Source organism: Melospiza georgiana, chromosome 1 (assembly GCF_028018845.1).
Source record: "Melospiza georgiana isolate bMelGeo1 chromosome 1, bMelGeo1.pri, whole genome shotgun sequence".
In the NCBI taxonomy this organism is placed as follows: Eukaryota; Metazoa; Chordata; class Aves; order Passeriformes; family Passerellidae; genus Melospiza; species Melospiza georgiana.
In genome coordinates, this window is record NC_080430.1 from 125289865 (window position 1) to 125361953 (window position 72089).

General features: G+C 38.1%; 1 protein-coding gene across 2 annotated transcripts; it reads left to right on the forward strand.

The window, feature by feature from the left end:
* Positions 1 to 15572: 15572 nt before the first annotated feature.
* On the forward strand, positions 15573 to 59171 carry PKIA (cAMP-dependent protein kinase inhibitor alpha). Of its 2 annotated transcripts, none has more exons than XM_058026676.1 (3): positions 15573 to 15734; positions 51668 to 51845; positions 56637 to 59171. In XM_058026676.1, the coding sequence occupies exons 2-3, from the start codon at positions 51695 to 51697 to the stop codon at positions 56714 to 56716; spliced, it is 231 nt and encodes a 76-aa protein (XP_057882659.1). In that variant the 5' UTR covers positions 15573 to 15734; positions 51668 to 51694; the 3' UTR covers positions 56717 to 59171. The 2 variants fall into 2 exon arrangements, with proteins under 2 accessions (XP_057882659.1, XP_057882663.1); XM_058026680.1 differs by lacking the exon at positions 15573 to 15734 and adding an exon at positions 39836 to 40006.
* Positions 59172 to 72089: the final 12918 nt, after the last annotated feature.

The window sequence follows — 72089 nt, forward strand, 5'->3', positions numbered from 1 at the left end:
ATCAAAAGCATATGCCAACAAGTGCAGGCACATGCAGCAACGCCTTCCTAAATCGATCCCCGCTGAAGGCCAAACCAAATAAGAATGACTTAGAAACACTCTGGAATGGAGACTCCATCCAAGCAATTGCAATTGGAGGAGACAAAAACCAAATATGGGAAATTTGGGAAATTTAGTGACTACCAGAAACTGGACCGGGATTCTATCTAGTGCTGTGCAAAGGCCCAAAACATGGCAACACAAATCTCGCAGACGTTGCAAAGGAGGGGGAAAAAGTCAAGGAGGAAGACTACTTGGTGGGGAAGATATGAGGGACATGCCATGGATAATTAGGATAAAAAAAAAATGAAAAAAAATTTCGCCCAAAGTCATAGACTTGAAAAGGCACGGTATGCCACCTAGTGCAGGGACCTGCACCAAAATTTCCTCTAGTGGTCCCCATTGAAACCGCAAGATTCCGTTTCCCTTTCCGAAAGGAAATGAAATTTCCATTCGGGAAGGGAAAGGGAATCTTGCGAACACAAAAAAAAGGCTAACAAACACTCCAGAAAGGAGATAGGATCAAATGAAATGCAATTGAGGAAAACCAGAAAATCGAGAGATCTAGTGTCTTCAAAAAATCCTTTGTGAGGAAATGAGCTGCAGTGCCAAGGACCAAAACATGACAAAACTATGCTCACAGACATTGCAAAAGCAGGGGAAAAAGTCAAGGAGGAAGACACAACTTGGAGGGGAAGATATGAAAGACATGCCATGGATACTTAAAAAAAACAAAAAAGAATCAAAAAAATGTTGCCCAAAGTCAAAGCCATCAAAAGCATATGCCAACTAGTGCAAGCACATGAAGCAAAGCCTGACTAAATTGATCCCCGCTGAAGGCCAAACCAAATAAAAAGGACTTACAAGCACTCGGAAATGGAGATTCCATCCAAGCAATTGCAATTGGAGGAGAAAAAAAAAAAAAAAGTGGGAAATTTGGGAAATTTAGTGACTACCAGAAAAAGGACCGGGATTCTATCTGGTGCTCTGCAAAGGACCAAAACATGCAAAAGCCAGGCTCAGAGATGTTGCAAAAGCAGGGGAAAAATCAAGGAGGAAGACACAACTTGGAGGGGAAGATATGAGGGACATGCCATCGATACTTAAAGAAAAAAAAAATAAAAGGAAAAATTCTTTGTCTAAGTGAAAGCCATGAAAAGCCATGGCGTGCCATCAAGGGCAGGGACGTGCACCAAAGATTCCTCCGATTCTTTAGATCCAGAGTATGATTTTAAACTTGTTTTCTTCCTTTATATCATCATCCACCAGCCCATTTGCAATAGTGAAGAGTAATAGTATATGTAACGGTGAAGAGAATTTTCTAATATTTTTTATGTTGGAAAAGAACATCAAGTCCCACTTTTACCTGACTTTACCACAAATAAACTGATTGCTCCTTTCAGCCAATACAAAACAGCCAATTTGAGTTCAGTTTTTCCAAGGTGCCATCCCTATCAGCTGCAGATTTTGCCTTAGTATTTTGGCATATGCATAGGCCTCCAATGCCTTCTTTACTGTCATGGCTCATTTGGTATCACAACAGTCATACCATGAATATTACAGTTCTCAATCTTTGAGAAAGTTACAAAGTATAATCTCATATACTTCCCTACAGTAGTGAAGGGGGTTCAGGATTGCACTTTTCAACAAAATTGCTGATAATACAAAGATCTTAAAATGTTGATATAGGCCTAGGCCCTGCCAAGTTCTTTTGGGTTTATGCATAAATAGGTGCTTTTTCTTGTTTCTGACATTATCTTGGGTATATATAACACTCCTTCTTTGAATACTAAAGGCTGCAGATTATAACATCAATCCATTAGTTTCTGCATTAAAAAAATTCAGATCCTGAAAAAATTGTCAGTTCCTGAGAGCGGGAACTGGAGTGTGGGTGAACTCCAACAACTACACCCTGTGCAAACAGCATTTTCATCACAAGTCAACTACAATGCTCTTGATAAATCTCTTCAAAAAATAGAATCAAATAGCAGCCAAGGCCTGGAGAGTCCAAATAAGTGTTTTTTATTTCCTGATAGAGACACACAGGCATAAGGACGAGAAGCATAACAGTAAAGTTAGGATATGTTTCACCACAAAATAATTAATGGAGGATTTTTTTGTTGTTAATTAATAAATAAAAACAGTTAGCATCATGCCATATTAGCTTTATAACATTTATAAATTTTCATTTAATACATTTGCAAGCAAATTACTAAGGATGTCTTAGCATCACTTTTCCACATTAATGAACTTTGGTTGTGTTTTCTAAAATTTTCACATGGTATATATTAGAAAATACCACATGCATATAGACAAAGAAAGACAAAACTAAATTTTATCAACAGATTAAGGATTATTAAACACAGTGAGGGACATATAACGGGTGAGTATAGTTTGCAAATATATGCATTAATAATTGACTAGGAATAACACAAAATTTTGCTGTACTGATGTTATTTTTTCCATGGTTTCTTATGAGCTGGAGGGTCCTCTTTTGTGTATGGTATATAGATATATTCTCCTGACTCCTGCAGTTTGAGCAGTCCTTTGTAGTTACACTACCATATTACAGACATTAGCATTGGATGATCTCATGTTGACTGGTGTGATTTTGGCAACACAGCTTTCATGGATTCCAAATTTAGCCTTTGCTTCTTCTTTTAGTTGCAGATTCTATTTTCTGAATTGGAAATTGGCTTGGGGTTTGTTTTGGGTTTCTTTTTTTTTTCTTTTTCTTTGTATTCTCTCACGCTCATGCTATCAAGAATTTAACTTTGTTCAATAGGTTTTCATGTGGGTTGACAAATTTAGTTTGCTTGGCAAATTTAAATGACTGATAAAAATCAGTTCTTTGTATTCGAGTCCTAGGACCAGTCATAACCTGATCTTTTTACAAAACCCCCAGCATTCTTGCATTGTTAGGTCAGCTGTATTCTTTCTCTCTTTTGCTTTTATACAGTCTTTAAAAAGGTTCAATTTATGTATGCCATTCTAATTTTTCAACTTACTGAAAAAAAAAAGGAAGGAACCAAACCCAAAGTGCGTGCAAAATGTTTTGCTGTGCTCAAAACAGGCATTTCCAGGGGAGTCAAAACTCAAGTATCATAGAATGGCTGGGGTTGAAAGAGAGCTCTGGAGGTTGTCTGGTTACACACCCAGTTAAAGCAAAGTCATCTGAAGCAGGATTGCATCCAGGCAGGTTTTCGTAACTCCAGAGAAGACCTCGCAGCCTCTTTCCTCATTCTCTTTGCTGCTGCTTCTCATTGTGCTCTCTGAAGAACAAGTTGGTGTGATGAACGCACTCCCTGCAGGGGTGAAGAGCACTGTGGGATTCACATTCTCTGAACCTGAGAGAAGCAGTGAGAGAAGCAGACATAAGAATGATCAAAACAATTCTTATTTCATTTGCTACACCTGTGTTGTGCCAAAGTAGAATGCAATATGGAGATTGCCTCCTCAAAGTGATGGTGTTTTGTTTCCTTGGCCTATCAGGGCCAGTGTGTGTGTGTCGGGACTGTCAGCAGACAGTCTCAAGATTCTGGGCAGTTGAGTGCTTGGCAGATTCAGTTTAGATGTAATGTAATATAGTGTAACATAATATAGAATAATATAGTATAATAAAGTCATTAATTAATTCTGATATCTATAGAGTCAGATACAACACTTTGTTTCCATTGTTGGCGTTGCTCTGCCTTTACTATAGAGCACCATGGTTCCAGCATCACCAACTGGTGTGCCTGGACTGGAACCAGCCCTGCTGGCCAGTCTGTGAGCTCTGTGCTGGGCTGCACCTTCTCAGGAACAAAGGAGTCCAGACCATGTCTCATCAGGAGCCCAAGCTGAGGCTGGACAGAACTAAAACTGCTGCAGCCACGCAGCTGTGCCTGCACCCAGGGAGGGGGCTGCCTGGGGTCAGTCACTTTACACTCTGAAAACACATGGCCCACCAACCCCACTGTCTTCTCCTGCAGCACTGCTGGTGGCACAGCAGCCACCTCAACCTTCCGTCAGCAGGGCCTCTGCTCAAGGTCCCAGCATCTGATAACTATAACAAGGGAAGTAATACCTCACATTAGGCCTCAAATATATTGTAGGCTAAAGTCCTTTACATATATCCAGCTGTAGCTTAATTATTAGAAGTGTGGTAAGTAACAATGTTTGACTACTGTCTAAATTGTTGTCTAAATTAACGTCTAATCACCATCTAAACTATCATTTCAATGAACATTTAAATAATTCTCTATCAGTTTAACATCATGGTTTAATAACATTAAGCTATTTCTTTATCACCATTTTTCATTCAATCATCAATTAATTACCATTTGATTATCATATGATCATTAATAAAAACCTTTTACTTATCCCCATAATTATGACCACTCTTGAAACTTTATTTACAACAGTTAGAATTTTTTCTTTTTTAAAAAATGGATAATGCAGCTTTTCTTACTTTACTAGATGTTCCAGGGTAAAAAAAATCTTTACCCATAAAATTCATACCCTGCATTGCATATGTGTGTGTGTGTGTGAATTTATAGTGCATGTTTCTCACAGACAACAAGGTCTGGTTTTCACAATTATTTTGCCTCTTCTCCTGAGGCTTAGATATGAAAGTTGCCAATAAAATATAGATTTCGATGCATATAAAAGCTTCAGAATATTAAAGCACTGGAGCTAGAGAGTTCCAAGACAGACAAGGCATCCACTGCAAAAAATATTCATGCAAAGTGTTCAGACAATACATATATTGTAAATCAAACAAGGGAGCCAAGAAACAGAGCTGCCCAGTCCATTCTAGGAGAAAAAACATGCCTTTGTTTTCCCATTGCATTGTTAGACACAAAGAATGCTGAATAAGTGATGAACTTAGCTTTTGTGTGATTAAGTGCACAAGCTGTATTTCTGATTTTTAACAGTCGTCTGGATTATTTTCAGTATCCTTTGTAATTAAACATTCATTCTTCCATGATGTTTTTCACATAATGTAGATTTGAATAGCCACATCCAGCAGCTACCTATTCTAGAACTAGTAAGAGGTCTCAAATGTTGTGCTGCTTCAAATCAACATAATTTGAGATATCAGACATCCATAAAATGATGCTTATGACACATGATAAATGAATTCAACATAGCCTAAAAAATACTGGTCCTCTGAATCTCTTTATTTTATGTCATTGGCATAATTGAAAGAGGCTAAGTCTTCCCTATAAAATCAGTATAAACACCCTTCTCAAAAGACTATTTCTCCAAACACTAAATAAAGAGAGAAATGGAAGAAGAGAAACCAAGCAATAGAGGAAAAATAATTTTGTTAGGGAATGCTCCCTACACAAATATGCGTTAGAGATTTTTCACCTATACAAGCACAAAAATACTGCAGAACATTAATTCTATCAAGACTTTTACTTGCTGAGTTTTATTTTCCTCATCCAAAATTATTCTGTGACAAAGGAAAAAAGATAAAGCTCCCTGGTGGCTTGCAGGAAAAAACATCTCCTGAAGGGGAAGAATGGCTACATTTAAATAGCTGAAGGCGTGCTGGTTCCAAGGCTTGTTTTTCATGTGCAGGATTAGGACAGAGATTCTTTCACTGTCACCCTCTTACATAAATATTTCCTTCCCGGAGGCTGTATTCAATTTAGAACTGGAATAATGAAAAGTCAATGGTAGCCTGACAGAGACAGGCACACATGGATGAATTTTGGCACTGTCATTATTTTCTATTTGGTGAAGCTTTGAGGAAACATTAGGAAAAGCTTTAAATTCCCATGCAGACATCGTACCTACCCAGAATGGCAAGCTGAAGCAGCCTTATTCAGCAGATTCCAAACCTTGCTCATATTTTAATGTGCTCCATTTCTCCACTGGTAAAGCAAAAATGAAAGACTCCTTTTCTCTTTCTTCTACCTCTCTGTGAATTAATGATTCAGACTATGAGATACCTGAGATATACACCCCTATAGACACCATTTATACACTGATGCCTTTGTAGGGCTGCATGAGGTGAGTTCCATGCCACACTTTTTAGGGATGGCAGTGCTGTCAGCACCAGTTAACTGCTCTCCAGGCTTCAAGGCAGAATTACTCTAAGCAAGCAGGCACAAACTGCAGACTGCATAAGGCTTAGGCAAGAGGCAAGGATTTCCATGCTCAGTCTATCCATACAGTCAGTATATCCATGTCCTAATTTTAGCTATACAAGGAATTTTAAGGAAAACAAAAGAGATTAAATGTTCTCTGGAGAGCCACTCCAAATTGGACTTGAGAAAAATTTAAATTCTGAGAGTCAAGGCAAGGCAGAATCTAGGTGACATGGATGCCATTTTTATCATTATGCATAGGTACAACATCCAAAACATTGTGGGGTCCAGACTTCCTTTGAGAACTTTACTGCATACCAGGGAATGAAAGTTCTAGTTTTATTTCTATAGATTTGCTACTCACATTGCCTATCCAGAGTTTTAGATAGTATCTCAGCGTTTGCCCAGCAGAGTTCCTTCTCAATGAAGATGCAGCAATAATGACAAATCTATGAATAAAAAAGTTGATAGACAAGTCTTTTAATTTTGTCTCTTTTAAAATAAAAACTACATTTAATGAGCTGGTTTAATGAAGATTCTTGTAGCTGCAAAATTAACATAAGAACATTATCTGTGCAGAAAATTTACAGAAAACCAGCATCAAACACGTAAGACACAGAAATGTTGTTGTGGCTGTTTGTAAAAGGATTTTCTTTAAGGTCTTACTCCTTGATAATTATATTTACATTTCATAAGATCATCAAGCCCATACTACGTAAGTATGTTACATTTTGGATGTAGTTTTCACTTAGAAAAGGGTTTTTACAATAATTAAATGGAAGATCATAATAAAAGTTTCTTAGAGACATTTGAAATATAAATAACTGCAAAAATAGTCTCTATATTCCCTATATAAGGACAATTTTCAGCTGGAAAGCGCTGCAATATAGAGCAATATATCCACTCATATTCTAGAGAAAACTAAAAAAATGGACAATATTTATGCAGTAGCTGTATTAAGAAACCAAAAGAAGGAAATTTTTACAGGGGGAAGGAAGGGAAAAGCAAGAAAAAACAAGCTTCTTCTCTTTCCTACCACCATTCTACCAAAATATCAGAACCAGGAGCACTACCTTATTCCCACTGATTTTTAACTTGTTTACTGTGGAATCTTGTTCTTCCTTCATTTGTGTGAAACAGCATCCTTGGTCTCTTCCCACTTCTTTTAGGGCGGCCTTCAAATTAGTTTTCTTAGCTCCTGTCTTCGCCTTCTCTGAGTTGTGTCCTTACTCTTCTTCTGCTGTCCTTTCAGATTTTATTTCAGCCATGGTCTGTCTTCAAAACATTTCTAAAATGTCCTTCAAGTTTCTGTTTTCTATCTTGCTATGCAACCAGAAACCTCATTTATGTTCTTATGAATTACCACAATATCCTTTTTTTTTTGGCTTTGCCACATGCCCTACAAAGTCATAACACTGTTACAACAATGAACTTTCTATCCCATAACTTTGATTGCAGCATGCATTTCTGTGTATTCCTACATCTGTAGCTTCATATGCAAAGGATGATAAAAATTGTTGTTGCTCATAAAACTGAAGTGAATAAAACTATATCTTTGGGCATCAGCATCAGAGATCAGATTAGGAAAAAAAAATTTGCCCTACAAATTGAAAGTTACAAGTCTGCTAGTCAGCTACTTATCCACTTAATAATCTTTTATTGCCTTGAGATAGCTGGCATACACTGTCCAGCAGCAGTTCTCAGGTGGAGCATGCTCTCCTGCTCCCATATTATGCAATTTGATATTACCATTGGATCCAAGGGACATTTCATATAATTTTATCTGTCTGAGTGTTCATCACTCTACAAGTACAATGAAATTCCACACATTATAAAATGTCAATGCTCCACTGATAGAAACATTTTATTCCCCTGTTTATCACAATACTAATATCTGAGCTCATTAAAACACCTACTACTTCTCTTACAAATTGTTCCTTGGTAATCCTTTCTTTCTGTCTTGACTGGAAAAAAATGTCCTTGCAGAAGAATTTTGTGACAGTTGTATCTTCCATACAGCTCTTGCTGAAATGGTCTACTTTTCCAGCATCTGTTTTCCCCCTCATAACACAAAACAATGTCCCACTAGCCCACTGTTGAGAAAGTAGTCTCCAAAAACTGTTCTTTCTTCTCTTTCATGTCTGACACAGTTTGCTCTAGGAACATAAACAGACTCAAAGAAATCCACGATCATAACAGAAGAGTGATTTGAAAGTGGGATTTCTATATAGGCATCAAGCTTGTGAGTGGGCAGCAGAAGTAGCAGTTACAGAATTCTCTAACACACACTCAGAAATGAAATAACAAAATTAAACCAAAACAAATTACAAGTCAATTAGTTTTTATACAATTATGTTTTGGAAAAGAATATTCGCTAGCACTGATACAATAACACTTGGTTTGGGAAATTTATTTTTAAGAAGAAAGCTCCAACACCCCAACTGCTTTAGCAAAGCCATCAAACACAGCTTTTGGCACAGCAATTATTAATGAATTTTCTTCTTTTTAGTCTATAGGGAAGAAAAAAAATCACAAAACATACACACCTGTACAACTGAGAGAAGATTTCTCAGAAAACAGGCAGCTGACTTAACTGATAAAATCTTGAACTCCACATGTCCAATTTTGTCCTGACTGCACTAAAGTCAGGAAAATTACCCTTGTACAAGAAAAGGCAGAAGGACAGACCTAATCAAAAGTTTCAAAAGATGGTACCCAAAGAATCAACTGAGAACTATAAATGCCTTGAAACCCAGGAGAGCTGGATATGTTTAAATGCCACCTACTCACCAACATTTGAAAAACTACAAGCAACCCACAAGCTTCTTTCTTTTAGCCAACTAAGATTAGTTACCATCCAAAATCATTGGGGTTTTTATTTAATTCTGAACTGATTTTTTTTCCCCCAAGAATATTAAACAGAAAGGGATACAGAAAGGGAAATGGGAAGCAAACCTAACATACAGAATGAAAACAAGCAGTCCTCAGTTTTAGAAATTGCTTTAGGCAAAGTTTATGGGTGCTGAGACATTACTGTGAAATGGGATGTGCTAGATCTGGAATTAGGAAAATATATATTTTCTCTGGTCAGATGGACAGGATTCTCATGTTTCTTGGCTGGTTTTTATTGTTTTGGCAGTGAATAATAATCAAAGATATACAAAAGCACTGCGACACATTTTTGCTGTCAAATTTTCTGCATCTGCAAAGGCACCGAGTTTTGGCAGCTCTCATGGTCTTTGCCTCTCTTTCTTGTTGTGCACTGCAAATTTTGGTAGCAATCTTCTTATTTTTCTTCTTTTTAGTTAAAGATATGTGTTGCAAGAGGCTCTCTGCTGCATAGTAAATGAAGAGAAGACAATCTTTTGGACAAATCTCTTTTTAATGACTTTTACATAACAATATGCACCTGGACTCATGGACCCATCTTAAATGGGTTCCTCCACCAAAAAAAACAGGGAAGAGAAGAAATCTGAAATCAGGATTAAAATGTTACAGAATTTAAAATTTGTATTAAACAGTCAAAGAAATAGGCTGATATAAGAAACCTGCAGATGGGAATTAGGTTGAAGATCCAGTAGGATGCAAAGACAGAGTTAGAAGAGGACATGAACAACAAATGTCAGGATTCTCCCATTTTTGTTTTTGTACTGTTGACAAACAGTTATGGAAGCAAAAGTTAAAGTGCTACATCTTACTTTAATATCATAGAATCATAGAATTTTTTTTGTTAGAATGGGCCTTTATAGATCACCTAATCCACACCCCCTGTCATGGGCAAGGACAACTTTACACCGGGTCACTAGATATCCATTCACGGAAGTTAACATATTGAAGATCTATGTAGGTATCAGAATTGTCATGACACTATTTTTTTTCTTTAAAAAAATCACAGATTTCATATACTACTTCAAAAAATGTGAGAAAACAGAGGCTGACAAGTCAAGAACTCAGAAAATATTGTAGCTAATACCAGGATTGAGATTGATTAATGTCTTAATTTCTCCCCTTATGGCATATGCATTACAGCAACATTATTTTGTTAAAAGTTATTTTTCCCACTTGGAGGGATGCTTTATACTACAATTCTAGTAATGTATTTTTAAGCATAGAAAATGCTATGATGGGACTATTATTCCTACCAACTTCAGAGAACATATAGGCAAGCAATGAAGCTGGCAGTGGAAAATTAGAAAACCCAAGCAGGTTTCAATTTAAAGCATTAAGAAATTCAGACTGCTTTGTAATAAGACAATGCTGGAAGCCCCAAGAGAAAAGAAAGGAGAACACATCTGTTCCTACTGACGTCAAGGAGGCCAAGGGCCAGGCTCTGCCCCTGTGCACACACAGCTACCATTGCTGTCAGCTGAAGAAACTTGTAACTTAGGGTGCAGCTGAGCCCTGTGCATCCAAGTCAAAAGTTCACAGTATTGTCAAGTGCCATAAATTATTATCAATGGATTTTGCTCATGCCTAACAATGTTGTACAAACCGAATCTTTGACAGTCCCTGCCTTGAAAGTTTGAGTCTAAGAAAATAAGCAACTAGCATTAAGAGGAGGATACTGAGAAACATTGGCAGAGACTGACTGCATCCAGAATTTGGTTATTCTAAACTACGTACAACCAGATCATATTACTTTAAATTTACTATTGCTGAGAATTAGAAAATAATATACTGAATGCTTTTTAATTCATATTCTTTTATTAGCTGTTAAATGATCAACCAGAATTTACTTTAAAAATTATTCCCTTACAAATGGTTTGGAAATTATTGGAGAAATAGAGAACTCCTTTAAAAAATGTTTTCTTGATAATGATTCAGTTATAAAGAAGTCTATTTGAGTATTGCTGACATTGCAGTTCATCTTGCAATATTCTTCTTCATCACAATACTTTTGAATCACTGTTTTTGGCATATATATTACACCCCAACCAACTGAAAAAATGTGTTAACTTACTCAATTTACTCAACTGCTTATAAAGCCATAATGGAAAGAAAAAATAAATAAAGAAAAGAAGAGTAAGTGAAACTGGTCATGGAAAAACAGCTTAATCTATTTGCTTTTAAAAAATATCTGCAGACACCATGCTTATAATATCAAGATTTTTAAATACTGTCTTTTCTCAGTAGAAAGCCTATAGCAAGTTTTATTTTGTGCATAATTTTATTTGTGGGACCTGAAATTAATTCAAATAAACAGATGGATCAGCTGGATATTAACTTATTAAGGGGTGTAACTAAGGGTTCTTATGGTGCACTCCTACATTATATTTCAACATGAGTAAGACTGTTTTGATATCCAGTAGGAATATTACTGTACTCTACTATACTCTACTATATTCTCCATGGGAACCATAAAATAATGCTCAGTATCTTAAGCTACACTGCTGTTGACACGAGACAATTTTTTTCAATCATTTTTTGAATATTTATGTAAATTTTTTTCCTACATCTGTTTAAAAATGCAAAAATTGATAATAACTGCTTTTTCATTGTCTTGCTTTTATTTAAATGCAGTCTGAGGATATTCAGAAAAACACTATTATTAAAGTGTACATTAGTTTAATATTAGTGTACTCAGTTTAATATTAAAAGGAAACAAAAAGCTTCTGGCAAAGTGACAAAAAAGCTGGTTATAACAGTTAAAATAGCTGTTTATAACACTGGCAGTATATTCTATTGATCTTCAGGAAACAGCACATTGGCTTGCACTGCAGAAACTCCCAAAGAATCCAAATTTTGCAAGACATGAATATAACTTACCATAAATAATTGCCACACAAGCAGGTCCATAAGAAGTAGGCTATTTAGGCTATTTAGGCAGAAATAAAAGTGCATGGGAGATTAGAGTTCTTTTTTTATACTCAGGACAACCAATTTTCTCTGGTTTCAGGAGTATAAAGTTTAAAGAAGCCTGTGTGCAGTGGTCCTTGTCTCTTACGTTCTTGTACTACTGGCTGTGCTGTTGCATGCAATCACCAATTAAGCCATGTAACTGTAAATTCCTGTGTCTCTTTTTATTTCATAAATACAGGTACTACCTGACAATCTCCAAGAATGGGGCAGCACCTCTGACTTCACAAATTTAGATGGAGCTTTATTCCTCTGACTTGAACAACTCTTGATTTTAATCTCCCTGTGAAAATAGTAACATCCATTTCTATAGATTCATTTATTCCCCTTCATTGTTTTTCTTTTGCTTCACCTTTTACTCCAGTCAGCAATTATCAGGAAAGCCAGTACTCAGTTTGAGTAAGAGAGCCTTGATTTTTCACCCCTTTCTCACTTAAATAAAGAGCTCAACTTCTTCATTTCGTGATTTCTTTACATTTTTACAATGCACCTTTTGCTGTTTATTATTTATTTTAACAATCTAATTCAATTTGAATGTTGAAAAACTCATCCTTGCTGTTTCTAACCTCTAAGACACAATTTTCTCCTAACACTTCTGTAATCCTCTTTGAAGTCACTCCCTTTGCAAACAAACAGTCTTCCTTATACAATCTTCTCAGTTACTAGACATTTCCAGACTTACCCCATATTCAGATATTCACGAGAGCTCTTTATTTCCTTTTATTTTCCCTACAGCACACTTTTTAAAGCTGAAATGCTTACATTTCAATCAATTTATATTGACATTCATTTTAAACTGTTTGAACCCATGATTGCTAAATCAAAGATTATATCCTCCGACTAAAAGAGGCTTTTGAATGTTGCTAAATGATGAATATCTATGTGATTTTTCTACTAAAATAAAATCCTATAGGTGTCTCCCTCTTTGCCTTGTTTTCGCACTCATGTATATTGAATAATACTAATTAAAACCCTTGGGCCAAGAGCATTTTGCTTCTCTTCACTCTGGAATTTACTGCTACCAAGGAAATAATAAAAATTAAATACTAATAATTCCCGCTTTTGCACAGATCTAGGATTTTCTAGTATGCTAATCATTTAGTGAATTGCATTGAGTTGCTGAACAATATAGTCCAATCGAAGGGAGGCTGCCATAGCAACGTTTTCCTAGGCCTAGTAAGCAGCAAGTCTGAACACATACTCCTAACAGCCATACACACACAGAAAGTATGTACACACAAATACATATATATAAATAAGCCCAAGGCCAACCACACAGATCAACATAGACAGAAGCACTCACTCAAACACAGATGGCATGAACGGTGAAATCCAGCCCTCCTCTCTGGCATGAGTCCCTGTAACCCGAGGTGTGACTCCTGCTGCTGGCACTTACACCCATGCAGGGCACACATATAGCACAGGGAGACCTCTCACACAGTAAGGTTTAGAAACACAGTCTAGTCTAGGAGAGACTGCACTGATCAGGTGCAGGGCATAGCCAGACAAGCAGTCTCACCAGCAATTTGTTTACCCCAGACTAGCCCTATTTACCTCCTCATCCCATACTTTCTCACATGTGCTCATTCCCATATCACCTTGATCCCTTCCTTTCCCCATCTTTGGTTCTTGCCCTAAACATCTCATAAATCTTAATCCCAAACTGCTCCATTATCCATTCCACAGCGTGTCGCGTAACCCCAGGCAGTAACACCCACACAGAAGATTTTGGTTGAGTGCTGGGTGTGTCCCCCGCCTCCATGGGAACTGAGGCTTCCCTGGGAGGGGCTGGGAATGGGCTCCCTTTGCCTGACCTGGGTCCCCCACCTGCCCAAGTGCCCCTCAACTCCTCTGTGCATGTGGAGATGAGCCTCCAAACACAGTGTCAGCAGCTAACACACTATCAGCTGAGATTAAGTAACACGGCTGAGATGCTGCCGGCGCTGCACATTTAGGTCTGCAATGCCAATCAACAGAAGAGGTTCAAGGCAGGGAGTAAACAGGAGCAGCACAAAACAGAGCAACTGTAGAACTGCACAGGTGAAAAGCCATACCATAACCACCTTAAAAAAAAGACAATGAATTTCCAAAAGGGAACTGAGGTTCAGAGCTTTTATATTTTATCTGACAGACTAAGAACTTTACCTTAATGAGATTTCTCTTTGCTGTTTTCCTCTACCACTACAGACAATCTTCCTACCTATATACAGGCCACTGAAGCAGCTCTTCATGTTTCAGACCTTACCAAAATGGAGATCGTCAACATTTCCAGCATGAGTCCACTCCTAAACCTTGCTGAGGCACCACTTGACCACTGGGTCAACTGAGCAGGTGCAGCACCTGGGAAACTCCGGTGTTTGTTTTTCCTGGGAGCTCATCCAGCACAGCTTCTCTCGACCAGACACAACCCTGCCTTGCTGGTAAGATATGAAGAGCTCTCAGACTACAATGATTTGGCATGCACTGGTGACATGCATTTGGTGACATCCACACTACACTGCCTGGTGTCATTTATGCACCAACATAGCTGGGCTTGTTGTGCACATGGGATGGGTCATGGAATTGTAAACTGTGATAGGAATCCAGCCTTCCTTACAAGCCTGTCGGTCACTCAGTATGTGCACAGCTCTCTGTAAGTAACAAAAATAGACATGCTGCCTACTGTTGGGTCTCAGAAATGTCAGGACGCCCTTGGTAAGGGGGAAGTTTGCCCAGGTGACCTTGAGCACAGCACAGTGCCTGTCCCCTGCTCCCCCTTCCAGGCACAGAGCAGGAGCCACTGCCAGGGGAGCTCTCCTGCATCCCAGGAAGCGCTGCATTTTTTAGGGCACGACGCTTGGGCGTCCTGAGGCCGGGAGGTGAGAGTGGGAACAGGGAGCCACCCACGAGCCCGAGCGATTACAGCGCCTTTTCCTTCAAACGGCGAGACCCAGATACACAGAGAGCTCTGCCCGGGGACGCTCTCCCTTGGCTCCGGCCTTGCAGCGCGGCGGTAGCTGCCCCCTCGCGTTCCCCGCCGCTCAGCGCGGCACGGCCGGGCGGTGCCGACACCGGGGCCGGAGCGGGGCGCGCAGCCCCACACGCCGGGCCGTGCCGAGCCTGGGGCCGGAGCGGGGCGCGGAGCCCCACACGCCGGGCCGTGCCGAGCCTGGGGCCGGAGCGGGGCGCGGAGCCCCACACGCCGGGCCGTGCCGAGCCTGGGGCCGGAGCGGGGCGCGGAGCCCCACAGCCGGGCGGGAGCGCCGCGCTGCCCGCTGCCGCGGAGGGGAGTCCCCCGAGAGGGCACGGCAGGCGCGGGGCGGAGCGGCCCATCCCGCCGCCGTGCCTGGGGAGGGTCCCCCGGACCGCCACCGCACCCGGGAGACAGTACCGCCCCTCGCAGGCTCCCGGGCAGTCGGGCACGGGTGCTCCCGCGGGAGCGGCGGACCCTCCGGGGCGGGTGGAGCGCCAGGGCCCCGCGGGGCTCGGACCGCCGGGCGGCGAGGCCGTCTCCCCCTCCGCGGCGGGAGCGGAGTGCGGCGGCCCGCGGAGGGGGCGGGGAGGATGACTTCATGCCGCCGGAGCGCCGTGAATTTAGGAGCAGCAGCTGCCGCCGCCGGCGGCGGGATGTGAGGGTGAAGTGACAGCGGGAGCTGCCGCCGGCTGAGGGAGGAACAGCGCTGGGCACCCGCCGAGCCCGGGGGCTCTGGGCCGCCACCAGCAGCCGCTGCGGGAGAGAAGGAGGGAGGGAGGAAGATGCGCTGAGCCGGTCGCTGAAAGGTGAGCGGGAGCTGCCGAGTGCGGGGGCGAGCGCTGCGGCGCTGCCCGGCCGGGGGAGCGCGGCGCTGCCGCTGCGAGCCCCCCGCGCCGGTTCTGCCGGCCGCCCTGGAGCGGTGCTGGGGCTAGTAGCTTCCTTCTCTTTCCCTGTCCTCTTTTCTGCCGCGGTTCCCTCCAAAAGCGGCAAGGCTGCGCTCTCTGAAGCGCCACAGTGGTGCGTTTTATCTTCCATGGCCAGGATGTGCGGTGGCTCGGTGCCAGCCCCCGCTCGGGCTGCTGTCCGTGCCCGTGTCGGGGCACCCTGTCGGTGGCGTAGCCCAGGACGGGGGCGGGAGCGGCAGGGCTGCGACAGGTGCGGGAATGCGCCCCGCGCTGCCCCGGCGTTCCTCAAGGGACGGGGAAGACATCTTAGGGCAGAAGGGCTTCAGGGGAACAGAAGCAAAAAAAAGATGTCATTTCATGCACATTCCTGGCTTTGGAAGTCGCTTCACAGGAAACTAAAGAGTGTAGAAGTTGGGGAACCGGCTCTTACACCAAAATGGATTCTGTCGTCTTTTTCCAAGACTTGCGTGGTTTTTTCCCTTTATTCATTTGTATCTAGCCTAAGGTTCCCGACAAACAAAATAGCAGCAAAATTCAAATGCATTTGTTTGTTAATGGAAGAATTAGTGAATTGCTGTTCTATCAAATCACCTGTAGAAGCAGAAAAAAGAACGTATGCATATTGTAGCTTGGCTGTTAACATTGCACATTGTGGTGTGTAGATAGGTCTTAACATCAAATGAACGTTATTTTGGAATTGAGAAGGTAAAAAAATTTGCCTGACCTATTTCTGTGCCTGATACACTGGCGGTTTTTGTTGGGTTGTTTTGGTTTGGTTTTATTTTTTGTTGATTGGTTTGTTTTTAGTTTTTGTTTGTTCTGCTTTTAAAAAGAAAACTTGCCCTAAAGCCGGTATAGCAATACAGGAGGTTGGCATGCAGAGATAGCTCATTAGAATAGGCACTATCTGCGTATGCAACAGTTAATGGCTCTGTGTGGTTTGGAAATGGAAGAAATTACTGTGTCTCTGAGAAGTAAAGAGTTGGGAATTAATCTGTTCTGAATGAAAAGGAAGCAGGATACTGGAAGCTGAAGGTTATTTTATTCAATGTCTATTTACCTGTATGTTCATCTTCGAGGATCCTGTTACCCAAGGGTTCACAGAAGCTCAGACGGTTGTGGTTGAAGCCTCTGGTCATGGTGCTAGAGTGACACAATTAATCCTTAGGGACGTAACAGGGAGTTGCTTTATTTGTTGTCATTGTTTCTGGGAAGATATTTAAATGCAGTCTGTACTGTTGCTGGGTATGCAGAAGGCAAATGACAGCTACAGAGACCGAAAATGTGTATAAAAAACCAATTGAGCTTTCACAAGGCTGAAACAAAGAGCGAGTGATGAACTGCAGAGTCAGAAATCAGTCCAACACACAAATCTTTTCTCCAAAGCATGGTCATTAACTATGATCCTGTATAGGCTTTAAGTAAGTTGTGGCACATGCAATGTATACTAGGAAAAAAACCAACAAAGTTTTGTCAAACCTGTGTCATTAATCGACCACGCATTTATTTTGTCCCTGTAAAAACTTTGAAGCATTGGTTAGGACATTTCTGTTGCTTTTTCCTTTCTAGAATTAAGCATGGCTGACAGTTTCAGAGCTGCTGTGTTCTTCTCTAGTTGCATTTAGTTGGAAAAAGAAACCATGTAGCTGAGTTCAGATGCTAGTTTCTTCACCGGAGTGAAGAAATCAAATAATGGCCCCCCAGGCAGTTGTTACAAGCTCTGTGTAGTATGACTACTCACTAATGTTGGCACAATGTTATCACAGCAAATTTACCTCTTCATGCTTCCTGGCAAACCTGATTTCTCAAGACTCTTCATTCTCAAAAAAATAACTTTATTTTTAAAAATATGGTAGCAGAGATGAAGCAGTGGTTGATCAAGAGCCCCACTGCAAACTTGAATTGCTTTTATCCTGTGTACTCTAAAGGCAGGTGATGTAATGCGTGCGTGGCCATAGAAGAAAAAGTACATCTAATTATCAATGTGAGTATAGTTCAGTGGTATAACTGGTGTAAATCCACTGCCTACAGATTTCTTTCCCAGAGCTCTTGCTCCTTCTGTTACTGTAACTTTCCATACTTCTGCCAGCCAAAGGAGAGCATCTTTATTGCGGCTGATCTGGGGCAGCAGCACCACTGGCTGGAAGAACAGCCTAGTTGGCCAGCTGGTTGGTGCCAGACAGACTGGGGAGCAGCTGAGATTTAGTTGTCTTTTTCCTCAGAGGTTCTCCTATTTTGGAATACTTCATCTGGGTTTGTTCTTCAGATATGTAAGAGCTTAATTATCTTTGAGGTTTCTAGGCTGCTGTCAGCCTTTGAACCAGCAGGTTCATTTACCCAATTTTATTAGTGGGGACCAGATGGGTATGTTTGCAAAAGGCTTGTTTCCTTAGTAGAACAAACTGGAAAACCCAGTGACCTTGAATGCACTTGAAGTTGCAGAGGTTTGATTTCACTTCTGGTCCTTTCCAAGGGCTAAGATGAAACACTTCAACTGAATATATTTTCTGTTATTATGAGAATTTTAAAAATTGTGTTATCAAGTGCTGTTTGAACTAACTGAAATAACCATGTCTCAGAGCTAGCAGGTCATTTTTTACTTATGTTGTTACTGGGCTTTCAGATGGATTATTTTTTCCAATTTAAGAATTCTATTTAAAAAGGCTTGAGCAGGGTAAAAGGGGATAGATATTACACAATGAACTTAAAACTTTAGCATGTGCAAACAATCAAGAGTATTTCAACATACCATTTTTATTTTGAAGAAGAAATGCATTCACACTTTCAAAATGCATGTCCTTCATGTGCAATAGCTCATGTTTCTGGGAGAGAAAAAAATTGATTTTTGAAAATAAATGTCAGGCACAAACTGAAACTTTGTCTCCTACTATGCAGATGGATTCCATATTGGACTAATTGTCAATAGAGGATCTTAATGTGAGTGCCCACTAAACTGCAAAGGTAGCAATCATTAAAGAGAGCTGAGAGTTTTATCCATTTAGAGTATATTAGTGGTGGCAACAAACCAGGTATTGATAATCTTATTTTGAATTTGACACATTCAAGTAAGTCAGCACTTCACAACCTGGATAATGAGGCCCTGAGTTTAATATGAAATATAGAGATAGAAATGCAGAGTTCATGTATGCTTCTTGCAAATGAAAGCTGGTTGAAGCTTTTCCCTTGAAGGGAACTGCATGTAAACAGCAGCAAAAGCATGGATCTGTTTATATGTATTGCTTTCATGATGTGTCATTAAAGAGAGATTAGCTTTCAGAGACTTAATATTGTCTACTCTGAGAAAATTACTTTATTAAGACAACATTATAAAAGAGAGGATCTGATTGTACAAGAACTGTATGTTTCTAGTATATATCCCAGTCTCAAAAGATAATCATATCAGAGGAGAAAGTGACACAAAATGGACTCGCATAGGACAGTTGGCGAAAATCTCTCAGCCAAATGCCAGATCAAAACACTTCTTTTATTTTTCCTTTTATTCTTATGGTAGAACTAATAAGATATGATAGTGGGTTTTGTCTTCCCTAAAATACTGAAGACATGCTGCATTTCTAAGCCAGTCATATTTCTGTGATTGTAAAGGGATTCCTGGGTATCTCTGCTCTTCTTCCCTGGTTGGACTAAGTATAAAACATGAACTATGAGGAAGAGCTGCAGTAGAAGAATTTCCATGTCAGCTGGGGTGTAGTTCTCTCTAGCAGAATTTAGTTTGTTTTCTAACCTTTATTAAAATGAATTAAAAAATTGACTGCATTGCTGTTCTTTGGCTTTACAGGACTCATGAGGAATTTAACCTGCCTTTATGGCAACTGCCTGGTCTCTGCACAGTTCTGTATCCCTTTCTGCACTCATGTCCTGATGTTCATCAGATATTAGAGGCAAATAGATCTAATGCCAACATACAATCTTAGTTTCTCTTACTCTGACTGCTTCTTTTTGTCACATTTTTGTTCTAGCAACTATTCCAAAAGATTCAAAGGTATATTGAAGTTATTTTGGCAGCTGTTAGCTAGTCCGTGAAATGTGCTGCAGCTTTAATGAGATCATATAGATCTTAATATATCCATATAATTATATATATTATATAATATATATATTTGCTAACTATTCACTCATTTGCCTTCTACCTCCTACAGTATTTCCACTTACACATATGGTGAGCACATAACTTTGGTGAAACGATCTCACCACCTGTTGTTTTAAAATAGCACAGATGCTTATTAATGGTCCTTCCATGATGCTGTTTATAGTACATGTGAAACCTCACTTAAAATACTGTGGATCATGTTGGTAAAGGATATTATTACTTCAGCAGCAGCCTTAAATTGATTCCTGTTCAGCATCTTGGCTTAACTTGTCGGTCATTAGTAGGTAGGAGTGAGATAAACTCCACACAAGCGTCAAAATTGTGATGCTCATCAAGTGAGCTGTCATTGAATCCTTCACAAGGTGTTCTGTGGAAATGCCTGCTGCCTATTAGACAGCTAGTCAACCCCAAGAGCTACAAAAATCATGAGCACACAGATTATATACACTTGTAAGTTTTGTGCTCAGCTGAAGTGAATTCCTTGGGGACAAGCTCAACAGCACTTTGACACTTCAAAGCAAGGGAAAGCAAATAATTGCAAAACTCTAACCTTGACTAAGACTGTAGCCTAATATATATATCTTTTTGCCATAGAAAAGTAATATCTAAACTCACTAAATTAAGTTCAGGTACGTAAATGTTCCATCAATTCCTGTGTTCTTTGTTCAATCTCATGAGTCACTTGGGTTCTCAGTTTTAATTTTAAACAATTTCTAGAGTTCTGCTTAATGTTTCTGATCTGCAGCTCTCTACATTTGTCTTGGATTTTGTTTTCTAGCCCATTCAAAGTGGAAGGTAAAAATGTATTTCTCCTTCAAAAATGTCTATCTGCAGGTATACCAAGAAAACTTCTCGACGTTAAGGGTCAGTTTGCTGAGATGTAAATGCGAAAGTGCTGTCAGGCCAGACAGACTCAGCTACTTTCAACTTTCCCAAGGTGCCCACTTGAGGCACAGAAAGTTCTTGATATCTGTATGATGCTGGTGAATTCCAAGACAACACTATTATACACTGAAAAAAACATATAACAAAAAAAGAAACAAAAGAATGTTTCATTCAAGTTTAGCAAAAACTCCTCATAACTAGTAGTATGAGTAGCTCTGGATTTTTTGTGATTATTTTTAATGAAATATGAAATATTTTTTTCCTGGGGTACATGACAGATGGCATTGATTGTTTGAGTTTAGTGTTGCTAATAAATTAAAGAAATAGTTGCTCACACTAGAATAGTGACTGTCAGATGCCAGTTCCAGTTCTATAGGATGGGCAAAAACCTCTTGTTGTTCAAGAAGAAAAAACTCTGTGGCGTATTACAATGTAGCTTGTAAGAATGTAGGTCTGTTGTTAAAATAAGATGGCTGGCAACATTCCAGTAAAGAATTCTTGAGAAGAAATGACTAAATTAGGTGGAGTAATCATCTTTTGATACAGTCTCCCAGTGTTTGTTGCTCAGCATTGATTAGGAGTTCCCTGGGCACAAAGCAATGTTTGCGCTATTACATTTAATTGCAGGAGACATCGTGTCCTTGCTGAGTGTGTTTGGTTGATCTGATTTCTGTTCTCAGGCTCCACAGTATGCTTTGGCATGATTCAGAGCATGTGGAGTGTAAGGAAGAAAGTCTCTTTGTTTTCTCTCAAAATTTGTTGCCTAGTGGTTTAATTGGGAGCCTTTTTAATTGACATGCATGATGTGAGTAATGTTAAACAATTGTTTCCTTTTAAGTTTCTTACGAGTCAAGATTTTCTGTCACATTCTTTTTCCTCAAAAACAGAGTTATCTTACTGTATACACTCCTTCTGTAGATATGGACTCTATTTCATATTTGATTTATTCTTTGACACTGTTTTTATATCTTCTGAAAATTTATTTCTGACATGCAGGATTTAGAAGCTCTATTTAATAGTGCAATAATTTCATATTTATGTCCCTTTTCTTTCCCATTTTTTTTACCAAGCATATTTTTTCCCAGTTACTCATTATGTTTCAATTGGGCTGATTTCTTGTGTCCCTATGAGGTTCCTTTTCATTGTTGGATCGATACAACAATATGTTTGCATGACAATAAGGTACTGGTGCCATTAGCAAGAGACATAAAAGTTGATAGCTGGATATCAAAAATGCATTTTAAATGTAGGAAAGAACAAACTGCAGTGTGTAGCCTTACAGAGAAATTCAGTCATAAACCCTTCCTTTTTTTTGTGTTATTCTTGTTTTAAAATAGTTGGATGGTGGCAGCTTTACTGCATTGGGCTAATGTTTTTGAGCTCAGGCATGGGAAGCAGAAAATAAGTGAATAGGATTTGTTAATGCATATAAGAATTGGAGCATGTGAAAATAATTCAGACTCTAAAAGGCAGGCATAATGTGAAACACTTTATATAAAAAACTCCAAAAACAAACCACACAAAACCAAAAATAGACTGCTGCATTTTAAGTAACTGTTATTTGTAAGGTCTCGTGGAGTCAAAGCGTGATAAGAGATGTGAATGGAGTCTGCATAAATATAGAAGCTGTATGACTTGGGAAAGAGACATAAAATGATTACAGCATGCCTGTAAAGCCTAAGGGAACTACAGCTTTTTATCAGTGAAATAAGCCCATTTTATCATATACTTGTTTATTTACAAGTTAATAATGTTTGCAAACACCAAAGCCTTTTCCAAGCAAAGTATTTGGCCTGAATAGGGAATTCTCTTAAGCAATTCTGAATAGCTTTAGGCTTTATAGAACACTTCCCCCCCCCCGCCCCTTTTTCTATGTGATTATTTGCCTGCAGGGACTACAGGTGGTGATTTATTGAATGGCAGTTATAATATTATATGATAGTAAGAATTACATTGATGCTAGTGATAATCAGCAAAAATAATGCCACCACTACTACGAGTCCTTTTAAAATCGAATTAGTCTGCTATATCTAATGTGGTACTACTTGACTGGGCCTGACTGGGGCAATGGCAATATTCTCTTCAGTTTTACAAAAGCAAAATCCCTGCTACATGGTGAAAAACAGGTGCAAAGCCTTCAGTCATCCCCAACTCGTGCACAAAGCATCTCCAGAACAGATAAAGTTTGAATGGGTATTTATAGAAGATGAACATGATAGCCTGCACCCAGAGGAACACAGATACTGTATAAGAAATTTAAGCATGTAATATCACTTCCTTGCTGATACTTTAGCATTCATTACATGTTCATGTAACAGTAGGCTTTTAATATTAGCTAATAATGGGGAATGACTTCATTAGCATTTAAGGAAGGAATTGAAAGTGTTTTGCATAGTATAATTCATTAACTAATTGTCACTCAAGAAGATACTTTTCAGCTGTACACTCTGCACGCTTAGGGAATTGCTGTACAGACCAAAGAGCAAGAAGAAACACACTTCTGTGATCCTCTTTTTCTCAGATACTGGAGAGATGTATTATTTATGTGGCCCTTTTAATCATGGAAGATCTCAAAATGCTTTTCAGCACTTCCATTTTCATTGACAATATTTGGAAATAAGGGATGAAAGCTGTTATTTAAACATTGTTTTCCCAGTTGTATAGCCGATAAGGCGGCAGATCAGGGAGTTACTTATGCGAGTCTCCAGAAAAAGGTACTGATTTCTGATGACTGCTGCAGCATGCTGACCCGTGCTGTTTCCTTCCAGGCAGAAAATTCTCTTTCCTTTCACTTGTGTGCCTCACAGAAGCAATTTTTGAAGACCATTCATCCGTTACAGACTGCTGCTCTGCTTGTTAAGCAGTGTTTCTAGTGGGATAACACACTATGCAAATATATTTTGTGTAAGTTTTCTAGGTCTTCCAAGTCGACTCTTTGCATTTCTGTTCCTCCGTCTCCCTCTGGCTTTCTTGGTTTGGCTAAGGTAGGGACTGGTACTCGTTTTGCAAGTGTATTTTTCTACTGATTTCTTTTTGTGTAAAATTTTTGAGTTTAAAGTTCTGTCCCTCTTGGTAGCACCATATTTCTTAACCACTGTCTTGAACTTTTATTTGGAGACTAACAGTTTGCACACCTTAAATAAATGCATATGATTTCTAAAGTCAACTATAAGGTTGAATAGAAAGAAAACTTTACCAGTATTCTGAGGTCAATGTCCAAATAAATGCCCATATTCCTATGGTGGTTTGTTGTTTTTATTTCCTACTGCAGTGGGAGAATAAAGAACTGACAAAAACGTCCTAAGTTTCCTCTGCTTTCCTGACTGTGTAATCTGAGTGTTTTGTATATTTTGAGGTTAAGGCAGCACCTGAGCACTTCATTTTGGTGTCCAAGCATGTTTTTGGTGAGTGAACTCTTTTATGCAGCTCCCCTTGAGAGGAGCAGTTGCCTGTGTCTCTGTGCTTGGTAATGATTCATTACACTCTCAGGGCTGCTCTTCAGTGTCATCTTTCATAATTCTGTTCTTGTATGAATTTTGGTGGCAAGTATGGAGTTTCTGAGTTTGGGTGTTTTTTTTGTTTTTTCTTTTTGTATGGCATGGCTGTCAGCAGGATCAGAGTGGCACTCTTTGTTCTGAGATAAACAATGTCTCTGAATTCTGCTGAGGACTAGGACAGGTTCATGACTGTTAAACTGTTGTCAAGGGGTTTTTTGTGCATTTTTGACTTAGGTCAGGTTGTTCTTCTGAACAAGACAAAACTTGTTCTTGGAATTGTTGTGGGTTAGGGGCCATTTCCCAGTACGTGATTTGAATGTTGTTTAGAAAATAAATTCTGCTTTTAGAAGCCTCTTAGTTTACCTGTCTCTCCTTTGATGTGGCTGCTGTTGAAGCAGGCCAGATTTTTAGCTAATTTGTCTGGTTTTTCTCTGTTCAAATTGCTGAAATCAGTGGAAGCTTTCTATGCATCCTGCATCCTGTGATGCCTGTCTTTCAGCTAATGTTGTTTCTGTGACATTCTTCTTGAACATGTAATCATATCTGCCATTTGTTCTGTTGAACAAATTTCACCTTCCCATCCCCCTCTCTGAAATATTCCTGCTCTGCTCATGGAGCAGTAATTTCAGTAAAATGTTCTGCTTTATTTCTATTTTTGAGCATATTTGAAAGCCTTGTTCAGGAAAGCAGAAATATTTTGGAGTATCATGGTTTTCATAGTAACAGGTGTAGATACTTACAGTAGATTTACTTCTACATGTGGGGTTTTTTGTGAGTGATGTGAAAATCCAAGATGTCATAATTCAGCACCTTAAATTTCTGGATTATCTCTATGCAGTTACATTAATTTATAGTGAAACTAACATTCTAATGTAACTAATAACTAATTTATAATGTAACTAACTTTCTGATGACCATAGCCAAAATACCAGATGTTTATTTTGTCACCAACACTCCTCTGTTGTAAGAGATCCTTTTGTAAGTAAGGACATAGATGTGGACAAGTTGGAAAATGGTTAATAGGAGTTAAATGTCAGCAGAAGAATGGGAGGGTGGATCTAGTGCATGCACTTCTGGATAAGGCAAAACCATAAGATCTAAAAACGTAATTGTGTGCACATGGTAACGTTGATGTGTCAGTTGTTTGTCCGGTGGCTTTTTCTCTCTTCTTCCAAATGAAGTGCCATCTCTGTGGAACAATTGTGAGCCCAATGTGAGTGAAGGAGTAGTTCCTTTTATGAAGATTAGTAATAGCAAAATTTTAGTAACCCAAAGTAAAGGTAGCCATGATCTCTGCTCTGAACTTTTCCTCTCCTTTTTTTCTTTTCTGCTTGTATGTGTATTTGGGTATTAGTTAGGTGTTTTTATCTTGCAGTTTGGGCATAAACACCTCTTGTAAGCTAAGGAACAAAGGTTTGTGTGGGTTTTCTTACAGGTTTCTACTATTCTCTCCGACTAGCCAGCTCACTGAAAGCCAAAATCTTATATTTGGCTTGAAGGCTGTTTATATTGAACCCAGCTGATGTATCACTAAAGGGAAAAGTATTCAGAGAAGCATGAAAAGATTCAGTAGGATTACATAGCAAAGCGTAAGGGTTTACTCCATGCAGGAGCAGCCTTTGAAAGCTAAAAGCAAGCTAAAGAAAGGGGCATTAATTGTGGGAAGTTAATGTAAAATGGGAATCAGAGAAAATGATTTTTCGAATCCTTTCAGCAACTGAAAGCATTGAATCAAGGTCTTAGGTTTACAAGTGATCAAGTACAGAGATAGAAAAGAAGCCTATTAGGGACAAAGTAAATTTGTTGAAGTGGATGTTACATACCTACTCACAATCAGCTAAGTGAAAAAGAGTCTCTTCTGTCCTACCCTTGAGGATGGTTTTACACACATTTGCCCAGAATTGTTGGTTATTTAAGGTGGCATGAATGACATCTGAGGGTGAGCCAGCGTTGAAGTTAGTATCCATGTGGTTCTATAAATAAAGAAGGTTGCATGCAAGGCCTTGATGAATGTTGGCTTGTCTGAAAGGGCTAACTCTCACCAGTTTAATTCAAGTTTTGTTCCTTCAAATGCTTGATTGTTCAAAACCTAGCCAAAGCAGAACACCTGCTACTTTCTTTTTGTATTTCTTCCCTATTTACTGATTGCTTCCAGAGCTTCGTGTCAAACTTGATGAAAACATAATTCTTGTTTTGTAGTTATTTGCTTGATTTCACTTGGGAAATCTGCACACAACTGTATCTGACAATAACCAGTTACTCCTGAAGGATCTTTTATTGTCCTCTGAAAATCCTTTTGTCTCTGAACACCAGAGGAATAAGCAAAGACTGGAATAAGCTGTTAAGTGCCAACTGAGTGCCTCACCATGTGCACCTGGGTAATGCCCAGCGCACTTACTTGGACTGTGCTCATGTGTATGTCCTTTCCATGGAAACTGGAATCAGGGTGCAAAGAATGGGAATGCCTAGGTCTCATCCTGACATTTAATAATGACAAATCTGCAAAGTAATTGTAAAACATGTGACTTTGTTGTTTGGTCTTACTGACTGTCACGTCTTACTGCTTTTTCGACAGGTGTACTTTATTTTCTTTGCAATTTCTTATAATTTTTAAAATGAAAAAAAAACCAGTCTGCTACTTGCACTGAGTAATACTTCAAACCTTTCATGTGCTGGAGCAGATCTAGTAGGATCTATCAGAAAGTGTGGTTTAGCCCTAGTTTTCTGGTGAAAATACCTGTTTTGGCAAGTAGTTTCTCTTTCCACAATTGCTTGGAAGAGGATGTACTTGATGCTTTTCCATTTATCTGAAGCTGAATAAAAAGTGTATATTTACAGTTACAAGACTTATCTCAACATGCAAACTTTCTGCCAGGTGTTTTTAGGGAGCTAAAATGTCTTTTTGAAAAGACACTTTTTTCACCTAATAACTGAAATAATTTTGCCTCCTTCCTCAAGCTTCTTGGGAGAAGACATAGGCAAGAGAGTTTTTGTATTCAAAGGAGATTTTTCTACAAGCCTTTTATGACATCCATTTATTTCTATGGAAATTTGTGGTATTCTTCTCATCTTCAGATGGCATCTGTGACCAAATTACTAGTCTTTTTCTCCTACTATGTGTATGTAAGCTACCAAAAAGAGTGGAATTTGTTTGTCCCACATTGTTGGATAAACTTGCTTAAAAAGCCCAACAGTGTCATTCAAATTTCAATTGAACTTTTCACCATTCCTTCTTCCATGCTTATGTACTCTTCACTTAAATTTTTTTTGGAATAGCAAAGAAATTACAGAAGTCAAAAGAATGCTAATCTAAGATCTTCTTCTATAAAAAAAGGTGAATATAATGACTTATTTACCAAGGTTTGTTGATCTGATAAATCCCTGGCAAAACAGTAGAAAAAGCAAAGCTGTAAGTGTAAAGTATATTGAGAGACAGGATTATAATTAATGCAAATCACTTATGGTTAATGAAAAAAAAGATCCTGTCGAAGAGACCCTGACAAGCTGGCTTTGCATATTTTGGAGATTACAAGAAATACACTATTAAGCCTATGTTACTCAATGAAAACAGAAATTGATGTTATTTCCCCTAGACCAGGCAAACACAGTGGTAGTTTCAGCGCTGTTCAGCATTCAGATGTGTTCAGTTCATACCTATGAATTACCCACTGCAGCTGTTTTTGTACCTGTCCTATATGCTATATGTGTGATAACTTCCCAAAAAGTTCTTCATAGTGCTGTTTAGATCAGCACTGGCCCAGAGTGTAAGCAGCTCCTTCTGTGTCCACTGTGAAAAGGTTCCTAAAAGATGGAGTGAGAGTCTTGCCTCCTCAGAAAATACCAGTGACTATCTATTTGAAGGCAAATGCCTGCTTTTCCCTTCTTTGCTCTGTCTCTGCAATAGTTTGCAATATTTGTGAGTGTTCCCTTTCTTTTCTGTCTCTTCCCTGACTACCACCCCCTCCTTCACCTGCCCTGCCAAGAAATAAAGCAAGAGGGAAGTTTTTCCTACAGCAGACAGTAGAAACAGAATTCAGAAGTGCTCAAAAGAGCTGTGAATATCTGGAGAGCTGCATGATGTCACATACAGCTTCTGTTTTGCACCAGTTGGAAAGAATCGTCTTCCTACTGGTAACTTACCTTGACACAAATCTTTCTTTTGAAATAAAACTCTGAAACCAAAGAAATGCATACCAAGTTTACTTGTTCAAAAGTGTTGTTACTCAGAATACATAAGTATAGCAAATTTCTCAACAGTATCTTAAAAATACCTCTCCCTAAGGCTCGCTAAGAATGTTTGTTAGGAGAATTCAAAGGCAGCACAAAGCAGATTAAGAGTTCTCCCAGACCATCTAAAAGACCTGCATGACTAGTGCAATGTTGTCTGTTTACATGTAATGCACCTGTGTTCCTGTTCATTGCAAACTTATATATTATTAAATCCACTAAAACGGTCCCTTTCTTGCTGTAAAACTGTCAAACTATTGTAACACTGAAACTGGACATCTCCGTTTCTTTCCATACGACTCATCACTTTGTTTGCCTCAGTAAATGTTTTGCACCTCATTAATTTCTTGTCATTATTTTGTGTATCTTGGTTCTTTCTAGTTTGTTTGTACTGGACAATAAGAACTTTGTTTTATTTGTCTTTTTACATTTTAAACTTTGGTACAGGCTGTTCTCCATTACAGCTCCTTGTTCCATCTACAACAGGATAAGATTCTTCCAAGCTTCAGCATGTTGCCTAAAATCAAGGGAGTGGTTTAATGTCCCACTATCTTTGCTACTCCTCTTGTAGGAGATATAATCTTGTAGGAGAAATCCTGACTGCTGTGGAAACAGAAGACTGCCAGCTCTGCCTTATGCATGTTTTCTAGTAGCATGAAGAGATCCTCTTGTGTCTGTTGCAGTCAGAGCATGCTGAGTGGGTCTTTGAAATCAGTTGTTGAAATTGGCATATGAAACGCAACATGAAGAAATGCAAAGAAGCAGCTCACCAATTGTGATGAAAAAGAACTTTCAAGGAGTCTCTGAGAAGCAGCTTAAAAAAAAAAACAAACAAAAAACCAAAAGAAACCACTAAAAAATACCCAAACACCAAACAAAAAGTCCCCAAGCTCTCCCAATTTAGAATATATGTATTTTGCAGTGCTGTGTCCAGAACACCATATGAGAATTGCTTTTGCAGAATCCTTTGTTTTCAGCCTCTAGCATTTTGAGATCACTCTGTGTTTGTATCCCTCCCCCTTCTTCTTGTTTTCTCTCTAAGAACAAATATGGAGGTCATCTCTGGGCTCGATCCATATGTCTGAGTGATTGTTTTGTACTATTAGATACTGCTTTTTCTCCTAGCTTCCTTCACAAATTCCTAGTTTGAAAACAAAGGCTTGGGAAGTTCATAATTGCAATGTATTAATGAGGAAACCTCTCTACAAAACTGCATAATTAAGTCATTTTTTCCAGATGCTGTTAATAGATACAATTTCTTACCTTTTTTTTTATTTTACTACTTCAAAAATTCTTTTAAAAAGAAAATCTTATTTCAGTGTCTGCCCAAAGGCTCACTTTGTGGGCCAGTTTATAAAGGAGATCATTGTTCTGCCTCTTGTACTATGCTACTGAGCTTGTTGGTATAGTACATATGTAAGACTTTATTAGATAGAATAGTATATGTATTAAAAGAAAAATGCATAACTGCCTTTAAGCTATCATCAAGCTGAAGGCCAGAAAATGTGTGTTCTTGCAAGTTTAGGAGTTAAGTATGCAAATCCTCATCTTCTCTTGAGAAATTACATATTTTTGACTGTATTGGTAGAATCTGATGAGAATTCAGCCAGTGAAAATTCTCCAGTAAAGTTAATTAAGGCTGGTATCCTGAGAACACTTTGCATTAATTTTGTATCAGATTATACTTCTACTTTCTGCAACCTTAATTAATCAAATTTTAATGGTTACTCAATCTATTGCACAGTTTGGGGCTTAAAAATATCAAGGGGTATGTTCCTAATTGAATACTGTTATGTGGGAGGGGAGGGATAGGTAGATATTGGTCCCCTTTTCTAAAGAGGAAATAGATTCTGAGCAGAAGACAGAGAAAGATTAAAAGGGCAGCTGGTCCTTCAGGGCAAGGAATGGCAGCAGAAGAGAGGCAGCAAAGTAATTAACAGGTCTTTCTCCACATGAGAAGGTGGCCTTTACTGTGCCTAATTACACAGACAGTAATTTAAAACACGCTGTCTTGTCTCACAGTTGGATCTTTCAGAGCCTGGCTCATGCAGGCAGCCTCCTGGAGTCTCAGGCCTGTAAGCAGAAACCCAGGTAGTCTTTGCATGAGACCACAAGCTGAGAGGACAGGTTTCTTGTGTAGTTAGAACTCTCATCCTTTGTGGATTAATGTTGTAGTTTAATCCTTTGTAGATTAATGGGCTGTAATGTTACCGTTTTGCATTGTACCAGGATTCAAAGGCATATCAACTTCAGTGTAAACCTGGCTCCAGTAAGCAGAAAGCTAAAATCTGATTTTACAAATACCATGCAGTTGCGTGATTACAGAGAAAATATTTAGTCACTTGTACTGTATGTTAGGAACAAGCAAGTCTGTAGCAGGCTGTACTAATGTGAGAGAATTGTCTTGTCAAGACACAGTTGCGTGTCTTAGTTGAGGGCTGTATTTCACCCATGACATGGTGATAACTTTAACTCACTAATCATGGATTGACCAATGTTCCTGTACCCTTCACTTCTCCAGTGCTTTTAATGAGACTGGACTCTTGAGCCAAGAAAATATATGAGAACTACATACAGCCTTCAGAAAACTGAATTCAAGACTCTAATCTTTCCTATTTTATTTAGAAACAGTAAGTATCTAGAACTGCTGACCAGACTCTTTGTTTTTGCATACCTTTGTATTTGTGTCACCTAAGATCTGGTAACGAGGACTTTCTGATCTTGAACTTGCTAAGAGGCACCAGTGTGCCATCACAGTCATTTGGACACTGCTACAGCAGGGATATATTGACATGCCTACTCAAGGGTAGAACAGGTTACAGAAAACAGGAGGCTGGAACACGTGGTGTACAAGCAGGGACTGTGGGAACTGGGTTTGTCCAGCATGAAAAGGATACTACAAGATGTAACACCACTACTCAAGGAGGCATTGTGGAGATGTTATAGACTTTTCTTGGAGCTCTGCAACAAAAGGATAAGTGACAATGGCCACAACTTGCAATAAGAAATTCCAGATGCCTGGAAGGAAAATCTTTCACTTAGAAAATGGCTTAGCACGGGTACAGCTTGGCATAATGCCTGGGGACCCTCCAGCCTTGGAGATACTTGAAATTCTTCTGAGTCCCTGAGCAGCCTGACTGTTAGATTCCCTAACCTCAAGTGGTTCTTGGACTTGATGGCCTCCAGATATCCCTTCCAAAGTTTTTCTGTGATTCAGAGTGGTGGTTTACTAGGTGTGTCCATACAGACCTATCAGTCCTGACTCAGGGTTCAAGTTTAACTCAAAAACCTGTGTAGAGGTGGGGAAGAAGTGAATGAATGTCACTGCTTATCTTCCACATAATAGCTTCATTCTGTAGAACGACAAGACTTGTAATCCAGAATGTTCTCAGTCTCAAGGAACCCGTGGACAGAGCCTTCAGTATAAAAGGTATGTTGAAATTGCTTTATCAGTTACAAGCACAATTGTTTTCCTTCTGGTCCTGTGCCTTTTTGCAGATGAGGATGCCTAACTCTGTAGTCGTGTGATTTGTGTGCTGAAGACCAGGAGACCTCCACTTCTGGATCATGCTCCTCAAATTAAGTGCATTGATTTTAATGATCTTTGGAGTAAAATACATGAGCAGTTCTGGAAATCCTTTTAGTTTTTGTTGTTTTGCTTAAGACAAGTTTTCCATCACACAATGTTTATTTCACAGGAGTAAACTGATCAAGGATCGTGCAAGAGACAGAGCTTCAGTTACACCTGAGAGTATCTAAATTCAGCAGAGCAATGCTCAAGTGCTGAGATGAAATGGGTCTCAAACTCCCACGTGTAGAAGAGAGTGGTGGCAAGCTCCTTTTTGCCTGAACCTGCAAGACATGACCACAGTCTTTTTGTGAAGAGATGATTCCTGTTTTCCATATGAAGTTCTTACTAAGACAATGAGATATGAACATAATAAGCAATTCCATATTTAGGTATTAATGACTTTGTCATTGTTTAATGTACCTTACTCTGGTGCAGAAAAACACAGATATGTGACAACAGGCCTTGCAAACTAAATTTATCCTTCTATAAAATCCACCCACGTAGAAGATATTCAAGAAAAGCTCCATCACATGCTGAAATCTGTGAAACATAAAAGAACCCTGGGAAGTAAATTAATTTAAATTAATAACAGTATATTGTTCATATTGTACTGGGAGGGAATGACACGAGAAACCACATAAATCCATTAAAGAGCTTGGAATTTCAAGACTGTTTGGGGTTTTTCTTGTGTTTTGGTTTTTGGTTTGTTATTTTTAATTGTGAATATTGTCAACATTATTCTAGGAGACCCTGTAGCTTTTTCTCCTGAATTGCATTCACTTTAAACAACTGCCAAACTCTTTCTGTACAGATCTGTTAAGGAAAGCTAGTAAGAAATATTCATTCTGGATAGAGAAAACACTTTTTTCCCCAATTCACAGGAAAAAAAAATGTATTTGGTAGTAATTTTGCTAGTGGCATTATATAGAGTAAAGCACTTTGTATAAAGCACAGGGTTTTTTTTATTTATGCATGCTGCACTATTATAGTTTATACTTTGTTTTTTCCTATTTGTAATTCTTGCTTTTTTATAACAAAACTATAATTGGATTTTATCTTCTAAATTCTGTCCTAATCTATTAGGTGAGAACCACGATCAGCACAGTGTTTTCCAGTCTTCTTCAAAGCAAATAGAAATACCCTTGTGACATAGCATGTTTCTGGCTCAGTTTGTTTTAAGAAAAAATACATTCAGCCTTATAATGGCATAATGAGAGTAATTTTCTTAATGAAGCATGTGATCTGACTTGAAGTACTTATTCTTCTAGAGGTACCTCATCACCATTTGTTTCTAAGAACCTTCTTACCTAGTATCAGGCATGGTTCTATCTCTGGACCTCCTCTGCTCTATTGCTGTTGTTGTAGAGTGCCCAAGATTAGTAGGAAGAATGCAGAGAAAAGATCATGATATGAAACTGAGCAGAGAAAAATTACCTGAGTCTCATATGGTTTTGCTTTAAAAGAGCTGCTTGCTACTGGTGGAACATCTAAAAGACATGATGCTGTGCTGCTTCATTAAAACTTCATACAGTAACATTAGAGCTCAGTGGAATATTTGATTACCTGCTTAATAATCAGACTAAACCAGTTTGCCTTTGCTGGCAGTGTAATCATAATCTCTGTTTAATCAAATTACAGGTGGTGGTTTGTTTTGTTTAGCTTCTCTGGGGTTGTTTTTTCTTCAACTTGTCATTTAACCAGAAAGTTAACTGGTTAAAATTGTTCCAACTAAACTTCATTGGGTAAGAAGCATTTCTTTGGTCTTGGATGTGATGAGTGGAAGAGGTGTGCTTGTGTTTCTTGGAATTATAGAGAGTTGTTTTGATTTTTAACGATGAACAGCCCTCCCTTCTTTCTCCTTATATTCTTAGAGCTAATATGGTGAATGCCTTTTCCTGTTCTACTGTTTTTACTGGGGATGGCATAGCACTTAATTTATTCTTGTCTTCATATTACTCTTTTGAATGTAAGACTCAGAGAATCTGTGCATGTTTACAGTTCAGTTGTATCTTTTTTAAGAAAAGGAAAAAAAATCCTTCATTATTTCTTTTTTGTGGGGAAATTTTGATTAAGTTTGATATTACTTTCTGTTGACCCCATTAACTTTTGAAGTCCCTTAAATGGCATCCTGAAGTAGGCCAAACAAGGGGAAAATTTCTGTAAAATAGCTTTAATGAGCCTAAGAATCATCATGTTATGTAGTGTGATAGATGTGGAGTTTCAGGCAATAACCAAATTTGACTTTACAGATAAGTTTGCTTCATTTGGCATACAAGTCAAATGGCTAAAAGATTTGCAGTGATTCCCAAAACACATCTTGTCACACGTAGATCATTTCTGTCTGGTTACAAATATGTTAATCCTGTAATGACGTCATGAAAAATAGCTCTGTGGAAAGGAGGGGACACATGTCAAGACATGTGGATTCAGCTACACAGGAATGTAGCACCCAGAGTTTGTGAGTCTTCATCCAAAGGTTATCCCTGGGGAAATAGTTTTCTATTGCAGTTAGCCTTCCAGATTCTTGATTTTTTTTTCCTCTCAGTGCTTTGCATGTTTAAATTTTTATATTTCATAATTCTCAAGATAAATGGTTTTTGTAATTTAGTTGTTTTTGAGTGCTAATGTTTGAATAACCCTTACAGGGGGCTGAGCAAGATAAGTGGCAAAATACAAAAGGAAGAAAATATTGCTTGGTTCTGAAACTCATATTTAAAGATATTTCCCACAAAGGGCTAACAAGCAAATTATTAAGGGGAGGTAGAAGCATTTTGTGCAGAAAGATTTAAAAGACTTTGAGGCTGAGCATGGTATAGTTAAGATGTGTCTTACCAGAATGTTATTTCATTCAGATTACTGAAAAGCTTTTCTGAACTGAAGATACATTGCCTTTCCATTTTTATCTTGGCTCTGAATTCATTGGAGTCTGATGAAAACAAATACGGGATGTTATCTGCTGTGCAAATATCAGTGCTATTTGTTTGAAAATACTGGCAGGGTTTCTCCTGGATCATGAGGAGGCTGTAGGTAAAAGGTATGTAGTAGCAATGGAAAATTTTGTTAAAGGGGAGGGTAGAAAAGATGCTTCTTGGTGGTTGAGATAGCAAATTTCAAATGTATTGCACTAAAAGTTAAAATTTGCTTACCTAAATGATGTCTGTGGAGTACATGTTCAGTGAAGCTTTTAATCCAGGTGTAAATAGGTAGGTTAGAAAATGTGGCCATTAATTGGTTAGGAGTAGAAAAAAAAAGGTTTTTGCCTTCTCTCTTCTGCCCCCCTATATTTCTTCCCTTAATGTTTTTTACAGTCTGGATGAACTTCTGACTGAGCTGAAATCTAAGTGGGATATTTTTTCATCAACGTTTGGTCTTGAAATTTGCATTTTATCTTCAAATTTCATGGGTGGTGTCCTACATTTCAATGTTACATTAAGTCAAAGTTTCAGAAGTGATAAAAGGGCTTGCATTTGGTAGTTTATTTCACTACTTAACCCTAAATACTTTATAAAGGTTAGTTCATACAAATTTCGGAAGCATAAGGTTCTTTGTAGTATCCCATGTTGGCCACCTGAAACTGAGAATATGAGTCTCTATATACTCTAATTACTCATGCAAACTTGGCATATGGGCAAGTATTGTCTTCTTACCTGTTGTTCTTTTGGAATGTTTACTTTATGAACAAGCTAATCAATGCTTAGAGTAGACCCAAAACCAAACATGTTGCCTCTTGCAATGTGTTTGCATTCTTGGCACTTCTGGCTCTTCTGAGAAGCATTAGTTCAATTGAATAATATGGTGTGATCTTGAAAAAAAACTTGTAATTTAGTTTCTGTAGTGTATGCTTTCTTGGAAGTAGCTGTTGAGTTTGAAAAGCTGGTATATACTCCTCTCTTACCTTTCTTGGTACAGAAACCTTAAAATGTCAAAGTTAATTTTGTATTAATATTATTTAAAATAACAGAAAAGATTCATTGTCCTCTCTCAAGTAAAACAAGGCTACAGTCTTGGGGAAAAAACAATGCTGGTGCTATAAAAGTCCCAGCTACAGTGATCATGAGCACTGAGGTTTTCTTGGTCTGTGATGGTAGAAGCTGGTGAGTAGATAATGGTGCCTTAGTGACTGTCTCTCATGGTGTTAACGTGCTCATCCACATAGCCTGTGCTTGGAAAGAGGCTGCCTCCCATCAGGTGCGAGATACCAGGGTGAGGTCCTCACATCGTTGTGATTTCTAAGTCTTAAGTGAAGGAAAGTGACAGGAGGGCAGTCTCAGCAGTTAGTGGAGTTTAAGGAAGACACTGGAAAGCACAGTAATGGTCATTTATAGCCAATGATAATTTATAGCCATTGAGTATCTTCTGACAGATAGGAAGTTTGTTGTTGGGTAGGTGTTGGCAGTGAGGTGCCTTAGGGGCAGCCTCTGTGGGGAAAGGGCTGTCCCATGCTGGACACAGACCAAGTCTGCTCCATGGACTTACTGCAGGATGCAGCTGAGCCCCTCAGCCATGACAATGGTATCTCTGGAAAAACATATTTAAGCAAGGGAATTAAAAAAACCTAAACACACAGGTAGAGGAGAAATAAAGATAGTGAGACACAGCACAGGGAATTCAAAGGTTGCAGGAAAAGGAAGAAGTGGATGTGTTGCTCCTGGCCCCTGGAGGAGACCACAGTGGAGTAGGTATAGAAACAGGCATTTGTCTGCCAGTGTGTGCCCCAGCAGAGCTCCCTGGTGTTTCCTGAAAGAGCTCCAGCCCACACTGGAGCCTGTGGGAGCAGCTCATGGGAAGGACCATGCTGGAGCAGCGGAAGAGTGTGGGGAGGAAGGAGCAGCAGGACCATCAACTGTTAGGGAGTGATGTAACTGCACATTCCATTCCTGTCCCCTTGGGCTGCTGCTGGGTGCTAGGGAAGGGAAGAGCAGTCAGAAACTACAGAAGTAAAGCTGAGCCTTGGCACAGGGAGGTTAGGGCGGGTAGGGGACTGATGTGGAGGGAAGGTGTTGGTTTAACTTGTCTTTGCTTCTCACTATCCAAACTGTTTTAATTGGCAGTAAGTTAGTTTTCCCCAGGTCAAGTCTGTTTTGCTAGTGCTCATAATTACTACAATATCTCCCTGTTTTTATCTCAACCCACTGGTTCTTTACTCTTTCATCTTACCATCATCTCCCTTATCCCCCTGTTGAGGTGGAATGAGAGAGCAGGGTGAACATCAGCCAAGGTCAGCCCACAAGTGGTTCTTTAAAGCTAATTATTTCACAAATAAATAGACAAAGGTTTGGGATGTAAGGCAGTTCTCTTACAGTTTATGGGAAATCTACTAAGCTTACAGACTCTACTACATTATATGTCTAGATGAAAGTAGTTATGCAGATGGAGGGAATATTTAATGATGCCCATCTCAGCAGGTATACATACATATATTTATATGGGTAGATAAAGTGATATTCAAAGCTCTCTAACCCTGAACACTCAAACTGTTGCATAGGAACATTACTGGTTTCTACCAGTTTTCTCTGGTGTTATGGTCCTTCATGTTTTTCTAGGTATAAAGGTGGATAGTTGTACTTGGGATGGGATAGAGTCTTACAGATAGCTGTCAGCATCTCAAGATTTTTGCCAGGAAGAATGACAACTATAAAATAAATAAAAATCAAGTAAGTCTTATCTCTGTCAGGAAATACTTCAAGTTGATTTTCTATCTGCTCAGTCTGAGAGTCCATTTGGGTTTGTTTTCATGCACTTTTTTACTGTGCTCTGTCCATATGTCTTTTCATCGTCTCCCAATTACTTAATTATTTTATTCTCTTTATTGCTAAAGTTTAGCTTTTACTCAAACAAGACACTTCCTTAGTGACTATGAGATGTGGATTTCATTGCCTCAGATTTTGAGCAACATTTTTTATATTTTTACCTTCTTTCTCTGAATTTATACCTGCAGCTTGCCTTTTATGGGTAATATGGTATCCAGGAATTCACATCTGTGGGTGCTTCTTGCTCTTGAAGCGTTTTTCCCTGTGCCAGGATTTAAAAATTGGAAGTCTTAAGAAGTATTCTGCCCACATACGCATTCTTACTGTAAGCAGACAGCTGGTACTTCCTTTCATTATCCACCAGCAGGTAGTAAAAAGGAGGAAATCTGCAATTTGCATGGCCCTGAAGCTCAAGTAAGCTGTTCAAATACAGATGGATTTGTGTAGTCTGACAACATGAATTCCTCTCAGGAATTTTGTAAGGGGTTCTGTAAGTTCTCTGTTTCTGCTTATACCTGTGTGTTTATGCTCATAACCAGAAAACATGGCTTACACTTTATTATATTTTATTGACTTTATGCATATGGCAGGAACTGTATGTTCAGATTCTTCTTAGGCTTTTCAAACATTTCTTAGTGGACAGCAACTTCAATGAAAGGCAAAGTTGCACAGCAGAATTAAGAACTTGAGCTGCAGGAAATATGTGTTTGGTTGGATAACTTTTCTTGGCATGAATATAAAATGTCTACTGTATGTGGTTTTAAATAGGCCATCTTTTAAAGTTATTGAGCAATTTGTTAGGGTTGGCTGAAATCGATGAGGTGTGTGAGAGTCCAGAAAATTCTACTTTGTTTATATGCTTCCATCACTGGCTTGTAAATTGCCCAGATTGGCATTTTCTTTTTGTAGATGAAGAACTGGGACATTAGATGAATATGAGTTCAGTATATGAGCTTTAATTTCACTTGAAATTGGGGCAAAGAGAAATATTTGACCATCAGGTTCAAAGCTGTAACAGTGATTCTAAGCAGCTGTGGTTTGCAGAACTTGCATGTTCCTCGATTGTGGCTGGGTAATGTGTTTGTGAGAGTACCTGGGTTTGCATCTAGAAATGCATCTTAAATCTGAGTGTCATGGACAGATTATGTAATGCAACATAATTTTTAATTAAATATTAGTCTGTGCAAGCCAATTAGTTTCCAGCTAGTTCCAGCAGATGGAAACTTATCAGAAAAGTTCTCTATAGTGCACAGTTTTCAAATACAAAGGTGTTGTATCCTAGGTGACAAAGGATTATTTAGCAAGGGACTTAGTTTCACTTTTTTCCTCTTTGTTTAATGAAATTCTTGTTTTAACCTGGGCATTGCAAAAGAGGTTGCTGCAGTTCCTATGTTCAAGCCTTTTGTGACAAATATAAGGGATTTTTTTTTTCCTAGGTTAGAAATTATTTGACCTTTCTTTCAAATGCCCATAAATACTGCAAAGTATAAAATGCAAGCTGCCCATAATAACAACAGATATCACCATTATAGAGTCTTTATTAATGCTTTCTTCTCCCCCACCTGATTCTGGGTCATTTTTGAGGTTTCAAATTGGTTATTTGCCACAAAGGAGGCTCTTCCAAGCGTTGCTGCTCTTCAGGTCTTGGTATCTTATCTTTTAAAACAGTATCGTTACAGATTTGAGTCTGAGCTGTACTACTTATGTGGTTTTAAAGAACAGAGACTTGAAGTCTGGGAGTGTCCCACTCACTGAACCTTGCTGACTCATATTCTTGGATAGCTTGGCTATTATGCATGTATGTGGTTATGCATATGAATATGGAAAATTACCCCTTTACGCCACCTCCTGCATTTGGTTTTGAGAAACCGTCCACTCTGTTTAAGAAAAAGTCATCTTTAAGATTTAGGATCTTGCAAACAGTATGAAATTGCTGCTCTCTTCCCCCTCTTCCTTTAAAAGGCTGCAGGTGGACTTGCCTCTGCAGGAACCTTAATTTAAACCTTGCTCTTATTTTCTCTGGCTCTGACAAACATCTTTCTCTTTATCACAATTCTGGACTGACACGCTGCTCTCTGTAGATGCAACTGCTGCTGAACATGCTAAGGTGAACAAGAGAGAAAAAAGAATAAGAGGTAAAATATTTTCTTTCATTAAAATATTCTGTGCTGTCAGACCTCCTTGCTTTGATCCCTCAGCCTGTAGTATTGTAAGACGTTTGGCCCTCTGGAATTAATCAATGCTGTTTTTAAGAGACTTGTATTTATATTGCTCTATATTTTTTTACAGAATTAATTAACCTTAGATTCTCAATTATGCCAGCTATAAGAAAACAACATATTTCTCCACTCTTGAAGCAGGAGCACTAGAAGGTTGTAACAAGAAAAATGCTTTTGAAGGCTGGAAAGATTGAAGGTTTCATGGGACAGTTTCTCAGGGGTTCCTTGAAGATACCTCAAAAAGCAAATGCAGATCCAATTTTTGGCATCCATAATGTGATTTTAAAAATTTGGAGCCTTGTCCTAAAGAATTCTGACATCATCTTATTTGATAATAAATTGCAATAAAGAGTATTTGCATATGTGTTCATTCTGTTGAGATTATTAACTTTATAATAGACTCTGTATAAAAATGGTTCATTTTTCCTGAGTGGTGGGTGACATACTCTAAATAGAGAACTTTTTTTTCCTTTGAATGAAATGAAATAAAATAAAACAAAGAACAATCAAGAATTTTTTTTCCTCTGATAAATATATGGCTCTCATACACAGGAATAACATCTGGCAAAAATATAGGGATATTTTTGATATTTACCTCCCTGTGAAAATGCAGCAGATATGTCCAGAATTTTGCAAGCCATAATATTCTTTGTTTTAATCTTAAGTATCTACCAATACTTCCCAACTGACCACTATCTAACATTGTGGTAATATCAGTGGTCCATTATAAAGAATCTGTAAAGTATTCCTGCTGGAAACAAGTCTAAAAAAAGCACATTTGAGACAATTATTTCAGGAAGCCCTAAGTAGGCTATGCTGTTGCATAGCAACAGAGCCAGGCAGTCCTTAGTCTCTAAAGTAGTCAGTGTACACATGGGAACAGAATGCAAAAATGATGGAAACCTTGAAAAATGTAAGGCTGAGAATAGGAGAAACCAAAGTAAAATGATATACAATATAACATGTGGATCTATTTTGTGAGGTACAATATATTGAACTGCTTTTAAGTTAAAAAAACTGAAAGGCTGTTAGCCAAATTGTTCGCCTTTTTTTTTTTTTTTTTGCAGCTTCTAGATAGTAATTAAAAGGCAGAATGTCTGATGGCTGAGAAAACTAATTCAAATGTAAAGTAGGTTTTAAATGCCTTCCACAGGACAAAAAAAAAAGGATGGGAAAGGCAGTTTGTTATTAACAAGTCAAAAAGCTGACCAGATAAACCAGGAATGTGAATATCTTTGTGCCACAATACATTAATCAGTATTTTATAAATTGCCTTTTCCATCTATTTTTTTTTCTCTTCCAGGCAGTGAAAATATACTTTAGATGTCTTGTGTTCACAGGTCTTCAGGCTAGCCCAGTGGTATTTATCTTTGCAAATACTGAAAAATGTGATGTCATTGGGTATATTTTTGGAAACTCCAACTTTGCACGTGAGATGTGAGATCTTCACAGAAGCAAATTATCCTATAGCAGTTTTATTTTTTTTGAGAGGTAATTGATTTTATTAAAAGCAAATAGGAACCAATATTTAATATTTAGAAATACATGGTTATGGTTGATCTAGCTATCAAAAAGGGCAAATGCTTTCCTTTCAGTACAGTGTTTGCCGCTGCCCAAAAAGAAACAGTAATAAGCTGAAGCTTTTCTGTTCTGGATGCTGCAACACATACTTTCTTGATGAGTCATGACTGCATGATTTTAAAAGGTAATCACATGCAAACAGTTGAGCTATTTCACCAGAAATTACTGAAAAGATATGTAATACAACAAATGTTGCTTCTGTTTAGTAGCCTACATTACCCTAAAGATTTGAGGAAGAGTGCCTTGGAGGGGGGACAGCTGTTTGTTTTAATAATAAGGAAGAGTTAAAGGACAGCTTAACTGTAGAGCATTTAGCTTGAATATCTGATGGCCAGACTACACATTGTACTAAAAGATTGAAGAATCCTAGCAAATAGGTGTGGAAGGAACCTTATGAAAATGCTGGAGCATCCTCCTGTTATAAATGCTAAGTTATAAATGCTGTCATGATACTGTTATCTAGACATTTTCTCCTTGCTGTTCTAACTGCATGCTTTCCCTTTCAAAGGCTTTGTTACCTACAGACAGCTCTTGTAGATGCTGTAAACATATCAGTCAAATTGACAGAGTGCTGAGCATCACAAAATACAAACCTCAGCTAACTTGGGGATGGGAGCGACCCATTGCAATGGGGGAGCCAAGCCCTGCACTCACATCAGTGGCTCTGTCAAGTCCTTGAGTCAAGTTATCCCACTGGGAGCTGTTTGGTAGAGCAGCTGGAAGAGTCCATCACAGTCTCCCTTTTTGGTTGTAAACTGGTTTTTCAAACTGAACTCTAATTATCTCAGGCGATTGCTGCTTCCTCCCCATCTCCATATGCTTTTTTCTTTATTTCTGGTCTTGTTCTGCAGACAGACTACCTTTTCTGGATGCTGCCTCCCCACCTGAAATCTGATTCTTTCACATCCATATTGTGTTCTTACAATGCCATCATATTCCCCTAGCCCAGCACATGCATAGATAAGTCCTGGCAGTGCTCATTAATACCTTCTTGCTAGCCATTACCTTTACTGATATTTTAAAACAATGAAGAGCAAGCTCTTACAATTTGCATAACACAGCTGTATTTTGCATAGCAAAGTATTTTACCAGACTGGGCATAGGTTAATATATAAGAAATGGGCTACATTTCTTGGCTTGTGACAAAGGAGTATGAATCTTCATGTTAGTTTCATGGTTTGCTGTTAGGAATTGCAACAACTGTAATGAATTACTAAGGAATGTTCAGCCATTCCAATCTATAGTTCATCTGAGTATTTGAGCCCTTATAAGAAATGGAGGCCGCCTTGTGCTATGGAACTATTTTTTGGAAAACAGAGCTGGTTCCCATTTAAATGGAAAAGTTCACCACAATGTACTGCATACAGTCTTTATGCCACTTCTTGTTTGTTCATTGGATTTTTTGGTTGTGTGGATTTTTTAGGGTTTTTTTTTCTTTTTGTTTTTTGCTTTTTTTTTAATGAGAACGAAGGCTTTTCCTTTTATTTGTTTGGATTTTGTTTTGGGGTTTTTTTGAGGGTTTTTTTTGGGGGGGAGGTCATGTTGGTGTTATTGTTTTGACCTCAAAAGCCAAAGTACTAGTTAAGTACTTAACTAGTTATTACTTAAGTAATATCTAACAAAATATATAACTGCAAAGTAAAAAAAAGAGATAGTGAGGGAAATAGATCTTACATGGATAAGCATTTTATGGATGTTGAATTAAAAAATTTAATAGACCAGAATCCTTTTAGGGCATCTAGAGTTAGGATTCATAGAATCATGATACCAGGTTTGAAGGGGACTTCAAGGATGTTCTAGTCCAACCTCTCTTGGCAAAAGCATCTGTAGACAAGATGGCCCAGCCCCCTGTTCAGCTGAATATTAAAGGTGTAGAATACTAGGGAATGCACCACTGCCAGTGGATGAGTGTGTTCTGATTGTGAATAATGTTCCTCTTGTGTCCAACTGGAATCTCTCCAGTAGTAACTTGTACTCATCACCCCTCATTTTTTCCATGTGACTTGTAAAAAGGGAGTCTCCATTTTGTTTCTGGCCACCCCTTAGATGTTGAAAGATGGTGGTAAGGTGCCCCCTAAAACCTTCATTCCTCAAGGCTGAACAAATGCAGTTCTCATGGTCTAAAAATCTCATTCTTAGCCCCTTCCACAGCATTAATCTTCTGCCAAAAATTGTAAATGTGTTCCTTAGAAAACCCTTTTTCTTAGTGTCTTCCACATCACTGCCTATATACCATTCATTGGAAGGCTCATACCTGTCTGTGGGTAATTCACAGAATTATCTTGCTATCAGAGCTTCAGTTAAAAGTTTGCTAAACCTGTATTTTTGGTTTTTTAAGTGGAAATTTGTCTGTAAGGAAGACAGTGGCTCACAGCAGTTTGGGCCAAAATATTTGCAGGTTACTGATGATGACTGTTCAATGTTTTGGGAGTTTTATCCCCTGTGAAGCTGTATACAGCCTGTTGTATGTAGCAGTGACTAAAGGAGATAAAAATAGTCACTGCAGTGCTTATATCAAGTTCTCTAAGGAACAGAGTCTCACCTAATGAGACCTGTGTTGATCAATACCTTTAAATCACTGGCTGTGAATGCTGGCACTACTGACAGAAGTGTCTGAGAGAATAAACTTGATTACAGCACGAATCCTGAATTAAAGGCAAGGTTAGGAGCTTCATGAGCAAAGCCCACACAAATTTCCCTCCCCCCTAATCCCCATCCCCCCTACTAAACATCCTGATCCTGAGCAGACGTCAACTTCACATTTCTACAGCAATTCTTGTCTTTTCTGCACAGAGTGTTTCCAAGCTGCCAGTCAGTTAATGGATTCTCAGTAGACTGGTCTTTTCCAGTAACCCAGCAGTTGAGGAAGAGCCAGTTTTTATTGTTGAGGGGTGATTTTTGTGTCCTAGTCTTCATGACAAAAATTATTATTTCATCTAACTGTTAAGTGCTTCTGAATTGCCATATAAAGACCCCAATACACAGGCTTTCTCCAAAGGCTGAAACTAGTCCTTTTGAACAAACACTGTATTTGTTCAATGTAGTGTTCTTCTGCCTGTGTTCCTTGGTTCAAAGCACCATAGCATTCTAAGGTGCTGCATACCTGGCCTCATCCTGCCAGAACCTTAAAACATGGACCTCCTTTCAGCTCAGAGAGATGTGTGAATGCTCAGCAGGGCTGCCAGGTGTATGTCATGTGAGGAGCTGAAATGCTCTCGCCTGGCTTGAGGCCTTTATCTGTGATTATAAGGGGCTTGCAATGCTTTTTTCTGTTCATAGAGAGTATCAGAGTGTCCTGGAAAGTAGTGCTTTAACTTGCTCCTTCCCTTCACAAGCCAAGAGGTTCTTTCACAAGCTGCAAGTAAAAGTCACACAGCAGTGGACGCCTTTTCTTACCAACACATTGCCTGCCATTCGTGTTCTTTAGGTTAGGCAGTGAACAGTGATGGTGGATTCTAGGTCACCCTCTTCTGCTCCCTAACGTAGTGTCCCTATGTAGATATTTAAATGTTGTGATTAGTTTCTTCCATAGGGTGTTAATTTCAAAATATCACAACATTTGTTGTTAGTTTTTAATTACTCCCCAAACCATCAATGATATCTGCACTGCATCTTTCCAGAGAACCAAGGTCCCTGTAGTATTGCTTTATTGGTTATGTTTGCCTTTTTTTTTTTTTTAATTTGCTGCTGCTATTCCATTGCCCAGTTTCATGGAAAACTGGAAGCTAAAACTAAATCTGTGACCTCAGAAAAGTGGTGGATGATAGACCAAATTCTTATGGTCTTGGGCACAGTGAAATTTGCTTGGGCAAGGACATGGTAAGAACTGTAACTATTTGGCTTTTAGTTCTGTAGATCTCTTTAGGAAAACTGCAATTTAGATAATATAAAAGGAGAACCTATTAACTGTCTTTGTGAATAATCTGCCTTTATGGGTTGTGAGCTGAAGGATATCTCACTTCATAGTGCTTTTTTATGCAGGTTTAAACAAGTTTGGCTTTTTTTTCTGAATAAAATCTCAGGTGTTTTTTTTTCATTCTGTTTATTGTTTAACCAGTTGAATTGCCTGTTAATTTCTATTATGATCTTAGTAGTACTAGGATGGCTATGTATAGAATGTGCACCCTAAAAGTATGCTAATTATCAAATGCAAGTGACCTGTTCTCCATTACTGTTTCAAGGAGCTGGTCACTTCAGAAACATCAGACAGAAAAAAACTACAGGAGGGATTTTCAAAGTGCAGATCGAAATACTGCCCAGCTTTATATCTTGCATTGTCATTAATATTTTCTTTCATTTGCTTTCAAGAGTTAATTATATTTCTCTGTTCATCTGTCTGTGCAAAAACACATTATTGTATAACACAATAGATAGAATCTCTGTGGAAGAAAACACTTTTGTTAAATTCTTCCTCTGATTTTGCTTTCAGCTTAGAAGACCATGCATAAGGTAGAAATCTAGCTACAGATTGCTGTGGAATAGGTCTGTATCCTCACTGGAAAGAGCCCTGTAGCCCTGTCTCTTAGGCTAGATTTGGAACCAAAATTTATTTTAAAAGCATAATTATACATCTTCTCTAAATCAGACATGCTATTAAATGACAAATTCTCCTTTTTTTTTTTTCTTTTTTTTTTTTGTTCCCTTGTGAAAGCTGAATATAGATAATTACATTTAAATAATGTGCTGATCGTGATACAACATTTAGCAGCCAAAGCCTGGGAGAGTTTTATTTGAAAATCTTTTATTTGATGCTGCCATTAAGCATAGATGGAGAAAGAGCGGGAGCATACATTGAAGGATTTTACCTCTTAGCCTTACGCTGCAGCTTTGCCAAGAAAATGGCAGCTCTCTGGTGCTTGCCAGCAGCATGTGCCAAATTCATAGACAAGCTGTATGTGTGTCAAGTGCCTGCTCTTGTTCTGTCTTCCTTTTGAAATAATAATGAAACCAATTAGCACAGGTACTTCACATTCACTTGGGCTTCTTTTAGGTATCTAGTCCCTTAAACAGACTTAAGTTCAACAACCCTGGGTACCTCTAGCCCATGAGCAGTAGAGACACTGATTTTTAATTCATGCTGGTATAATTTCTGTACTTTTCCTCCCAAACCCCTGGGAGCAGTGGCACTGTGTATTACTGGGTTTCACTGAATGATTATAGAACACAGTCAAATTTGGATTACATTTGTGAACTCGTCAGTAACTTTTAAAGATTTTATTTTTTCAATTACAGAGATTTGACTGTTATCTTCTGAGACTTGTGGGACAACATTTGCTTTATATAGGGTGGAAATGGAAAATTTAACATAAATGGGATTGTGGAGTTAAAGGAGTATTTTGGTAAATTTCTGAAAACACAAATACTGATCCTTTCTGTACCTGTTGAATTATGATGTTCTCATCATAGAATCATTAAGATTGGAAAAGGCCTCTAAGATCAAGTCCAACCATTCACCAAACATCACTGTGTTCACCACTAAGACATGGCCCTAAGTGACATGTCTACACATCTTCTGAACTTTTCCAGGGATGGTGATTGACCACTTCCCTGGACAGCCTGTTCCAATGCCTGACCACCCTTTTAGTGAAAAAAGTATTCCTAGTATCCGATCTAAACTGTCCCTGTTGCAAGTTGAGACCATTTCCTCTCATCCTGTCCCTTATTTCTTGGGAGAAGAGACAGACCCCTGCCTGGCTACATCCTCCTTTCAGGCAGTTTGGAGTGATAAAATCCCCCCTGAACCTCCTTTTCTCCAGGCTAAGCACCCCCAGCTGCCTCAGCCACTCCTCACAGGACTTGTGCTCCAGACTCAGCCCCAGCTCGGTCGCCCTTCTCTGGACACTCTGCAGCACCTCAGTGTCCTTGCTGTGGGGGGCCCAGAGCTGGGCACAGGATTTGGGTGCAGACTCTGTACCAGTGCTGAGTACAGGGTGACAGTGACTGCCCTGCTCCTGCTGGCCACACTGTTTCTGACAGAGGCCAGGATGCCATTGGCCTTCTTGGCCACCTGGGCACTCTCTGGATCATGTTCCACAGATATTGACCAGCATCTCCTGGTCCTTTTCCACTGAGCAGCTTCCCAGCCTCTTTTCCTCCAGCCTGTAGCATTGCATGGAGTTGTTCTGGTGCAAATTAAGCACTTGGCCTTGTTGCACTTATCCTTGGCACCCTTCTTTTCTCCTTCTGCATTCCTTGGATACTTACTCTACCCCTTATGTTCAGTGTAGAATATTCATTAACAATACAGGCATGTCTTGATAGACTGGCTAAAATCCAAGGTAACAACTCTACCATTCTCATCCTCTGTAATTTCTTAAGTAAATAATTTTCAGCACAACTTTTTGTGAGGAAGGGGCTGGGAAGGGAAAGAGAAAAAAGTCTAAGATACCCACATTTCTAGATGTTTATGAAATTGAGAATCTGAGGAAATAAAAAATGCTGTATGAAAATCCCCTGGGCTGTGATGCAAACTCTAACCCATATCAGGCATAGTGACTCTGCATGGGAGGAAAGGTAAATCACAGCTGGGGGGGATTTCTGAAGGGATAGTATCTTATCAGTTACCAAGGAATCCAATCTTGCAACAGCAGGTTTCATTAATCCTTATTCTCCCAGACCTCCTTTCTTCAGTTTGCTGGCTCAGTTGGCAGAAACAGTCAGGTTTGCAGCCCTCTTGTTTCAGTTTAATTTCACATAGTAGAGTACTGGTTTCACAACTTTTTGAAAAATTAAAATTCTTAGAACTAGCGGGACTGTGACCACAATCTTTAATGCAGGAGTACCTGTTTATGCAATTATTTAGGAAATTCAAATTATATTTCACAGTTATTAGCAAATTCCACTCCTGGCACAGAGACTGCAGGGGGGAAAAAGATTTTTTTGAAGTGAATGCTAATTCCTTAATGACTGGTTCAGTGAATAAGTACAAACTGCTGGGCACTGAGCCATTCATTGGAAGAGGAGCTCTTGGGTGATATCATTGTAGTTCCATATTTATGCAGTAATGTCTCAAGATAATGCCAATACAAAACAGAATGGTATTTGTTATTTAGGAGGAGACACAGACAGGCAAATTTGGAAGTGTCATAAATGTATGTTTGATAACATTATTTTTTTATCAGAATGTTGTTAGTAATACCATATTGAGCATACAGAAAATGAACATTTAAAAATTTCTCTACAAGCACATTTTTCCATGCCTTTATAGCTTGTTTTGTAGCTAAATAAATATAGCTTGTTTTAAAACTAAATAAGCTTGGGATTTCCCCTGATAGTCTCCATTTTTATGGAATGTTTCAAGAGAAGTATTATCTCACAGAAGCATATTCTGTGGAGTGGAGTGCAGTTTGTACATCCAGGGAATTTCTCATGGAGTACAACCTGGATTATTTTGCAAGTCTTACAGCCCTGCAGCTTGTTCCACCTCAGTCATGGTCTTCTCTAGTTATTCTGGGCCTGATGAACTCCATATGCACCTTTCAAAGAAGAAAAGAAAACAACTCTGTGGTGGTTTTTTCTATACTAAAAATAAATTAATGTCTTCATGGGGGGTGATAGCTACGGTGACTTTGGACTGGTCCTACATTGATATGAAATCCAAGCCTGTAATACTATTGATTGCTTTCATGGTTTGCATTCTTTTTCTACAAGCCAGTTGCAATAAAAAGCATTCACAAATATAAGGGATTTCTGTTTAAAATCATTTAGTCTCTGATTTTGGTGAATGCTATTCAGTGAATGGGTCAGATAAGTCTGAAAACTTGTGCTGTTTTCTTATAGAAACTGTCCTCATTGTTTCCCTGAACCATTGCAAATTACATGCTGCATTACTACATGGTTGATGTATTTGGCATTGCAGTGTCTGCACCTTGGGCAAAGAACAAATGGTAGACTTCTCACTTGCTTCAATATTCTTGCAGTGTTTAAATTGGAGGGCAGTTCAGAGGAAGAAATGCATGGGGTCTCATTCTCATGCAAGCTTTTGTTATTAAACAAAGGCACTGCACGATTTTATGTGTGTCAGGCAGGCTTTCAGTCAATGCTGACCTCTTTTCCCTCCCTAGGTGGTGGTGTTAGGTTTTCTGGGTTGTTTTTTTTTTTTTTTTTGGTTTTTTTTTTGTTGTTGTTTTGGTTTTTTTGGGTTTTTTGTTTGTTTGTATTGGTTTTTTTTTTTTTTTTTTTTTTTTTTTTTGTTGTTGTTGTTGATTCGATTGGAGTTTTTATTTCTTTGTTGGTTTGGTTTTTTAAAGCAGTTTCCTGTATCATAGTGGTTGATCCTAAGAGTAAAATTAGCCTGTCAGCCATTCAGTGTTTGGCTTGGGACACCAAAGCTTGATAGCAGTGAACTTCTTTCCGAGCCAGTCAGTCTTGCAATGATACTTGATGTAGTTATATTTAGACTAAATAAAATGTGGTGTAGAGCTCTTTTCTTGGCTTCTCACACACATCATACATACACCCTCATACAGCTGACTGAATCTGGGGCGGTGAGGAATGGAATGAAGATGAGGAGTGAACAGGGTTTGTAAAGTTATTCAGAGGTGAGGGTGGAAGAGGATTGGCTGTTGTCTTTTTTGTATCTATTTTTAAAATAAAAAGTGTTTATAAAAATGAGGGCTTTTTTTGTTTATTTGAAGAGAGAAAGCTGAACCTTTAGCTGCTGTTAATATTTGTGATGACTTCAAGAGCTGCTTCAGTGTCCAGCACCTACAGTAGGAACTGATTAGAAAGATTTATCCATTCTATGCCAATGTGAAGTTTTGGCCACTTTAGTAATAACAGCTAAAGCCTCTTGCTGTAGGCAGCTGTGAGTTGCTGCCTGCATGGCCATATCCTCTGTCTGCAGTGTGCAGAACCAGAGAAATTCTGCTTAAAATGAAGGAGGCATACAACTGTGGGGGAGCTGCTTTGGTTGAGTGGTTCTGCAGTGTTTCTTCTCTTTTAAGTACTCCTCTAGCAGACAGCTTCCCTGATTCCCCTATGACATGGAAACATAAAACATGAGGAAAGCATGGTTGCCTAGCATTTTGCAGGAAACCCTAGACTCGTACATGTGAAACTACAGTAAAAGCAATGTGATCAGTGAGAGAAAGTGCTCCTCCCCATAATCTTTAAGATTTTATAAATTAAGAAAATAAAATTCTGCTATCTTAGATCTGTAGCATATATTGCAGCAGAGAGGCAGTTCTTTCTGTTCCCGAGATTGAAATAGCATATTGTATTTCCTGTGTCTTTGTCAGATCTTGCATTAATGCACATCATCACTTTATTCCATAATGACACAAGAAATAATTATTTTCTAATGAAAAGAAGTTCTGAGATTATACCTAGCTTACAGAGCACTGCTTTCAAACTTCTGCAGTCTAGTTTAGCTATTCTGCTTGCTCTGGAAGCACATCTCCCCTCATTTCAGGAGCATTAAGGTAACGCATCAGGGAACCTACCACACCAAAATTAGTTGAGTCTGAAAAGGTCTTTATACAATGTCAAAACTAATACCAACAGGAAAGAAAATATACAAAACAAAACAGTGTCTTGTGTATGAGCACAGGGTTCTGCTCACAAAAGCATTATCAGTTTGTACTTTCTTACTCGTTACATTCTGCTTTTTGTAGAAAAGAACTTTGTTCCACCCCCTGCCTACCTCCTACATCTCAGCTAATATTAAAAGCAGAGACAACTCTATAAAGAAATTATGTTGCTGAGGTCATTGCTTTTATAAAGTACTCACTATCACTTTATGAAACATGGAAAATGAAATTGGTTTAAATACTGTTGAATACAGCTGGCATAAAATACACACAGTGTTTTTGCTTTCTACTCAGTTTCTTCTCTAATTTCTCCAAATTTTGAGACTGGCTAACCAGTCTCAAAGTCTAAAAGGAGATGTGTCAATCTACCCTGTAATGGGAACTTCTGTTCCTAATTCATGAAGTCATCTGGTTTTCTGGTGGTCTAAGTGGTGATTTTTGTTTTTCTTTTTTTCCTGCCATCCAGGTACTGCTATGTGGATATTTGTTAGCAATGACTGATGTGGAATCTACATATGCAGACTTTATTGCTTCAGGAAGAACAGGTAGAAGAAATGCATTACATGACATCCTTGTGTCCTCTCCAGGTGGGAACTCTAGTGAACTAGCCTTAAAGTTATCAGAGCTTGATATAAACAAAACAGGTAAGTATATTCTGGGATTTTATTGTATTTATTTAAAACTAAAATGAGAACTAGTACACAAAGCATGGTTTATGTGCCCACATTATTCCCTTGTTCCTCAGCAGAAGAAAATTTTTTTTTTCTAATAAACATGGGTTGCCTGCAATAAGAATCACTGACTTCATAATGGAAAGGGTGGTTATTTGCAAGTACAACACATCCCTGAATAAAGAAAAGTTCTTCTTCAGTGAGTGTCTAGTGGCAGGGTCCAAATCAGGATAAAATTTATGAAAATTAGAGTATAAGGAAGAAAATAGGGAAGTTTTTATTAAAACCCAAGTCTGCATAATATCCTTTTGTGTATCTATCTGACTTGAGGCCTGTAAGAAAAACAATATGTCTGCTGAAAGGTTGTTGTGAAATAAACTTCTTTTTAGCTGCCAAAGGACAGAGCAATAGGAATGCATTAGTGTTTGTTTTACCTGGATCTTTGTTTCTGAGTAAATTGTCTCTTTCTCTTTTCTGCTGATGCTTGTCCTTCTCTTAAGATGACAAGCAGTAATGCAATCCTAAATCTTTAATATTACCACCATTTTTAAAAGCTTCTGCATATTCAGTTGAGTGGAGGGAGGGAGAGTGGACCTTACATGAAATAAAAATATTAATATGACTGGGTATTTATTTTTATGTTAGATGAATAGCAGCTAATGAATAGATGTTACAGGTATTAGAAAGCCCTTTTCAGATGTTAGGGAAGGCATGGTTTTACTTATTTTAATAATAGCAGAAGGTAATAAATGCAGCAAAGTAGAAACTGTTGGTAAGCAGCTGCCCTGTTTGTGCACATACTTTTCTCAGAGATCAAGATGAGTTTTGAGAGGGAGTCTCTTCACAAGTCAGTCACATGTGGGCACCATGGTGTTGAGGTGGTTGTAGTGCTGTTTTGAAGGAGGGATTTTTTTTTTGGCTTCTGGACTCATGTACATCCTAAGTCACTCCTTTTGCCAGTTTGCGACCTAGAGATTCTATATGCATGCAATTCTAGCTGGGCAGGGCCTTTAGTTTATTTCTGTTTAAAAATGCTTTATGTGTGTAGGTGTGTCATTTTATTTTAGTGAGAACAGGTGTAAAATATTGGAAAAATAAAAAGTAGATGTTATTTGAATGGCACAATGCCAACATTCAGTCTCTAATTTACACTTATCAAAGTCTTCTTTGATCTTGTCCATTTAGAAAAGAAAAACAGTCCTTTTTTTTAAGTTAAACAGTGGAGTTCTTATAAGCCAGGAATGTGTTTTCAGGAGTCTCTTTAGTTCTTCTTAATGATCCCTTTTGAAGCCCAGGTAACCTAATCAATACAGAAAAACATAAAGAGCTGTTCATAAAATTACCTTAGATAGTAGAAACATCTGCATACTTCTTCAAAAGGTTATTCAATTTCCATTAGATAAAATGAAAACACATTTAAATTCTGTGTTATTAGTACAACTAGGGGCCAAGTAAAAGCCTCCAAAAAATTACTGGAAAAAGGCATTGTCTTACCTAGTATTCATGTGAGTATTATCACTTCATGTCATTCCAAATCAAGAGAGGCTAAAGAATATTTTGCATGTAAAATCCCAGTTCAGAATATATTAATGCTTGTAGGATGCATATGTGCATCACATCTGACAGGATTAAGAAGAAAACACGTTTGGGGGCTATATCTTATTTCTTTCAAGGTGCATGTCAAACAGTTTATGCTAAGTACAACTTAATTATATAAATATAGACATCAAGTTTCGATTCCTTCCTTTTATTCCTCTTACAGCTGCATGCATTTTCTTGCAAAACTGCAAATGTGTTTGCTTTCAGCTGCATGGAGTAATGGCAGAGTAGGATAATGCAGATGTTAAAGGAAAAAAAAGGTAGTTATAAAACATATGTAAATTAAACTACCCTAGCATATTTAGTACATTCACTTCGGAAAGCCTGCAGATAAGTTTCCTGTAAAAAACCAGAACAGCTTTTAACAGCACTAGACTTGTTCAAAGACAATGTATTTTTCTGTTACTCAGTAGCTGATACCTGAGGTGAGTGTTGGTTAATCCCCTCATCAATGAGCCAACAACAGATAATAGAGAGTTTACTGCATAATTATGTATAATAAGTATAATTACTGTATGGCACTCTCCCTTCAAAACAACTGTCCCAGTTTTCTTTGTCCATAGCAAGCTAACAACCTGTTATTATCTATGGAATGGATATATTTACCAAACACCAAAATACAGGTTCCAAGGTCTGTGTCAACATGTTTTATATAAATTAGGTAAAAGCAACACTATGTACATCTGACAGATAGAACTCATAAGTTCAGAAGCAAAAGAAAGATATTTAGCACAGAAATCAGCAGGTAGCTCTCCTGCTCAACACTCTCAAGGTAACCAGTACAATCCAAGAAACTTGATCTTGCAGGTTGTAGCTAAATGAAGTAGTGAGGTAAAAGTACAATGAAGAATGACAAGTCTCTGCAGATCTAATGTCTAAAACAAACTGCTGCTTTTATAGGTGCTATAGAACACAGAAAAGGACATTTCCTTGTAAAAATTGTAGTGGTCCAAGCATCTACAAATAATGGGTGTAATAGGGTGTTAAACACCTACATAACCCAAATGAAGAACTGGCTGTAGAAATAAGTGAGTGAAAGTAATTTATTTTAGTCCATGGTAGAAATGTTTTGGGTGTAAGCAGGGGGAATAGTGATAGACACTGTAGAGTCAGTAATGTTACAGGAAGAAAATTGAGTTAAAAGCTGTACATTAGCAGGACTGGTTATTCTAGCCAGCTGACCTACTCACACAACTGTATTGTGGCTCAGAGTATTGTATTATTTAGTTTTGTTTCTTTTTTTAATACTGCCTGATGGTTTCAAAATGCTGTGTAAAAATTACAGTCTTGCTCTTGAGAGTTTCTAGCCATCAGGTTTTAAAGGACAAACAGCCATGTGCTTAGTAGTTTTGGGATTCTCAGAACTTAAAAGCAAATTTATCTCTGTAAATATATTTTAAAGCCTTTGGTAGGAGATCTCTGCCAGTAGAAAGAAAAAGCTGGTACCAAGATAGTGTATTATAGATTAAATGGGTTTAGATGAATGAGTTTTTTCAGCAAGTTGAGAAGAATCTTTCAGGGAGTGTTATATTAGAACCTTAGTGCTCCTTCCCTGGGTCTCTGTGCTCTGTGTTTAACAATGTTTGGGCTTTTTGTCCAAGAGTGATTTTTCTTTTAAACACAAATACCTTGCAAGAGTGTTTTTTGCTCTTCAGTGGGACATGTTTCCTATTCTTCTTGTTAATAAGATTTCCACCACAAAAGTTTGGCTTGCCCACGTAGTAGCAGTCAGAATAAATGGAGGGCAGAGCAGGCAGAAAAGAAATGACCCCCTGAAATGACACTAATCGCATCTTCTGCAGTATTAGAACAAATGTAGGAGGTTTTTAGAAAGTGTTTAGACAACTGGGGCAAAAGGGATTTTTGTCTAATAATAAATAATCACACGCGGATCCATCCTGATGGAATCCTTTATAATTTGAGAGGGTGAAAGTGAAAAAGAGTTTTCTGGGAAAGTGCCTTGTAAAACAATTGTCTATTTACTACTCAACCCATAATGAACAGAACTAACTCACTGTTTAATAGGTAATTGACTTTCCATGCAACTTTTTATCAGGTTGAATGTGATAGTTCACAGTATCTTTTGTGGCATTTTCCTGCCTACTCAGTGCATGCACAAAACACAGCTGTCATGTCTAAGCTGTTTGCAATGTTCTTTGCAAGGCAAAGAACTTTTTTCCCCTACCAGTGTGCCCTTTCTTCTACACAGAAAAGAGAAGGCGTTTATGATGCTTATTTCTATAAACAGAAATAAATCTGGAGATGCACCATGTGATCTGAAAGAAGGAAACAATAAATATCTGCACTGAGAATCCTATCTTCATTCTAAAGATCTATAGATTAAAATTAAGAGGCACTGCTACATCTATCTAAACCTCCTTACAGCCTAGCCATGGAATTTTCTTCCCTTATCATGCCATTTCAGTACAAATTACTGCGAATCCTTGCAACATACATGAGAAATGTATGTCTTAACATTATTCATTGTTGTGTATCTATGGCTGATCAGTCCAGTGTTCAGGGACTTGTGTCTCACTTGCACTCACTTTCCTGTTGCCTGAACCTGTGAGGTTTTTAATTGTTATGTAAAATACAATACTTTGCATACAGATAGTAAAATAATTGAACAATGCTTTTCTTGGCCTTCTTTAGACAAGACTGTGAGTTGCCTGCTCACTGTGCCTCTGTAGGATGTGAGCTGTTCCTCAGGTTATTCTGTGGTTTGTAGTGAGACAGCTGGACTGAACACCATGGACATGATGCTGAAAATGGATGCATCGAACTAAAGCAGCTTTAACAAACTCTTGTTTTTATTGAAATTGCATCTCTTTGTAGCAGTATCTGTTCAGATTGGTGCAATGAGGTTTTTTTCTCTTATACTGTTATAGCATCATAGTGAAGAAATTTTCAAAAATACTCTACTGTTTTTGTTAAAGTCATTAATTTTTAGCTACATTTGGTATTTATTTAGTGATACTTGTGATTGCAGCTAGTAATTTGCATCTCAATAGACATTTCTTAAACAAAGTATAGCTATCTTAGTAGTGAGGAGTTTCATATTTCAGTTTCAATTTCTTTTTACTTTGTTTTTCAAGCTGATGGATGAACAATCAGGGTTCTCTTTATTTTAGGGTGGATTACTCATCTTTTTTTCCTGTCTTGTAGAAGGAGAAGGAGATGCACAGCGAAATCCAAGTGAGCAAACTGGGGAGGCCCAAGGGGAGGCAGCAAAGCAAGAGAGCTGACATCCGACTTTGACCGAGTGGAGCAGCTGCTGGATGTTTTCAGGCTACAAGAGTGTGCTGGAACAAATTTGTTTCCATGAGCAAGCTGGTAGAAAAGAAAGTGCATGTGTCTTCACTGCTGGAACCCACTCAACACAATGCTAAAAATCTGGGTACAAGCTGTGACAGAAGACAGAATTTTCTCTACCTCTGTCATCAGCAATGGTTGAACATGTATTGATTTTTTGGGATAGTGTCATCAGATGGATCCCTTCATAATGACTACTCGATGGGAACACTTTTAGAAAGTAGAACAGGTAAATCTTGTAGCAAATGGCCTTTGAAGCATCAGAGGATCTAATTGTGTATCTTAAGCAAAGGCTTGTGTGATCCTCAGAGTTTAAAATTCTCTGGCCAAAGTGTTTGCCCATTATAAGAACTGTAAAGAAAGCACTGTTTTTAGAACTTTGCATCTGTTTTACAGCTCTGTTATTTACAATGGTTTTTGTATTGTACGACTTAGATGCTCCACACTGCCCCTTCTCAACTGCTTATGAAGAATATTTCTGTTACTGTGAATTTTTCTACCACACGTTTTGAAAGGGCTGGTTTTTTTGCATAAGGTGGTGATGTGCACATGATAGATCTAAACATCAACTGCTAAATTGATTATGCCTAAACCTGAATGACTCAGCAACACTCGAATTTGTTACTAGATGAGCCTTCAAAACGATTTGTTAATGTGAATACTTGAGCGTGTGTTGTGTCCTTGGTACAGTTTTGCCACTCGCCTGTAGTTAGTTGCATATCAGAGACTCAAATTGAATCTTTTATGTTATTCTTCCCCATTTTTCTAATTTTGGTCCCAATTTCTTAATCTTTCTCTGAGATATTTTTTTAAAATGTTATTCCAAGTATTTTATTGTTATGGTAGTTTTAAGAATACATTTATTACCTTATATGGGTTAAAATTCAAACTAATTCCATGGTGCTAGAGGTTTTCCTGATTCACATTGTAAAAGATAGGCCTTGTTTACACATGGGAAAATAACTGGCATAGGTTATTGCCAAGTATGTATTCTGAAAGGAGTTTTAGAATGCAGTATAGTCCAATGAGTGGCTCCCGGGCTGGATCCAGCAAGGGGTTGAATTTTTACTATTCCTTGCCTTTGCCTCAGTTGATCAGGCTGTTGGGTTTGCACAGCCAGTAGCCTGCTACTGATGCACCTGAACAGCCAAGTGCTAGAATCTGCTACAGTAGCCTTGTGGCTTGGAGTTGGAAAGGGAGGTGAGAGACTTGTCATCTAGCACCCAAAGACTAGATTTTTTCCCATTTCATCTATTCCAAATGGCAGTCCAAACTGGGCCTTCATCAAAATACCAGGATAGCTTGTCCATCCAGGACATCACTTAAAACATCTACAGATTAATAACCTGTTCTGCAGTAGCTATTGCTGATTGATTTGTTTTTCCCCCTTGTCCTGCCCCAATAGACAAGGCCATTCATGAGGCTGAATGCTGCAAAATGGGGCAGCCACACCTCTGTGTGACTAAGGTGAGTGAAGAGAGTGACTGATAGTAAACCATGGCAATCACACAAGCACCAATCACAAGGTCAGAAGATTTGTTTTCTTTTATTAATAGGAGGTGATGTCACTTTATATATAGTATATATATATTATATATATTTTTGTGTTGTTGGTTTCAAATGTTATGCACTTTTTAATGTTTGTAAACTTTTACTAATGAATAGTGTGATTGCTTCCTGAATATATTAATCATCAGTTAACAAAACATCTTTGTGGCCACAGATGTTTGTTTCTACCATATGTATCATAGTACTTGTCACCTAAAAATTTTTTGTGAGATATGTGGAGGAACAAAACCCACTTCTGATCAGTATTATGAGATCATTTATTAGTGTTAATAAAAACAAGCCAGCCGTATGCTTGTGGCTCATGCGTGTAATATTAACTCTCACCTTCTGGTGTTTGGAAGCTGAATGCCTTGCTGTCTTATTAGCTGTCAAATGCCCTATCTTCTTGGCAAGAGAAGTAGTCCATTTGCTTTGGAAATACTGTTATCCTTAATTCTTACTCTTTTGTTTCACTTGGTGTCCCTTCCAGACTTAACACATTATTATTCACCTTTTTTTTTCATTTTTCCTCCCCCTTTCGCTCTTGCATCAAATCTTCAAGCTGAACTGGTTGCCCTTTTTCATGGACTAGTTACTGTCAATCTAGCACAATTGCCAGAAGGAAATAGGATTCTAGAGGTTTTTTTATAGTGTTACTTTATTGATGATCCATGAAACATCATCAGTAAAATGTTGAAGAAAAAGGCAATAGTAAAATAAGTACTTACAGTATATTAAAGTGATGGTTTTCCTTATTTTCCTTCACTGCTTTTCTTTATTTCAGTATACTTCCCTTCTTAATTCTTTTGTGTTGTTAAATAAAATTAATTTCAGCCTTTCCTCTCTATTTTGTATCTGTTTTTTCTGTTTCTCCTCTTTTTTTTCCTTGTTTTTAAACAAATTATGGTGTCTTTTGCTGGTTTTTGAAACCCATCTCTTTGTGATGGAAAATAGCGTTGAGCGTTGTTAATTTTAGTGGAGTAAAAGGCTATTTATGTTCCTCTTCCCCCAAAAGTGTATGAGTGCTTGATTTATCCCTTGAACTGTGCTTGCTGTCTTAATTTTGGATATTTCTGTAGCATCTACAAGGAGGCCTCACTTAATGTAAACATGTGGTTAGTCTGTGCCAAGTCACTGCACAGTATCTTCAGTATTATTGTTACCAAAGCAATTACAGAGGAGCTGCTTTGAATATATTCACACCTTTACTTCTGTGTAATTGCATCATATAACAGGGAAACTGATTGCAAAACCAGACTTTGACTGGGTTATTTTTGCTTTTGTTAGTTATCTATTTCAGTTTACCTGACACTCTGGCTTCTCTTCCAGTACCTTCTTTCTATTTTATTGTGTTCATTATAGTTAAATGTCTGTTTAATCCATGCTTATCTTAGAAAGATCTTCCCAAAAAGCTATATAGACAAAACAAAGTTAGGTCTGGAATATCAGCATAATAGAATACTCTTTATCCTTAAAAGGTTTGGCTTTGGTAGGATGATGGTGGGTTTGTTGTTTCATTTTTGGGGGGTTTTTTACAGTCTCTTTAGACAGATGTTTTCAGTGCTTTGGTCACTCTGAAGGTCCATCTCTTAAAAAGTCTCTGCATTCACATCTTGTTTCCATAATGAAGTCTATGGCTATAATCATTGCACTTGCAGGGTTCAGGCTCCCTCTCCACTTCAAACAAACAGAACTTTTAGCACCATAATTGGACAGAGATAGTGGCATTTCTTTCTTCAGCTCATTTCCATTAATGTTGGCCTTGTGCTTCAAAAAGCATGTGTTAAAAGACAGCAGCAAGCACACGTTTGTTACTTCATCAAACCATCATTTTAGAGCCAAAAGTTCACCATGACCTTTGATAACACAATTACTGAATGTGAAAAAATGTCAGTGTACTTGATCCTCATCTGTGTAATTTCTCTTTTCCAAAATTTTGAAATGGGAAAAGGTTTATCCTCATAGGAGTATAAATGGATAATTAATTATCTGGTGCCTAGGAGGAGCAACTACCAAAGGGGTTAAGATGGAAATTCTACAGCATGAATGCCTTTCTCAGCTAAAATAGAGAATTTCAGGTGTTCTTAATGTTTTAATTTTATATTTCAGAAACATCACTGAATTTTGTCCAGAGAAAAGACTGAGCTGCTGTTGAGACTGAGCACAGTGTAGTAACCTCAGCTTTGACAGAGTTTGCCTTACCTCACCAGTGTTCCTGTGTTGTATGCTGTATTTTTGCTGACTTGTTACTTTGTTTTGCTCTGCATCTCTTTCTGGCTGGTTTATTTTCCTGTGGTTCCCTGATGTAAAATAATACCCTAGAAATAGATGAAGTGCTGTATTATTGTATATTGACTGACTAAAGCTCATGTAGAGTAGAAGAAAGACTTTTTCACTTAATCTTTTTGGTCAATGCACAGAGTGGGATTTGTTTCGAAGTTCTTTCCATGAGAGAAGCAACAGAGCCAGGAAGGAAGTGTGAATTCAAGAAGACAGGCCAGCAATATAAGGAGGAGATCTTTTCTTAATAGCAAGGCAAGTGGGCCCAGTGCACAAAATAGCTTCCTCTATCATATGATGAACAGTTAGGTTGTGTTTGTAATAGCTAAAAGGAAGACAAAGTCTTCCAATGTTAGGTGATATTTTGATTTCAGAACCAACTTCAGTTCTCAACAGTAATCTAGAACAGAAGCATCCATAAATCTGGGGCACATGCCCTTGAGACCAATCCTAGTATCACCAGGTTCTAATGAAATCAAAGATGTCTCTTGTTCTCTAACATAGAACACAGAATGCTCTTAAAAAGCAGAAATGCTTAACAGATAATAAAATTATAGAAATAAGGGTAGTGGCAGGAACATTCTCAGTGTTCCCTACATCTTCAGGCTGAACAAGAGAGTAGGGACAGAGATTATCAATGTGGATGAGTGCTAGCTCACTATCTGATAGTGAGTTAACAAAATATGAACAAGTTATAAAGCAGAGGGTAAAGCTAAACAAAAATATAGTGCACTTATGCTTACGAAAAGCATCCCCATCTTCTGAAAGCAGCAGGACTTCATGTTCTATCCTTTTACATTGATTTTTACATTATGGCTTAGGAGCTGCTGATGTTTTAGAATGGAGAACAGGACAGACTTGTCAATGCATGATGTGTGTGTATAAATGATCTCTTGGTATTTTCAGGCAACACATGCTTCAGTCCCCTGAAACAAAATGTTTATAAAGAGATCAGTGCTAGTGATGACTTGCTTATGAGTGCTTAAGGTAAGTTTTTAGCAAATTTGCCATCAGTATACACTTTAAATCCTATTTGCTGTTAGGAATTTCTGTGGTGCTGATCCATGGGTGTAATGTGATAGCAAATAGTTTTACAAAAGTTCAACTGAGTGCTCCCAAAATTTCTGAGACAAAAACATTAATAAAAAACCCATACCACCTTCTTTCAATAGCAAAGACAGATGATTAGCGTTTTGTATTTGCTAAATAATAAACCTGTTTTATCAGTGGTTAATCAGTTAATGCTTAGATTTAGTTTTGTGAAAAAAAAATTATTGAACCTGAAAAATTAATCAGGTTTTTGCGTACAAAAGGATAAGAGATGAAATTTTTTAAAAAGGTAGCTTGGCAGCAATTTATAGGAAATAGTGACATATCACCTACAAGAGGTATGGGAGATCCTTGTGGAGAGATCAGATCTTGAGCTGCTCTGCATGTAAGCTGATCTATTCTACATCTGGTTTGTTGTATTAGCATGTAAATTATGTCTCATTGTGTTCATCAAACATGGGTATTGCAAACAGATACACAAGACAGTTTTTTTTAAGTATGAGTCCAGAAAAACAGGCTTCCAAGGCAGCAAAGAAAACAGGATATTTTTAACCACACAGCATGCTAATAGGTCAGTTTCATTACTCATATATTTTTATTTGCAGGTTCTTCTTTTCAATAAAAGAGAACACATGATTGTGCAAAGAAACTCAGCGTTAGAATGTTCACATCAGCAAAACCATGCATTTCTCTTCGTAGAATTCATTGTTATTAGGGTCCTCAAATGGCAAGTATCTAGACAATGTGTATTAGACATGTTTTTGATATGGGAAGCTTATTATTAAGTCTCAGTGAAATTTCACTGTGTTTCCCACTAGTTTAGTCAACTCACTTGGCTGTAAAATGTCTTCTGTTCCCCACATTCTTTCCAGTTCAGTGAGCAGCTGGCTATTGATGCAGAAACACATGTACTGTAATGAAAGATATCTGCTGCTTTAATATTTCTCTCTATCAATAGAACAGAACATAGATGAGTCCTTGGTGTCAGGATCTACTTTAAAATGTCCTGGGATTGCCATCACTTGTGGGAATTCAATAACTGGCCCTGGAAGAGGCTATGCTAGGGTTTTGGTGGAAAATTATAGTTACAAATGAATGTAAAACACCAACATTATGCATAAATTTGGGAAGGGAGGGGGGCTTGAAACTTGGGGTGTTACACAGGTAGCCTGAAAAGCATATTCTCCCAGAAATGTAGCTACTAAATTAGATCTGGCAAACTTAAAAAGTTTCTAACATTTTAAGAAGTTTTGCCATAACCCATACAACACGCCATTGTATTTGGAAATTGTTTTCATGCTATTTCTTCTCAACAAGGATTGTGTGCACTTTGTCAAAAAAATAGGTTGGAACATGCAATAAAAAGTAGAAAAACTCAATCTGACTGTACAGCCATGAAAAAAGTGTCATTCCTGCACATAGCCCTCCCTCAGACACAGCATCTGCAGGTAATGCTTATGACTGTTGCCATACACTGTATTTTAGGTTGGTTGGAACAGGATTTTCAAGATACCCTCTGGAGTACAACTGAACCATACCTTCTATCACCAGGTTTATTAATTTTTTCTCCCAAACTGATGTTCAGATGAACATCAGTTCATCTGAACTGATACACTCTGACGTATAATTCTAAATATCCATGTGGTAATAAAAATGGCTCTACTTTAGACTGAAATGTAATAGAATTTCTTGTAGTTATTTGTAATTTCCTATGGATCTGTAAATATTTTATGCCTGTATTTGCACTGAAACTACACTATATATTTTACAATTAAACACCACAGACTAAATGTGAATATGCAACATAAAAATACTGTGAGATATTTAGCTCTTTGAGGTATACACTCCAGTCTTCCTGGAAATTATACACAAGGACAAATAGGGCACAACTTAAGTGTTTCAGTAAAAATCTTTGTTTTCACAGCCTCATTTTTGATCCTGCAATGCAGTCAAAATGTAGACTATGTAACATCTGATTATAGTCATCATTTCCCTAGCAACAGACTGATATCCTCACTCAATACATTATACAGTATATTCCAGAGAACAGGGCATGCCAGAAGGAAAGAAGATGGATGACTCAACAGGTCTTTTTCATCCGTAATTCTCTCATCTGTGGAAAGAATGAAGAACTCTCTGGACACAAACACAACATCCTCATTTGTTTGGAAGTGCAAACAACAACAGTGTATAGTAGTATTAATAATAATGATTCTTTAGAAACTGCTATTATGGCATTATTATGGAGCTCTCCCCACAAAAAATAAAAAAAAGGCAAGCACCCTGGAAAGTAACAAAAAAATGGCACACGGACACCTCCTGGTGGCACTGGGGTGTATTTTTAAATAGAAGGATTCAAAATTAAACCAACCCATAGAAACTAAGGTCCAAACAGCCACGATTGATCTAGGGTGATTAATGGGTTGAGAAAAATCGTTGAAAATCATGAGAGCAGAGCATGGTAATTATATCTTTTACATGATTGAATTATGGCCTTGCCTTTTGTACTTAATCTCTTAAATTATTTTTCAGAACTTCCCCAGGCACTGCACCCATACCCCATAAATAAGATTTCCATAACTACTAGAAATAAACCAGGAGTTCTAAAGTAGGCCTTGCAACTGCTTTCAGTAGTTGAACTGAAATCAGAAATGCATTATTGGCTGGTCTTCATGCAAACTCTGATAGCTCTGAGGACAACCAAAAAGATTCCAGCCTATGTTCACCAGTCTGGCAGCACAGACAAAATACTGTACATTCCTGGCAATATTTACTATCAGGAAATTAACAATCTGAGTATATCAAATAGGCTATAAACTTAAATAGTCATCAAAGCAAAACCAAAGAATAGTCATCTGAAATTTGTGGAATGTTTGTGCTTACTGGAATTCCCCCCGAAAAGAACCTCAGAACATAACACAAAAAAAACGACCCAAACAAAAAACCCTCAGAAATGTCATCAAGTCAAATTCATAAGAAGGGAAATTCCAAATTATTACAGAGTGTTTATGATAGACTACTCTTTCCTTGTGCTATTCCATGATCCAGGCCAAACAACTAGGTTTTAAAAAGAAAAATAATGAAGGAATTTTTTGGCTATTACCATAAGTAACCCAAGATGCTTCAAAGAGAAGGGGAAAACAGAAGAGAGCTTTGGTGAGTAAACCTGTTTTCTACCTTCTTTCCTAATGTCTGAAAGGTGACTTAGTGCTGCAGCAGGTTCAATTTTATTTCAACTTTTTTTTCTCTTTTCACTGTCTGGAATATGTTCATTCTCCACCAAGTCTTGTGACCAATCATTTAGGATTATGAAACAGTTCTGCATAAGACAAAGCCACAGAGAAATTTCATTCCCTTTATCTATCTATGCTTTCACAAATACAGAGTCCACAGAATATTGTAACACCAATTATGACAGGGATGGTAAGTTGTTTTGCAATGGCACTTCCAAACAGAATCATAGAATGGTTTGTGCTAGAAGGAACCTTAAAAATCATCCAAGCCCCCTCCCATGGGCATGGACACCTTCCACTAGACCAGGTTTCTCAGAGCCGCATCCTTGAATACTCCGAGGAAGGGAGCATCCACAACTGCTTTGAGCAACCAGTTCCGGCACCTTGCCACCTTCATAGTCATGAATTTCTTCAATATGTAGCAAAAGTGTTGTCCTTGTATCACTCTAAAATCACAAATTGCTCTTTCAGTATTGCAAACACAGTTCTACTGCATGCACAGCTTTCTCCCAAGGAAATGAAGGCACCTGAATGTACATAGCCACCTACCTGTGAATCATATCAGTTGTGAATTCTGCTGCTTTTGTTTGGGAACTCATTCTTCCCTAAAACTTCCTGGTTTTTCAGAGCTGAAAATTACAGATCTGTCTGATGAAAGCTGTTTACTTTCCATATATGTATATGTGTGTTTGTGTAAGTATTCAAGGACTGGAGAATTAGGCAGACATTCCATACCCTTGGGCACATGGTGTATGTTGGGGATGGTGCTATGTAGGACCAGGAGCTGAATCTTATGATCATTCAGAGTGCCTTCCAACTTAGCTTTTTCAGGAATTCTGTGACTCTTTGTCAAAGAAAAACAAGTTCACAAATGAAATATTGTAGAAAAATCCACATCCTTTACTAAATAGCATTCTTCTACCAAATTTTGGCCATAAAATATCTGACATTAATGTAAATGTCAGCACCTTGTACTGTGCTGTCCTGAAGACACTTTTCTCAAAAGACAAAGTACCTTATTAATTCTACTATGGTAGTTTAGCAAACCCTGGCCCTAATTACAGTAGTTCTGCAAAACTTGGACGCAGATCTATCAAGATAATATTTTTATTGCTGTTTGACCTGCAGGAGACCAGCTTCCATGTCAGCAACATTCAAGGCCAGTCAACATCTTCCCAAGACCTCATAGCCTCTTTATGGTCCCTCTTTACTGTTGTACTCAGATATTTAGGGGCTGCTCTCTGAAGCTTTATTCTGTTCCTCTAAAATACTTCAAGTGACTGCTGTTCATGTGTTGTGAGGTCAGAAATCTGCTGTATTAAAACTGATTTTTTTCCTCTGGTGCTTTTATTTGTTTAGGACATATAAGACTGTTCAGTAAATATTCCAGCTTCCTGAATATTTTCACAGTAATAGTGAATGTAAAGAACTGAGCAGTTTATTTCAAGCTAGGAAAAAAAGCAAGCAACTGCTTTGAGTTTTATGGAACAATACATACATATACACTAGTAATTATTAGACAGTGCTCAGCACTTTCTGCAAAAATAACACTTTAAAAAAATGTGGATCTGATTTATATAGGTTATAAGCTATACAGGTTATAGAGAAATCTCATAAAAATCATCTTCACTAAAGATAACAAATTTGGAGAAATATAAAACTCATATGGAGATACACTCTGACCAAAAGCAGATTCAGCTGATAAAGTTTTGGTGTTCAAGTTTTAATCACAAGGAGAATTAATGGTGTAGTTGTTGCCCTGAAGTTTCACCAAATAAATTGCCCCAGTTTGAACCCAGAAATTCCTATCCCTCATCCAACCAATTGTACTGATTTGGGCTGAGAGAGAGTCAAGAGAGAAAGAGAAGCTTCTCCAGGGGATGATTAAGGAGCACAATCTAGTTTAGGTTTTTTGAATTGCACCCTATAAATAGTGTTTGGTGGGACTTCCTGTTTAGTTACATGGACAATTCCCTTCAGTGGGAAAATATTTTAGCCCAAATATTTCTTTATACCTACACAACGAAGAATCAGGACTCACAAACTTGTCTTTTCAACTTGACTTTCTATTAATTTTTCCCTTTCTCTTGAAATGAGATAGCAAAGGCTCATATCACAAGTGGAACAGGTATTTCAAACATATGTACCAGTTTCACTATAGTCATTATGTTTTATGAACCACATTAACTGGGTGCATGGGGTTTTGCAGATTTAGACACAAGATGATTCACAGCAAGATTGTGGTTCCTAAACACATTTATTAACTGCTCAACAGATGACAATCTACCAACCTGAAAAAACCCAATTTGACCTGGCAATCAAAGCAGTACTTCAAAAGACACTAATTAGACCAGCTGTGCAAGGTTCTAAAGAAAGGACATCAATAACCCCAGCAACAGGCATCTGGAGTTTGTTCACTTTAGCAACTGTATTGCACATAAAATACATGTCTGAGCTGGCAATTAAGTGTCTCCAGTGGTAGCAGCTGCAAGTCTGTGCTTTTCAGAATGGGTCAGGTTGGAAGGGACCACAGTGGATCATCTACTCCAGCTTCCCAGCTCAAGCAGGGTCATCCTAGAGCACCTTCACTGATATTTGATGTGAAATTTTGAAAATGTCTGCCTTTATGAAAAAGCTGTGGATTAAGCTGTACCAGTTATTTTAGTGTAAAGGGACAGGATGACACTGTATTTCATATCATCTTATTTCTTTGCACTTACCTATAGAAGAAGGTAGAAGATAGAAGATAAATGTCAACTTGGAAGGTATTTCCATCTATACTGTGTTCTTTCCTCTTTGAACATTTTGGTGCTGCAAAGTGAATGTAGCAGAATTAGCATAATGAATTAAACCAGTGGTAATATCAGAAACAGAATATATTTAATAGAATTCAATACAATTAAATCTAAAACTTTTTTCCTATATATGTTTCTGTGGGGGGATGGAAAGTTACAGAATAGAGATAGTGCAGAAGGTAATCCCACCCCTGAGGAGTTGCAGCTGTACTAATCACCAAGGCTTAGGAACAGGCCTGCCCTTAACAGGCCACAGCTGTGTCCAATGAGGATGAGTGCTATAAAAGAGTGAGTTAGCTGGGTGAGGAGGCAGCTGGAGTTTGTTTGCTGTGAGGAAGGAGTCAGTGCTATGAGGAGATGTCCGTGAGAAATCGCCAAGAAAGTATGGAACTTTTGCAAAAAGATGGCAACATGTTTCATCAATATTAATAAACTTGTTTCCATTTTCACTTTTTTTGTTCTGTATATTTGCACTTCTCACTCTACTTTCTGAAGATATTGCTTGCTTAAGCCTGACGTCGACTTTTAATGCTTTAAAAATTAGCCCATTTGGCTTGTTTAAGTCAAATATTAAAGTCAAATCTAAAATACAAAAACATTTTTACATCGGAAATTACAGTTTCAGAGAAGCATGTGCACTCTGTAGCTAACACCTTTGAGGTGATTCTGCTCTTTTACCTACAGCATGGGGAACACTTTGGAAGGGTTTCAGAAGGACACTTTGAAGCTTTGTTTCATAACGTGGGGGCATATGGATTAAGAAAATCAATCTGTTCCACCAGTCAGCCAGGAGCAATAGGTTTTTTTTTCCCAATTAACATCTGAATGAGTTCAGAATAGTGAAAGGTGCCCATCTTAGTACTTGTTTCTTGAACCATGCTGTGCATCAATTAGAACTCTATATCTTTATTTATATCTATATCTCCATCTAATCATATGGATTAGATATAGCCATATAGGGATACACTAGCCAGCTGTATACTGATATAAGCATATAGATACATAGGCATATTATATGTATATATTACATATCTCTGTATTCTATAATCTGAGTGCAATTCCCCAAGCAGAGAAATTGCTCTACTCACCAACCATAATCACACGGCAGTTCAGTTATTATTTTTTTCAGCATCATCAACAGGAAAAGCAGAACATTTTTTTCTTGAGCATTATAATACCTAACAAGTCCAGGTAGGATGAGATTTTTTTTTCTTTGTTCAAATGTCTTTCTTAGATTTTATATTCCAGTAAAGATAATATGCTAAGCTTTGTGAAGACACATTACTGGGCAAGGAAGCAATTTTATCTTAAAAGCTTTCAGGGTGCAGTTTGACAGCTTGGGCTTTAAAATTTGTGATTTCTATGAACCAGTCTGCCAGGCTGCATCACAAGGAAGTACAAATGTGCTGTGCATGAAGTGAAGGTGCTGCATATAACCTTGAATCTTCACATGTAGGAAAGGTTAGCCCTCTCTTTCAATCACCATCTTGTAGCCATAAGCCAATATGCTCACTTGTCCTTGCCAGAGAGCTGAAATAAACGTTGGAGGGAATTGTTCTGCACAAGGATAGTTTTTGACTAAGCTCATTTAGTGGCTCTGAATATAACAGCCACTGAGTACAAGACTCGGAACTGCTCCTGTAACACTTTGTTCTTCCAGAAAGTCAAGTTCCTACTCTTTTGGACAGCTATACATCGCTTTTACCAATGATCTTTTAAAGTCAAAACTCAAAACCTTAAGTAAGAGTCCTAGACTTAGCTCAAGGTCTAGATGCCATGTCCCTTTGTGGCTGAAGGTGAGATCTCTTTCCTGTTGAAAGTCACAGGATCTTTGGGGCATTTTGCTCTTTAAAGAAAGTACCTCAAGCTACCATACATTAAAAGTACCATACATTAAAAAAAAAGGCCAGATGCTCATGACAATATATTGTGTCTCAATATAACAGTCATTCATTCTTCTTAGCTCACCACTTTATTAAAGGATTTAGCAATAGTGCCTGTTTCCACAACAGTTTGAAAAATAAATCTGTGATCCATGGCATCAAAGCATTAGCATCATTCCCATGCTTTGTCTGAGACTTTGAATCTCCACCATGTACCTTCTGGACAAGAAAGTATTCTGGTGCTGAGATTCTCAAGACTTCCTTTAAAAGCATTTCCCTACTGTGTAAAAAGAAATTTAAATCCTTACTTACCTTCTCCCAGGTGAATGCCATAACCACTAGACTACCTCACAATGGGTCCAAAACTACACTGATTATCTTCTTTAAGGAAAAAGACTAGGATTGATAATCTCATCTTCAATGGGAGCTACTCAAAGGAATTTGCATACTTAATAAGAGCAGTCAAGCCAAAGAAGAGAAAGGTATCCCAAGCTTAAAAGGAGACATTTCCATCCTTGACAAGCAGGTCTTAGACATCACCTTGTGCTATTCTTTACAGGCTTATGTAGAGGCACATGACTTCTGCAGATCACTTTTCTATGCCCATAACCCAGGGCTGGCCTAGGCATCCTCAAAGGATGAGGAATTTGCAAGCGTTGCATCCTCCTTATGAGCACAGTCCAAGATTTATTAACTTCTCGTGGGAGAGATCGCAAGCTACAACTGATCTGAAGTTTAGATATATCCAACATTTTCTATCCAACAACAAGAATAATAAAACATCCTTAAACTATTAACTGAGCATTGGCATCCAAGAGCAGATTTCCTTCTGGCATAAATATTCCAGGCTAATTTTGGGTGAGGTTGGTGATAAACAGTTCATTTTGAAGCTGTCAGTTACTCCTTGCTTCTCCATCCTAGGATTTTTAACTTAATAACACAACCTGTCTTTTTCATGTATGATGTTGATAGTTCATAAAAAATCCCAAAACATCCTTTACCAACTGGAAGAATGAAATCTGGGAACAGAAGAAAAACAAATCCACAAAATCGTTGGATTTTGTCCTTTTCTGACCTGGCAGTTGCTTTTATAGTATTCCAAACAAATATTTTGACAACACTTTTAAAAATAAAGACCTTTTCTTCACTAAGAAAATACATTTAAGACTAATAGTAAAAAATATAACTTTTACAGCTGTGTTTAACAGAAAGATTTATCTGATGTGCATATAAATATGTATATATGTGACAGAAAAATATAGCATAAATCTATGACTGGAGAAATTGATGAAGTGAGAAACTGAAATTAGGTGGTCAGCTGAAAAAAGAAATTTAAAATTGGGCAGTTTCCCTTGACTTCATCTCTCTAAAATCTATTGTTCCTGAGTAGATGTGAGACTGCTGAGGCAAATTCAGCTCCTGTCATGTAAATTTAGGGTAATGGTATTGAAGTGAGCATAACATTTATTTATTGCCTTTTAGGGCAGGAGTCAACTGTACCCTGTAATTTCTGCATCAAATCCATGCTGTAAAACAGCTTCATATTTTATCAGGATCTAAATCTGCACATAGATGCATTTATTCTTGGGCATTTGCTGAAAATTGCTACTAAAGTCCACCAGTGGAGGGGAAGGTGTCCAGTGATGGACTGGGGTTCCTTTTAATGCAAAATGTCTGTATCTTAGAAAATTATTCTTAACAAAATCCAGTGAAGGCATTTCAAAGCTCACTTCTTTCTTTGAACATATGACTACAAATACTGTTACTGTTTACAGCTGTATGGCAGTATCTGAGAATAGCATATTGTTCTGAAAGTTCAGAAGAGCAAACAATACATTTGAAACACAAACAAAATCCCCATTCTTCAAACAAAATCTTGATTATTTTCATTCCCCTCATATTTATTTGACATTCAGCTTTGAGGCTTTAAGGAGTCATGAGAGGAGATTACTATTATTATTGTTGTTGCTACTGTTTTATGATATAATGCTGAGTTCATTTTTCTTTCATCACAGCTTGATTATGCAAAACTGTCTCACAAAATAGTTACCTAAATGGAACTGTGGTGAAATCCATATAACAGTAAAAAATAAGACCACTTAATGCATATATATAATACATGGAACTAGCTAATTTAATATAATGGTAGGCATTAGCAACAGACATCTTCTACATGTCTTCAAGTTCTATCCTATCTGGAAACCTGATAAACATCACACTTCTAGTTCAAGTTTCTGGTTTACAGCACCATTTTTATGAAAAGAGCAGAAGGGTTAGATTTCTTTGCAATGGCAGGTTTATTTGCTGTTTCTGTGAGGACCCTTCCTCTGACTTTCCCAGCCTCATTCCTCTTTTTGAACTGTGTCATTAGCAACTCTGGTTCTAGAAGTCTTGGGCTTTGTCTTCAGTCCTGCTGGTCACAGAAAATGTTACCTTTCTCTTCCAGGTGGGACTGGACCTTCCAACAGCAAGTCAGACGTCCCAGACAATTCATCTTCCAAGAATTACACAGAGAAG

Excerpts from the sequence above, each read along its gene's own strand:
- PKIA (XM_058026676.1), top strand. The coding sequence starts at position 51,695 with ATGACTGATGTGGAATCTACATATGCAGACTTTATTGCTTCAGGAAGA. Across the intron at positions 51,846-56,636 it reads GCTTGATATAAACAAAACAG|AAGGAGAAGGAGATGCACAG; the intron begins GTAAGTATATTC and ends CCTGTCTTGTAG.